The sequence below is a fragment of the Chrysemys picta genome, unplaced genomic scaffold (assembly GCF_011386835.1).
Source record: "Chrysemys picta bellii isolate R12L10 unplaced genomic scaffold, ASM1138683v2 scaf6, whole genome shotgun sequence".
Classification (NCBI taxonomy): domain Eukaryota; kingdom Metazoa; phylum Chordata; order Testudines; family Emydidae; genus Chrysemys; species Chrysemys picta.
The window spans coordinates 81848-153343 of record NW_027052713.1 but is presented as its reverse complement, the minus strand read 5'-3'; the positions used below and the strand labels follow the sequence as shown (position 1 = coordinate 153343).

Sequence of the window (71496 nt, the reverse complement as noted above, 5' to 3'; positions counted from 1 at the left end):
TCAAGGTCATCTCTGATCGCTCACCTTCCACATCACCGTCTTCTTAAGAACTTCCTCAACTGTTGCAGGAACTACTCAGAGAAACCTGCAGATGTAAGCCTCAGTGAGCTCTCCCCAAGCGAACTCCCAGTCAAACTCCCGCTCTTAGCCTCTGCTGTTCGCCGCTCCTTCTCCAAGTCTCTCTTTGAGGACTGAGAGAGTATTAGGGTTCACGTATTTGAGTGCGAGCAGGAGCCTCTTTCGAGTTTTTTCCTTTCCTTTTACTGATTTTACTAGAAAACAGACGTCCCTGTTGAGAAGGTAAGAGCCTCCAAGAGGTTTTGGAACCTGCTCAGTCTGATCCATCTGGTGCCAGCTGAATTCTAGGCATGGAAAACACTAGTTTAATGTGTCAGAATTTTATTCCCTCCCTGGGATTTTGTCCCGTAGAATCACTGGGGACATTAGGGTTTGTCCTTTTCGTTTTACCTTTTCCTCCATCCCTCCTTCCTTTCTCTTCATCTCTTACTTCTTTTGTCCTTTCTCCTGTTCCCCTCCCACCACCTATTAGAGGGGCGGATTATACCCATCAGTAGTATGTCCTGGATCTCCCTTTGTATAGCAGTTTTGTCATGAGGTGACTCCTGGTAGGGTGGGGTTCTAATTGGGTGAGCATTACCTGTGTTAATGGAGTGGTATGCCCGTTCGGTCCGTTTTGGAGTGGCTGAGAAAATTGGTGCAAAGCTTGTGCACAGCTCCTTGATCTGCTGTCGCTGCAGACGTCCAAGGGTCGTGGAGAGGTTCACCTCTTCTACGCCACCATCCTTTTTTTCTTCGTAATAGACACCTTTAGGCCACTTTGCGTTATTTGTTTTCTGGGCTGTAAACTGGCAAACGTTTAATTTTTTGGAATAAAAGGGCTTAAGAGAATTAACATGGTATACCTTGGGCTTTATGTTGGAGGTGGGGGAGGCTATGAGATAATTAACAGCTCCTAGGCGCTCCTGGACCGCGAATGGTCCTTTCCACGACGCTTCCATTTTATGGGCCTGGAGCGCCTTTAAGACCATGACTTGGTTTCCTACTTTGAAGGACCGTTCTCTGGAATGTTTATCATACCAGGCCTTTTGCTCTTTCTGAGCATTTTTTAGGTTTTCTTTAGCAAGGGCTAAAGAGTGTCGGAGGGTGCTTTGTAGGTTGCTTACAAAGTTTAGAATGTTAGTTCCTGGAGAAGGCGTAAGCCCCTCCCATTGCTGTTTCACCAACTGTAATGGCCCCTTAACCTCGCGGCCATACACAAGTTCAAATGGTGAAAACCCTAAAGTGGGATGTGGTACAGCCCTGTAGGCGAAAAGCAACTGCTGCAACACTAGGTCCCAATTATTGGAGTGTTCATTTATGAATTTACATATTATGGCCCCCAAAGTTTTATTAAACCTCTCCACCAGGCCATTGGTTTTATGGTTGTAAGGGGTGGCAACCAAGTGATTCACCCCATGAGCTTCCCACAGGTTTTTCATGGTCCCTGCCAGGAAATTAGTTCCCGAATCTGCAAGGATGTTGGAGGGCCAATCTACCCCGGCAAAAATGTCTGTTAATGCCTGGCACACACTTTTAGCCCTGGTGTTGCTTAAGGGTACTGCTTCCGGCCATCGGGTAACAAAATCCATGAAAGTCAGTACGTACTGCTTTCCTTTGGGTGTCTTTTTGGGAAAAGGACCCAGAATATTCACAGCTACGTGCTGAAATGGGACCTTAATTATGGGTAGTGGCTGGAGAGGGGCTTTAACCTGGTCTTGGGGCTTTTCCACTCGTTGGTACACCTCACAAGACCGGACATAATTAGCAACGTCCTTGCCCATTCCCTCCCAGTGGAAGGACTTCCCCAACCGGTCCTTGGTTCTGTTCACCCCAGAATGGCCACTGGGATGATCGTGGGCTAAGCTCAAGAGCTTTACCCGATACTTAGTGGGAACTACCAACTGTCTTTGAGGATGCCAGTTTTTCTGGTGCCCACCAGAAAGAGTCTCCTTGTATAAAAGTCCTTGTTCTATAACAAACCGGGATCGGTTAGAAGAGCTGAGAGGCGGTGGGGTGCTCCACGCCGCCGCCCAAACTTTCTGAAGGCTGTTATCTGCTTCCTGCTCGGCCTGGAACTGTTTCCTTGATGCTGGAGACATCAGTTCCTCCTTGGATTGTGGACTGGGGCTTGGTCCCTCTGGAAGTGATGCAGGTGCTGGGGCTGTTTCCATTGACTGTGATCCGCTGTCCACTGGTGCACTATGTGGTATCTCAGGCTCTGGCTGAGCCTCTTGGGTAGGGTTATCTGCTGCTTCCGCCAGGTCAGGCTCGCTGGTGCCCTCTGGCGTTGGAGTTGTAGACGGGTTTGCAAGCGCTGGACTCAGTGCTGGCAATGGTCCTGGTGCTGGTTGCGTTGCCAGTTCCGGTTCTGGGACTGGCTTTGGCTGGGTCTCTGGGATTGGATTCACTACGGCTGTTGCAGTCGTTGGCAGGGGATCCGGTTCCACCACCTTTGTCTGGGTCTCTGGTAACACAGCCGGGGCCCTGGTGGACGGCTCAGGAACAGGGATGGGGGTGAAAGCTTGCTTAGCCTTTGCTACTTCCAGTTCATGCTTCCTTTCTTTTTCTCTCTCCTCCATCTCTTTTTTTTTTCAGCTCCATTTCTTTTTCTTTCAACTTCATCTCTCTCTTGTGGGCCTCCTCTTTGGCTTTTTCTTCTCTTTTTCTCTGCTGTGTCTTGAGTTTTGTTAATTGAAGCAGTCTCTGATGTTTTCTTTCATTTTCTTCTGCTTTTAGTTTGGCCAGTTCTATTTTTTTAGCTACTTCTTTGGTAGTCATTTTCCTGTTTTCTTGTGCTGGGTCACCCCCTCTGCAGTTGACTGAAACTGGGAAGCTCTCAGCTCTGGCTGCTGCTGAGTTAAGAGAGACTTTCTAACTAGCTACTCCCGAGGATGTAAAAAGAAAAAAAAACCAATTCAGCTTGTAAATTCCTTTTACCCTGTCGTTTGCTCATTTGAACACTTCTCTTAACAAAGGACCTTGTTAAAAAAACTTAACACCTCTGCCTTCAGGCAAGGAGAGAGAAGATATGCATCTATCTCCAGCTCTGCTTTTCAAGCAGCTAGAAAGAAAAAAAAATCTCACTGGCTTTGGGTTTAAAATGATCCCACCGCTACCACCATGTCAAGGCTGTATCCCCACTTTGAACTTTAGGGTACAAATGTAGGGGCCTGCATGAAAACTTCTAAGCTTAACTACCAGCTTAGCTCTGGTCCGCTGCCACCATCCCAAGGCTAATTTCCTTCCCTGGGTAGCCTTGAGAGACCTTCACCAATTCCCTGGTGAATACAGATCCAAACCCCTTGGATCTTAAAACAAGGAGAAATTAACCATTCCCACTTCTTTCTCCCACCAACTCCTGGTGAATACAGATCCAACCCCCTTGGATCTAAAACAAGGAAAAAATCGATCAGGTTCTTAAAAAGAAGGTTTTTAATTAAAGAAAAAGGTAAAAATCATCTCTGTAAAATCAGTATGGAAATAACCATACAGGGTAATCAAACTTAAAGAGCTCAGAGGACTCCCCTCTAGTTTTAGGTTCAAAGTACAGCAAACAAAGATAAACACTCTAGTAAAAGGTACATTTACATGTTGAGAAAACAAAGGAAAACTAACACGCCTTGCCTGGCTATTTACTTAGAAGTTAGAAATAGGAGAGACTTGTTTAGAAAGATGTGGAGAACCTGGATTGATGTCTGGTCCCCCTCAGTCCCGAGAGCGAACGCACAACCAAAACAAAGAACACAAACAAAAGCCTCCCCCCCCCCCACGGCCAAAGTGATGCACCAGCTCCGCATCATCTGGCACTTGTGCCAGGTGCCTGAGACACTGCAGGGGCTGTTCCTCTGAGGCCTTAGCAACTCCCACTCCCTGCTGCAGGTACTGCTCTGGCTCCCTGTAAATGGCGAGCTAGTGGAAGGGGAAATGGAGCCCCCTGGCACTCACTAAAAGGGAAAGTGGTGGATTCTCCATCTCTTGATGTCATTTAATCAAGACAAGATGCCTTTCTGGAATGTGTGTGCCCAAAAAGTAACTATTGTACTATACAGGAAGCCTATGATATGCAGGGGCTTAGATTAGATGCTCTAAAGGTCTCTTCTGCCCATCAAGTCTACTAATTTTGGAAACACTGAGTGTAGCATTGGGAGCAGCCTCTGATGTTTTACTGTTTGGCCGGCTTGCTTCGTAGAATGAAGACGCATGGAGTGGGGTGATCCCCAGAGAGTAGTTCAAACCTTCATAGTGTCAGGCCAGCAGCAGGACATTAGCACTTCAGGGGATGGTTGGGTGTGACAGTGACATCACAAAGGACTTTTGCAGGAGCTCAGCCTATTGGTCAAAGTTGTTAGGGAGGTGGTGACCTCAGAGAGAGATGCTGACATCAGCCAGGCATGACAGGAGCACAGGGCCAGGGAAACCTCAGAGACACCTGTGGCTTTGCTTCAGCAAGTCTCCTTCTCGAGGTCTCTCTTTGAGGACTGAGAGAGTATTAGGGCTGACGTACGTGAGTGCGAGCAGGAGCCTCTTTCGAGATTTCTCCTTTCTCTTTACTGATTTTACTAGAAAACAGACGTCCCTGTTAAGAAGGTAAGAGCTTCGGAGAGGTTTGTAACCTTTTCAGTCTGATCCACCTGGTGCCAGCTGAATTCTAGGCATGGAAAACACTAGCTCAAGGTGGCAGAATTTTATTCCCTCCCTGGGATTTTGTCCCGTGGAATCACTGGGGACATTAGGTTTTGTCCTTTTCGTTTTACCTTTTCCTCCATCCCTCCTTCCTTTCTCTTCAACTCTTACTTCTTTTGTCCTTTCTCCTGTTCCCCTCCCACCACCAGGAGTGGGGTGTGTGTGTGTTGCTGGGGGTGCGCTTCACCTCCCCTTGTGGAAAGTTGATCCAATACTGTGAGGTTGAAATAGTGCTTGGACTCCACTGACACTAGATGCTCCCATCCTGTGGCTTAACATTACTGTCTGGGATGACTTCGGGCAAGGTCTCAACCTCCCCGCAACGCACTTTTCTGCTTTCAGAATCCCTGCTGCCCCCCCTCCTAGATCCGCCTCCCTGCCCAACCTGGGTGGGGGTGGAGAAGAGGGTTCTGATAACTTGAGCTGTGGTTTGGAGGTGGAACAGCTGTCAAGGGCACTGAGCGGGAGGTAGCAGGAGCTCATCCTACAAGGAGTGGGGTTGGCACTGGAGGTTACTAGAAAGGTCAAGAAGATTCCATTCTGGGGTTGAGGAGGTGAATTGCTCAAAGGTGTTAGGGAGGTGGTGACCTCAGAGAGAGATGCTGACATGAGCCAAGCAGGACAGGGGGGCAGGGCCAGGGAAACCTCAGAGACCCCTGTGATTTTGCTTCAGCAAGTCTCCTTCTCGAGGTCTCTCTTTGAGGACTGACAGAGTATTAGGGTTCACGTATGTGAGTGGGAGCAGGAGCCTCTTTCGAGTTTTCTCCTTTCCTTTTACTGATTTTACTAGAAATCAGTTAGAAGCAACAAAGCACATTTGGTGATTTTTTGATGGTTGGGGTCTCTGGTGATTGGTTCCATATAAGATGGGGAAAAAAATGGAGTCTCCTTCCTTGGAGGTTTTTAAGGCCCGGCTTGACAAAGCCCTGACTGGGATGATTTAGCTGGGAATTGGTCCTGCTCTGAGCAGGGGGTTGGACTAGATGACCTCTTGAGGTCCCTTCCAACTCTGATATTGTATGATTTTATGATTCTATGAAAACAGACTTCCCTGTTGAGAAGGTAAGAGCCTCCAATAGGTTTTGCAACCTCCACAGTCTGATCCATCTGGTGCCAGCTGAATTCTAGGCATGGAAAACACTAGTTCAAGGTGGCAGAATTTTATTCCGTCCCTGGGATTTTATCCCGTAGAATCACTAGGGATATTAGCGTTTGTCCTTTTCATTTTACCTTTTCCTCCATCCCTCCTTCCTTTCTCTTCATCTCTTACTTCTTTTGTCCTTTCTCTTGTTCCCCTCCCACCACCAGGAGTGGTGTGTGTGTGTGTCTGTGTGTGTATTGCTGGGGGTTCTCTTCACCTCTCCCTGTGGGAAGTTCCTCTAAAACTGTGGGGTTGAAATAGTGCTTGGACTCCACTGACACAAGATGCTGCCATCCTGTGGCTTAGCATTAGTGTCTGGGATGACTTGGGGCAAGATCTCAACCTCCCCTCAACCCACTTCACTTCTGGCAGAATCCCTCTTGCCCCCCCGCTAGAGCCGCCTCCATGCCCAACCTGGTTGCGGGTGCAGAAGAGGGTTCTGATAACTTGAGGTTTGGTTTGGAGGTGGAACAGCTGTCAAGAACACTGAGTGGGAGGAAGCAGGAGCTCACCCTAGAAGGAGGGGGGTTGGCACTGGAGGTTACTAGAAAGGACAAGAAGACTCCATTCTGGGGTTCAGGAGGTGAATTTATCCCTCAGTGGTGGGCAGGTGATGGGTGGAAGTAGTGCTGGTTCCAGGTGCCCTTAATTCCCGCTGATTCCTCGGGGCGTTTGAGTCTCTGACAGGTTCTCGTTCCCTTGCAGCAGGAGGACGTCACGGCCAAAGTGATGCACCAGCTCCGCATCATCCGGCACTTGTGCCAGGTGCCTGAGACACTGCAGGGGCTGTGCCTCTGAGGCCATCAGCAACTCCCGCTCCCTGCTGCAGGTACTGCTCTGGCTCACTGTAAATGGGGAGCTAGTGGAAGGGGAAATGGAACCCCCTGGCACTCACTAAAAGGGAAAGTGGTGGATTCTCCATCTCTTGATGTCATTGAATGAAGACTAGATGCCTTTCTGGAATGTGTGTGCCCAAAGAGTAACTATTGTACTATACAGGAAGCCTATGACATGCAGGGGCTTAGATTAGATGCTCTAAAGGTCTCTTGTGGCCATAAAGTCTACTAATTTTGGAAACACTGAGTGTAGCATTGGGAGCAGCCTCTGATGTTTTACTGTCTAGCCCACTTGCTTCCTAGAATGAAGACGCATTGAGTGGGGTGATCCACAGAGAGTAGCCCAAACCTTCATAGTGTCAGGCCAGCAGCAGGACATTAGCACTTAAGGGTTTGATTGGTGGCAGTGATATCACAAAGGTCTTTTGCAGGACCTCAGCATATTGGTCAAAGGTGTTAGGGAGGTGGTAACCTCAGAGAGAGATGCTGCCATCAGCGAGGCAGGACAGGGGCGCATGGCCAGGGAAACCTCCGAGACCCCTGTGGCTTTGCTTCAGCAAGTCTCCTTCTCGAGGTTTCTCTTGAGGACTGAGAGAGTGTTAGGATTCACGTATTTGAGTGAGAGCAGGAGCCTCTTTCGAGTTGTCTCCTTTCCTTTTACTGATTTTACTAGAAAACAGACATCCCTGTTTAGAAAGTAAGAGCCTCCTAGAGGTTTTGGAACCTGCTCAGTCTGATCCATCTGGTGCCAGCTGAATTCTAGGCATGGAAAACACTAGTTCAAGGTGGCAGAATTTTAATCCCTCCCTGTGATTTTGTCTGGTAGAATCACTGGGGACATTAGGGTTTGTCCTTTTCGTTTTACCTTTTCCTCCATCCCTCCTTCCTTTCTCTTTATCTCTTACTTCTTTTGTCCTTTCTCTTGTTCCCCTCCCACCACCAGGAGTGGTATATGTGTGTGTGTGTGTGTGTGTGTGTGTGTGTGTGTGTTGCTGGGGGTGCTCTTCACCTCCCCTTGTTGGGAGTTGATCCAAAACTGTATGGTTGAAATAGTGCTTGGACTCCACTGACACTAGATGCTGCCATCGTGTGGTTTAGCATTAGTGTCTGGGATGACTTGGGGCAAGATCTCAACCTCCCCGCAACCCACTTCACTGCTGCCAGAATCCCACCTGCCCCCCCTGCTAGAGCCGCCTCCCTGCCCAACCTGGGTCGGGGTGGAGAAGAGGGTTCTGATAACTTGAGCTGTGGTTTGGAGGTGGAACAGCTGTCAAGGGCACTGAGGGGGAGGTAGCAGGAGCTCACCCTACAAGGACGGGGGTTGGCACTGGAAATTACTAGAAAGGAGAAGACGACTCCATTCTGGGGTTCAGGAGGTGAATTCCTCCCTCAGTGGTGGGCAGGTGCTGGGTGTAAATACTGCTGGTTCCAGGTGTCCTTAATTGCCCCTGATTCCTCGGGGCATTTGAGTCTCTGACAGGTTCCTCTTCCCTTGCAGGAGGAGGACGTCTCGGCCAAAGGGATGCACCAGCTCCGCATCATCCGGCACTTACGCCATGTGCCTGAGACACTTCAGGGGCTGTTCCTCTGAGGCCTTAGCAACTCCCTCTCCCTGCTGCAGGTACTGCTCTGGCTCACTGTAAATGGGGAGGTAGTGGAAGGGGAAATGGAGCCCCCTGGCACTCACTAAAAGGGAAAGTGGTGGATTCTCCAACTCTTGGTGTCATTGATTGAAGACTAGATGCCTTTCTGGAACGTGTGTGCCCAAAAAGTAACTATTGTACTATACTGGAAGCCTATGATATGGAGGGGGTTAGATGAGATGCTGTAAAGGTCTCTTCTGGCCAGAAAGTCTCCTACTTTTGGAAACACTGAGTGTAGTATTGGGAGCAGCTTCTGATGTTTTACTGTCTAGCTAGCTTGCTTCCTAGAATGAAGACGAATTTTGTGGTGTGATCCACAGAGCGTAGCTCAAACCTTCAAAGTGTCAGGCCAGCAGCAGGACATGAGCACTTTAGGGTTTGGTTGGGTGTGGCAGTGATATCACAAAGGCTTTTTCAAGGACCTCAGCGTACTGGTCAAAGGTGTTAGGGAGGTGGTGACCTCAGAAAGAGATGCTGTCTTCAGCCAGGGAGGACAGGGGCTTACGACCAGGGAAACCTCAGAGACCCTTGTGGCTTTGCTTCAGCAAGTCTCCTTCTCGAAGTTTCTTTTTGAGGACTGAGAGAGTGTTAGGGTTGACGTATGTGAGTGCGAGCAGGAGCCTCTTTCGAGTTTTCTCCTTTCCTTTTACTGATTTTACTTGAAAATTAGAAGGTAAGAGCCTCCAAGAGGTTTTGGAACCTGCTCAGTCTGATCCATCTGGTGCCAGCTGAATTCTCGGCATGGAAAACAGTAGTTTAAGGTGGCAGAATTTTATTCCCTCCCTGGAATTTTGTCCCGTAGAATCACTGGGGACACTAGGGTTTGTCCGTTTCATTTTACCTTTTCCTCCATCCCTCCTTCCTTTCTCTTCATCTCTTACTTCTTTTGTCCTTTCTCTTGTTCCCCTCCCACCACCAGGAGTGGTGTGTGTGTTGCTGGGGGTGCTCTTCACCTCCCCTTGTGGGAAATTGATCCAAAACTGTCGGGTTCAAATAGTGCTTGGACTCCACTGACACTAGATGCTGCCATCCTGTGGCTTAGCATTAGTGTCTGGGATAACTTGGGGCAAGATCTCAACTTCCCCGCAACCCACTTCACTGCTGGCAGAATCCCTCCTGCCCCCCCTGCTAGGGCCGCCTCCCTGCGCAACCTGGGTTGGGGTGGAGAAGAGGGTTCTGATAACTTGAGCTGTGGTTTGGAGGTAGAACAGCTGTCAAGGGTACTGAGGGGGAGGTAGCAGGAGCTCACCCTACAAGGTGGTGGGTTGGCACTGGAGGTTACTAGAAAGGACAAGAAGACTCCATTCTGGGGTTCAGGAGGTGAATTCATCCCTCAGTGGTGGGCAGGTAGTCAGTTTAAATACTGCTGGTTCCAGGTGCCCTTAATTCCCCCTGATTCCTCGGGGCGTTTGAGTCTCTGACAGGTTCTCGTTCCTTTGCAGGAGGAGGACGTCACGGCCAAAGTGATGCACCCGCATCATCCGCCACTTGCGCCAGGTGCCTGAGACACTGCAGGGGCTGCGCCTCTGAGGCCTTCAGCAACTCCCGCTCCCTGCTGCAGGTACTGCTCTGTCTCCCTGTAAATGGCGAGCTAGTGGAAGGGGAAATGGAGCCCCCTGGCACTCACTAAAAGGGAAAGTGGTGGATTCTCCATCTCTTGATGTCATTGAATGAAGACTAGATGCCTTTCTGGAATGTGTGTGCCCAAAAAGTAACTATTGTACTATACAGGAGGCCTATGATATGCAGGGGCTTAGATGAGATGCTGTAAAGGTCTCTTGTGGCCATAAAGTCTACTAATTTTGGAAACACTGAGTGTAGTATTGGGAGCAGCGTCTGATGTTTTACTGTCTAGCCGGCTTGCTTCCTAGAATGAAGACGCATTGAGTGGGGTGATCCACAGAGAGTACCTGTGTCAAGGCTGTATCCCCACTTTGAAGTTTAGGGTACAAATGTAGGGGCCTGCATGAAAACTTCTAAGCTTAACCACCATCCCAAGGCTAATTTCCTCCCCTGGGTAGCCTTGAGAAACCTTTCACCAATTCCCTGGTGAATACAGATCCAAACCCCTTGGATCTTAAAACAAGGAGAAATAAACCATCCCCCCTCCTTCCTCCCACCAACTTCTGGTGAATACAGATCCAACCCCCTTGGATCTAAAAGAAGGAGAAATTAACCATTCCCCTCCTTCCTCCCACCAACTCCTGGTGAATCAAGATTCAAACTCCTTGGATCTTAAAACAAGGAAAAATCAATCAGGTTCTTAAAAATAAGGCTTTTAATTAAAGAAAAAGGTAAAAATCATCTCTGTAAAATCAGTATGGAAATTAACCTTACAGGGTAATCAAACTTAAAGAGCTCAGAGGACTCCCCTCTAGTCTTAGGTTCAAAGTACAGCAAACAAAGATAAACACTCTAGGAAAAGGTACATTTACAAGTTGAGAAAACAAAGGAAAACTAACACGCCTTGTTTGAAATAGGAGAGACTTGTTTAGAAAGATGTGGAGAACCTGGATTGATGTCTGGTCCCTCTCAGTCCCGAGGGCGAACACCCACACAAACAAAGAACACAAACAAAAGCCTTCCCCTCCCCAAGATTTGAAAGTATCTTGTCCCCTTATTGGTCCTTTAGGTCAGATGCCAGCCAGGTTACCTGAGCTTCTTAACCCTTTACAGGGAAAAGGATTTTGGAGTCTCTGGCCAGGAGGATTTTATAGTACTGTGCACAGGACAGCTGTTACCCTTCCCTTTATAGTTATGACAACCTCAAACCTTCAAAGTGTCAGGCCAGCAGCAGGACATTAGCACTTCAGGGTTTGGTTGGGTGTGGCAGTGACATCACAAAGGCCTTTTGCAGGATGTCAGCTTATTGGTCAAATGTGTTAGGGAGGTGGTGACCTCAGAGAGAGATGCTGACATCAGCCTGGCAGGACAGGAGCACAGGGCCAGGGAAACCTCAGAGACCCGGTGGCTTTGCTTCAGCAAGTCTCCTTCTCGAGGTCTTTCTTTGAGGACTGAGAGAGTATTAGGGTTCACGTACGTGAGTGCGTGCAGGAGCCTCTTTCGAGTTTTCTCCTTTCCTTTTACTGATTTTACTAGAAAACAGACGTCCCTGTTTAGAAGGTAAGAGCCTCCAAGAGGTTTTGGCAGCTGCTCAGTCTGATCCACGTGGTGCCAGCTGAATTCTAGGCATGGAAAACAGTAGTTTAAGATGGCAGAATTTTATTCCATCCCTTGGATTTTGTGCCGTAGAATCACTGGGGACATTAGGGTTTGTCCTTTTTGTTTTACCTTTTCCTCCATCCCTCCTTCCTTTCTCTTCATCTCTTACTTCTTTTGTCCTTTCTCCTGTTCCCCTCCCACCACCAGGAGTGGTGTGTGTGTGTGTGTTGCTGGGGGTGCTCATCACCTCCCCTTGTGGGAAGTTCATCGAAAACTGTGGGGTTGAAATAGTGTTCGGACTCCACTGACACTAGATGCTGCCATCCTGTGGCTTGGCATTAGTGTCTGGGATGACTTGGGGCAAGATCTCAACTTCCCCGCAACCCACTTCACTGGGTTGCGGGGCCATCAGCAACTCCCGCTCCCTGCTGCAGGTACTGCTCTGGCTCACTGTAAATGGGGAGCTAGTGGAAGTGGAAATGGAGCCCCCTGGCACTCACTAAATGGGAAAGTGGTGGATTCTCCATCTCTTGATGTCATTGATTGAAGACTAGATGCCTTTCTGGAATGTGTGTGCCCAAAAAGTAACTATTGTACTATACAGGAAGCCCATGATATGCAGGGGGTTAGATGCGATGCTCTAAAGGTCTTTTCTGGCCATAAAGTCTACTAATTTTGGAAACACTGAGTGTAGCATTGAGAGCAGCCTCTGATGTTTTACCGTCTAGCCGGCTTGCTTCCTAGAATGAAGACGCATTGAGTGGGGTGATCTGTAGAGAGTAGCTCAAACCTTCAAAGTGTCTGTTCAGCAGCAGGTGATTAGCACTTCACGGGATGGGTGGGTGTGGCAGTGACATCACAAAGGCCTTTTGCAGGACCTCAGCCTATTGGTCAAAGGTGTTAGGGAGGTGGTGACCTCAGAGAGAGATGCTGACATCAGCCAGGCAGGACAGGCGCGCAGGACCAGGGAAACCTCAGAGACCCCTGTGGCTTTGCTTCAGCAAGTCTCCTTCTCGAGGTCTCTCTTTGAGGCCTAAGAGAATATTAGGGTTCACGTATTTGAGTGCGAGCAGGAGCCTCTTTCGAGTTTTCTCCTTTCCTTTTACTGATTTTACTAGAAAACAGATGTCCCAGTTTACAAGGTAAGAGCCTCCAAGAGGTTTTGGAACCTACTCAGTCTGATCCATCTGGTTGGGGAGGGCGTTGGGGGGACAAGGAGAAGGATAGGTCAGGGATTCTGAGGGGGCAGTTGGGGGGCAGGAAGTGGGTGGGGGTCAGATAGGGGGCAGGGCCAGGCTGTTTGGGGAGGCACAGCCTTCCCTACCCTAAAGCTCATTCAGCAGTTGGAGGCTTGCAGACAGCTATTTAACACAATGAGTCAAGCTGTTTTTTTTCCCTTAGGGCTACCATCCCTTTCACTTCTCAAATGGTGTCCCTAGCCTCTGTTTGTCAGAGGGTGGAGATGGATGGCAGGAGAGAGATCACTTGATCATTACGTGTTAGGTTCACTTCCTCTGTGGCACTTGGCATTGGCCACTGTCGGTAGACAGGATACTGGGCTGGACGGACCTTTGGTCTGACCCAGTACGGCCTTTCTTATGTTCTAATCTAAATGAACCCAAAGTTCTGGAGACAGATATGAGTCAAGGAAGCCAGCAGAGTATCAGAAACCTGGAAGAATCTCTGACTGGATGGGCTCAGGCGTTTGGTCACAAGCTGAGGTGGTTCAAAAGTTTTAGATTTTTTTTAAGCAGAATTTTTTATTGTTTCTTTAAACAATCAAACACAGCAAGCAGCAAATATTTGGCCACACATTTCTGAAACCCCAAACCATGTTCAGGTTTTGGCAGACTAATTTCAGCTTTTCAATTAAAAAAAAACCACAACAAATTTTGAAGGAAAGCAGACATTGTCCGTGATTTTTTCTGCTTTTTAAAAACCCCTAAGTTTTCGATCCAAAAAAAGTTTTGACGGAAAATATTTTCCCAACCTTTTAGTGCCTTTTAGCACTAGCTGATGCTGAGAACCAGTGATACCTTGTAAAGGTGACTTGAAAAGAAGTTTTCTCAAAACTGAGTTTGTGCTGAGATGTGGAAGGTTTTTAAATGTTTATTTTTCCCAGGGCCACCCGGGGGGTGGGGGGAGGCAAATGGGGCAATTTGCCCCATGGCCACAGGGGTCCCCACGAGAATATAGTATTCTATAGTATTGCAACTTTTTTTTATGGAAGGGGCCCCCAAAATTGCTTTGCCCCAGGCCCCCTGAATCCTCTGGGCGGCCCTGAACTTACCTTGGTGTCTTGTGGCTCTGCTCCTCCCTGAAACAAGGAGAAAGTGAGCGATGAGAACTCCCCTGAACATAGACACTCTGAATAGTATGCACTTTCAGTCTATATTAGGAATTAATGAGATTTACAAAATTTGGGCAGGATCGCGGTACAAACAAACAAGCAGAAATGAATAGACAGTAAATAACCTGGGAGCTTCTACTCTAACACTCAAATAAAGTCCTTAAAATATGTTTCAGTCAATCTCTATTCAGAGCCTTCTCAAATTTAAATAGTGGGAGTTGGGTACCGAAGTGTCCCTTGTTCCCATGAAAATCCTTCCCTTCAAAGCATCTCAAACTGACAACTCTGTTAACTTTGTGTCAGGTTTAATATTAGAAAAAACACACACTAGACGAATGTGTTATATAAATATTAAACCAAACCAAACCACTAAATATCTGAAATTTCAACTAAATTTCCAATCCTATCCTTCCCCCAGCTGGTACATTCCTGACCCCTAATATGAACACGTATGGGTATGTTATAAATATTACAAGTCAAGAACATTCTCACAGTATGTAACACACACAGCTGCTTTCGACAGAACCCCCAACCTCAACACCTAACAAGAGGCAAGATAAATAAAAAATCAGATAAACTGTATGGGTTTTATCTTGACCTGCATTCTGATTACCAAGAATCTTCACTCCCCAGGAATGAAGATTATTTAGATAGAATCAATAATACAGAATACGCCATATAAAGCAATTCAGAATCACCATTTACCCTGACTCAATACTTTAAGGAGAAGAACACTCTGATGGCTTGGATACCATCTGCCAAGACATTGTATCTTATCGGATTCAGTGTTGTTGAAAGCTATGACACTGATAGAAATAGAGCAGACATTTGTCTGACACTTCATCGAGAGGCCTTCGGGAGCCACTGAAGGAAGATCAGTCAATAGGCAGACAAATGTAACTGGGGCCGAGCTGTGCACCCAGCAGGCCAAACATGGTTCCCCACACACCTGGAAATGTGAGTTACGGGGAGGCAATGCGGGGTAATCACGATGGACAAGGAAGCTTTCCTCACCAAGTGAATGATGGACATCGTACTGGAAAAGGGGGAGGGAGGGATGCTGATGCTCTGTGTAATTCAAAACTGAGTAGGCTAATGTACATTCATGCCTGGCAATAACTGAGGGAACATTGTTAGGGGGCTTATTCCTTCACCCTCTCACTTCCCTGGTCCTTCTCGCATGAACAGAGAGTAACAATACCCAAAGTCCGAAGGTGCAAACAATTCGATGAACTTCCAGGAAGCATGATTCCAGTTTCCTTCTCAATCCAAGATACGCAACTTCAGCTACGTGAATAGCATAGCTGAAGTCGAAGTATCTTGGATCGAATTACCTGGGGTCCAGACAGCACGGGATCGGTGGCCGTCGCTCCCCCGTCAACTGCACTACCGCCGCTCACTCTGGTGGAGTTCCGGAGTCGACGGTGTGCACGTTCGGGGATCGATATATCGATCCCAGATAAATCGATTGCTACCTGCCGATACGGCGCGTAGTGAAGACGTACCCTAGTGTCCCCCTTCCCAGCTCTGACACCACAGAGCCTTGCCTGTGTCCCTGTTCCTGTTCCCATTCCCTGTTCCCATTCCTGCCCTTAGCAAAACATGATCCCAATTCCCCCACCCACAGTCTCTGTTCCCATTCCCCCCTACTTCCTGATTGACTGCAGACTATATAGTAAAACTTGAGTTCTGCTTAGCTAGGGTTACCATATTTCAGCAAGCAAAACAGAGGACGGGAGGAGCCCCGCCCCTGCCCCTCCCACCCCCCACCCCCCAGAACCCTCAACCCTCCCCCCGTTCCTTGTCCCCTGACTGCCCCCTCCTGGGACCCCTGCCCCTAACTGCCCCCCAGGACTCCACCCCCTATCTAAGCCTCCCTGCCTCTTGTCCCCTGACTGCCCCAACCCTTATCCACACCCCCACCCCCAGACAGACCCCTGGGACTCCCACGCCCCATCCAACCACTCCCCACCCCCTGACAGCCCCCCCCCAGAACTCCCAACCCATCTAAACCCCTCTGCTCCCTGTCCCCTGACTGCTCCGATCCCTCTCCCCACTCCTGCTCCCTGACAGCTCCCCCCCAGAACTCCCAACCCCCCACCCCTCCCGCTCCTTGTCCCCTGACTGCCCCCTCCTGGGACCCCTGCTCCTAACTGCCCTCCAGAACCCCACCTCCTACCTAAGCCTCCCTGTTCCTTATCCCCTAACTGCTCCTTCCTAAGACCCCCCCCCAACTGCCCCCCAGGACCCTACCCCCTACCTGTACCCTGACTGCCCAAAACTTTCTCCACTCCCCCCAAAAAGCCCCCCCCGAACTCCCGACCCCCCCCCCCGTTTCTTGACTGCCCCCTCCAGAACCTCCCTGCCCCTTCTCCTGCCCCCCTGGCCCCCTTACCCTGCTGCTCAGAACAGGGTGTTGGGCTCTGCGCGAGCCGGAGATGTGGCTGCGCTCCCCAGCACAACACACAACACGGTCCCTGGCCCTGCACAGTGCTGCTGGAGCCGGGCGCGGGGCTGCCGGGGAGGAGCTGCCGGCTCAGAATGCAGGGAGGGAGGGAGGAGGAGGAGCTCTTCTACAGCTGCTCCGGAGTCCAGCCCGTGACTTTCCTGCAGCCCTCCCAGCCGCTCGCTCTGCTCTGCCGGGGGGGGAGAGGGGGGGGGGAAATCCCGGACATTTTGAGTGATTTACAAATTCCCCCCGGACGCTATTTTTAGCACAAAAAGGAGGACATGTCCGGGTAAATCCGGACGAATGGTAACCCTAGCCGACCCAGGCTGGAGACGCGCCTCCTCCCCCCACACCCTCCTTACCTGCTTCAGGCTTCCCGTGAATCAAATATTCGTGGGAAGCAGGGGAGGGGGCGGAGTTGGGGCGGGGACTTTGGGGAAGGGGCAGAGTTGGGGCGGGGGGGCATGGGCGGGGCCCCGTGGAGTGTCCTCCTTTTGGAGGCTCAAAATATGGTAACCCTAGGGTCGGCCCGCCCAGCACTGCCAGTCCCCGGCCCGGCCCCCAGCCGAGCACCTCCGGCCCGCCCAGCACTGCCGGCCCCCGGCCGAGCACCCCCGGCCCAGCCTCGCCGACCGCCGTCCCCCGAGCCCCCGGCCCGGCCCGGCCGACCTCCGTCCCCCAAGCCCCCGGCCCGGCCTGGCCGACCTCCGTCCCCCGAGCCGCCGGCCCCCGAGCCCCCGGCCCGGCACCGCTGGCTCCCGAGCCCCCGGCCCGGCACCGCTGACCGCCGGCCGCCGGCCCGCATGTCCCGATTTTCCCGGACATGTCCGGCTTTTGGGAATTTCCCCCCGGACGGGGATTTGGAGCCCAAAAAGCCGGACATGTCCGGGAAAATCCAGACGTATGGTAACCCTACTCTATGCACGGTAAGAGAAGGGACAAAGGAAGCAGCCATTAAACAGAAGACTAGATCCTGGATGAAATTTGGCCAGTAAGACTGTTGAGAGCTTTGCTTTGAATGTAACACAATTTGTTAAGTTAGGCGCCAATTGTGTTTTATCGTCATTTTTCTTCTAACCATTTTGGACGTTTATGCCTCCTTACTTGTATTCACTTAAAATCACTCTCTTTGTAGTTAATAAACTTGTTTAATTGTTATATCTAATCGAGTGTGATTAAATTGAAGTGTCTGGGAAACTCAATTTGGTGTAACAAATTGTGCATATTATTTCTTTTAAAGAAATATGGACTTTTTATGAATTTGTCTTGTGCAGAGAGGGCTTGGCATTACAGGACAGATATTGCTGGGGGAACACCCTGAAATATAACCAAGGTGTGGCTGGCTGGTAGGATTGCCAAATTTCTAATCACACAAAACAGAACACCTCTGCCCTGTCCTCTCTCTTCTTCGAGGCCCCGCCTATGCCCTGCTCCTTCTCCGAGGCCCCGCCTCTGCTTGCTTCATGCCCCTCTCCAATCGTTGCTCACTCTTCTTCACCCTCATTCACTTTCACCGGGCTGGGGCAGAGGATTGGAGGGGGAGGCGAGGACTCTGGCCTGGGGGGTGCAGGCTCTGGGGTGGGGCCAGGGATGAGGGGTGCGGGGTTCCAGCTGCAGTTACTGCAGCTGCGAGGAAGCAGCTGCCAAGACCCTGCAGCCTCTGGGCACATGGGTGGTCCTGCAGCTCTACACATTGGTCACTGTACCCTCTACACATTGGAGCACTTAGGGGCCACAGGGACTTAGTGGCCACTTCTAGGAGCCACGTGGCGGTGGGGCAGGCAAGGAGCCTGCCTTAGTCCCAAGCCCCTGCTGCACCGCCGACTGGACTTTTAACAGTCCACCAGAGCCACCAGGGGCCCTTTTCGACCAGGCGTTCTGGTGGAAAACTGGATGCCTGGCAACCCTACTGGCTGGCTGCTGCACACACACAGACGTAGCTGGGAGGGACTTGCATGCTGGAGGCTGTTTGTGAGCAGTCCTGACTGGTGCGTACAGCAGCAAAGCAGTGAAAAGGGAACCCCAGGTTAGGGGGAAAGGGTGACACAGCTACGCACTAGTCTAGATTGTCCCCTGGGTATGTCACACCTGCCTTCTGCAGGGTTTTGTGACTCACAGTCTAAGGCGTCAGTCTCTCCCCCATTTGTTGTGCAGGAGCTCAGGCGCCTAACTCAGGCTTTGTGAATCCCAGTGATTTTTCTAGGTGCCTAGAAGTGAAGTGTTGTGACGCTCAGCATCACTGTGCCTAACTCCTGTTGTGTATTCAGACCGTCGGGCCAACGTCCCTTTGTGGAGCTGGGCCTAATCTCATTTTGTAATGGCAGCACAATATCATAATCTTGTGCTTAGAGTTTAGACATGGAGCCCTGGGTGAACTTGATTTTCTCTGTGAACTGCTGCATGTGAATCAGATTAAAGCAAAGTGGCAGCACATCACAAGTCAAATCAGCTTTAAGGAAACCCACGAAACCAAAAGAAGGGGTTACTCTCCTGTGCAGTAACTGTAGTTCTTCTAGAGGGTGTGTCCCTAGGGGTGCACCACACTGGGCCTGCGTGTGCCCCTTGTGCCCTGCATCTAGGCCAGTGGCTCTCAAACTTTTGTACTGGTGACCCCTTTCACATAGCAAGCTTCTGAGTGCGACCCCCTCCCCTATAAATTAAAATTTATTTTTTTTAAATTAACCATTATAAATGCTGGAGGCAAACCGGGATTTGGGGTGGAGGTTGACAGCTCACGACCTCCCATGTAATAACCTCGCGACTCCCTGAGGGGTCCTGACCCCAGTTTGAGAACCCCTGGTCTAGGCCATATCAGGCTGCATGGCCAAACAGTCCGCTGAGTTTCTTCTGCACCACCAAGTCTGAGCAGAAACTCTGAAGCAGAGGGGAGGCGGACGGGTAGTGGGGCATCCAGAGGGGGACACATCTCAAAGAACTACAGTTACTACACAGGGGGAGTAACCCCTTTTTCTTCTTCAAGTCCTATCCCTACTACCGCTCAGGGTGATTTCTGAGCAGTATCCCCAGTAGGAGGAAGAAGCTTTGGAATGGAGTCCAGAACAGAAGAGAAAATTGCGTTGCTGACTGCAGCATCAGACCTGGAGACATCGACTAATGCATAGTGTCTAGCGAAAATATCTACTGAAGACCACATATCGGTCCTGCAGCTGTCTGAAATGGGCACATTTTAAAGTAGATCTATAGATGTAGACTGTGATCTGGTTGAATGTGCCAAAATACTGATAGGGAGTGTAATGGCGACAGCTTGGTATCAAGTTGTGATTCAAAAGTCTCTGGATGGAAATGACAAATCCCTTAAATCTATCTGCAATCAAAATGAATAGTCTATTGGATTTGTGAAATGGTTTAGTTCTGTCAAGGTAGAAGGCTTCTGCCCTCCTGACATCTGGAGTGTGGAGAACTGTCTCCTGGTGGGAAGTATGTGGTTTTGGGAAGAAAACTGGCAGCTATATGGTCTGATTCAGGTGAAAATTGGAAGTCACGTTAGGGAGAAAGCTGGGATGCAGTCGGAAGGAGACCTTCTCCTTGTGAAACATTGAAAGGGGGTGTGGGGAGGGGCTGCCATGAATGCACCAATCTCGCTGACTCTGTGAGCTGAGGTATAAGTATGAAAGGGATTTTTGAGCCATTGGTGATCCACTGAATCTCTGTTTGTTTGCAGGAGTGTAGATGCCCAAAGTGCATAATATGGTCCTGGAATCTTTAAGGGGATTTAATGACTTGTCAGTGTTCTCTGCAAACAACTTTCATCTGCCAAATTGAAGAGCCTCAACTGTATTCTGAATTTCCCTGGGGAAGCCAGACAATATCAGCCAGGAAGCCCGGCACAGAACTGCCGCCACAGAGATGCAGTGTCTGTATCATCAAGAGCTGCCTGCAAAGACATTCTTGCCAACAACTGACCCTCAGCAACAATTGCCTGGAATTGTTCTCTTTGATCCGAGTGAAGGCATTCAATAAATGACTCAAATTATGTATAGTTGGTAAAGTATTTGGCCATAAATGCTGGGTAATTTGCATAGAGGAATTGCAGCATAGCTGATGAATAGGCCTTCCAGCCTAGTGGGGTCCAGATGCTTTTGGTCTCTGTCATATGGGGTGGATTTGTAATGGTGTCACCACATCAACAAAGAGAGGTTGGAAAACAGCAATTCAGAGTCCTTGGAGGGGACATAGTATTATTTGTTAGCCCTCCTACAAGTGGGTGTCACCGTAGCTGGGATTTGCCAGATGGTTCTAGTGGGTTCCCATAGAGCCTCATTAATGGGAAAGGTGACTCCTGATGGCGTCACAGAGTGCAGAATATCCAGCAGCTTGTGTTGGAGTTCTCCAAGTTCTTCCAGTGGTATCTGCAGATTCTGGCACTGGCTTAATGTGGTCCTGGAACTGGCAAAAATCATGAACTAGCAGAAAGGCATCAGGGCCTCATCTGGGAAGGAGGTCTGAGATGTGGCTTCTTTGTCTGCCCTGGACTGCTGTTCCTGAAATGTTTCCTCTTGCTGCTGGGGAGGGGAAGTTTGGGTCTCCCTGTCATCCCAATGGGATGGGGCTGGGACCTAGAGAACTGCTGACAATAGGCAGTATAGGGATTCCAATATGTCCCTTGAGGCCTGTCACGGAGTATTGGGGGACTCAGGGCCCTGCACCCCCGGCTTCCTGCGATTCACCATGACTCTCAGCCAGCCAGTAAAGCAGAAGGTTTATTTGGATGACAGGAATACAGTCCAAGACAGGTCTTGCAGGCACAGACAACAGGACCTCCTCAGTTAAGGTCCAGCTTGGGGTCCCAGGGCATCCCAGCCCGCCCCCCTTCGGGGGGGGGGGGGGTCAGAGCCATCTCTGTCTCCCAGCCATCTCTCCAGCCGGCTTCCAGCACACTGCCTTCAGCGACCCCTCCCACCGCCTTTGTTCAGTTTCCCGGGCTAAGGAGTCACCTGGCCTTCAACCCCTTCCTGGGTTCTCATGTTACACTCCCAGGAATGCGCCCCCGGGCCGATCCCATCCTCCCATGCAGACTATACCAGCACACTCCCCTGTCAATCCACAGACCACAGTGAGAACAGGCCCAGTTCGTCACATCTCTCCCCCCTTCGAGACCGAACTGAGCAGGGTCACTGTAGCCAGTGACCCGGGGAAGTTCGAACCTACCCCCGTTCCCATGGATGCCCCCGCATCCCTCTCATTCCTTGGTGAGAATTACACCAAGCCCCTCCAGTTTCACGCCCCCCCTTAGGTTGGGGTGCTTGATGGCACTCGCAGTTCGCATGTGGGAAGGTTTATGCGGCCTGTGCCCTTTTCCCACCCCCATACCTCTGGGGCTCCAACTGGGCTGTGGTCTTCTCCCAGCGCTCCAGTCTGGAGGTCTGTGCTTTGGGCTCTCTTGGTTCAGAGCCGCCCTTTTTACCTTGGCCACCCTCCGGAAAGGCTCCTCTATGCTGGGCAAGGGTCCTAAAGCTGTTTTCCCCTTGTCCCAGGCCTTCCTCCCCCTCTGACAGGGGTCACAGGATCCGCAGTACTGTCGGACAGTAACAAAGACCCCAGGCCAGTAAAAGCTCCGTAGCAGCCTCTGCTGGGTACGCCAGGTTCCCTGGTGCCCTGAGAGGGGAATGTCATGGGCCTGGTACAGCAGCTGGCGGCGATACTTCTGGGGTACCACCAGCTGCCTCCTGATCCCCCCTGACTCCATTTTCCCTGGGGGAGCCCATTCTCGGTACAGGAACCCCTTCTCCCACAGGAACCTTTTCCGGCCACCTCGTCCCATGGTCTGTACCGCATTGAGGTCGGCCAGGTCCCTTATCTTCCGCAAGGAGGGATCTCTCTGTAACTCGGCCTGGAACTCAGCAGCTGGGACAGGGATGGCCACCTGCTCTTTCTCGCCCGCTGGGTCCGAAGCTGCAGCCTCCCTGAGCCGTGTCCCTGGGCGTTCCCTCCCCACCAGGTTAGGGTCCTGCGCCTCAGGCAAGGCACCCCCCTCAAGGCCAGGGCGCAGTGCCCCTCGCCGGCTCTGACTGCGGGTCACAACTAAGGCGGTCTGGGGGCTGCTTGGCCAGTCCTCTAGGTCCCCCCCCATCAACACCTCAGTGGGCAAATGGTGGTGCACTCCCACGTCCTTGGGGCCCTCCTTGGCCCCCCATTTCAGGTGTACCCTCGCTACGGGAACCTTGAATGGGGTCCCGCCCACCCCGGTCAGGGTCAGGAAGGTGTTGGGCACCACCCGATCTGGGGCCACCACCTCGGGCCGGGCCAGTGTCACCTCTGCGCCCGTGTCCCAGTATCCATAAACTTTCTTCCCATCCACCTCCAGGGGAACAAGGCACTCGCTCCGCAGGGACAGCCCCGCGCCAACCCTGTAAACGGAGAACTTTGAATCCGGAGCATCTGGCCCCCCAGAGAAGCTGGCCTGGGGCCCTTCTCTTTCTTGAGCAGTTGATAAGCTGCCAGCCCCTCTTGCGTGAGAAGCCTGCCCCTCGTCCGTCTGGGCCTCTACCAAGTTAACCCGGTGCGGGTTCGGTCTGCTCAGTCTGTCCTTGAGCTTGGGGCACTGGGCCCGAACGTGGCCTCTTCGGCCGCAGTAATAGCAGCTCAGGTCCCGTGGGTCCCCTCGAGCCGGTCGGTTGTCCCTGATGCTGGGCATTTCCCGGGGGAGGGGATTCCCAATATTCCCCCTTTGGGAGGTCCCAGGGTGACTCTCTCTCTGCATCGCGGCGGGCCTGTTCCTTTGGGGCTCCTCCCTGCCACCCCCTGACCGGCTCTTTACAAACTCATCAGCCAGCTGCCCGGCGTGTCGCGGGTTCTCTGGCTTTCTGTCCACCAACCACAGCCTCAGGTCGGATGGGCACCGCTCATACAGTTGCTCCAGTACCAGCAGTTTAATCAGGTCCTCCTTCGTCTGGGCCCCACCAGCCCACTTGCTGGCGTATCTTTCCATGCGGGCGGCTAGTTGCAGATATGAGATCTCAGGGGTTTTATCCTGACTCCGGAACCTTTCCCGGTACATCTCAGGAGTCAGCCCAAACTCTCGTAGCAGGGCCTTTTTGAATAGTTCGTAGTCCCCTTTCTCTGCCTCTCCCAGTTGGCGGTACAATGCCACGGATTTGGGGTCCAGTAAGGGGGTAAGGACCCGGAGTCTGTCCGCGGGATCAACCCGGTGCAGCTCGCAGGCCGTCTCAAAGGCCTCCAGGAAGTCATCCATGTCCTCCCCCTCCTTGTATGGGGCCATGATGCACTTATCAAAGCTCCGTGCAGTCCTGGGTCCCCCCTCACTCACCGCAGCCGGGGGTTCGCTGCCCTTCAATCTCGCCAGTTCCAGGTCATGCTGACGCTGTCTCTCATTCTCCTCCCGTTCATGCTGTCTCTGTCTCTCTTCACGCTGATGCTGTCTCTCTTTCTCCTCCCGTTCATGCTGACGCTGTCTCTCTTCATGCTGTCTCTGTTGTTCACGATCCTCCAGCTCCCTCAGTTTTAGCTCTTTCTCCCATTCCAGCCAATTCCGCTCCCCGGATGCCGAACGTCGCCGGGAGGATCCTCTGCTGGCCGGCGGGCTTCGCCGGGGGGACCCCCTGCTGGCCGGGGGGGTCACGGCGCCTTCGGTATTTGCTGGGCTCCTCCCCACCCTTCCCCTAGGCATAGGAAGGAGGGGTCTCGGGAAGCCCTCAGCAGCGGGCTGACCACTCCCAGCTGGGACAGACACTGGTGCCTGCGCTGCATTTGCCAGGCTGCTTCCCTGAGACACAGGGATCAGTTCATTCGCGCGATCTTCCGCCTCCAGCTGGGCAATGAGCTGTTCTTTGGTGAGCCTCCCAATGCGCAGCCGCCTCTGCTTGCACAGCTCCACCAGGTCGCTCTTAAGCCGCTTGGCATACATCTTCCTGCTGGCCACTCACCGGCCTGTGCGCTCACAGCTCCCCACAGTTCCCAGGGGGACCCCTAGTGTGCCAGCCCTTCTCGAGGTCACCACCTCTCTGCCAGGGTCGAGCTGCAGACTCCTCCGCCCCTGGGACCACTCGCTGCGATCCCCCCGGGGGACCCTGTTACTGCAAAAGTCCTTCTCGCTGGTCACACACTCCCAGGGGTAATAACCGTCTCTCTCCCACTCTTCAGCGTGCCTGGTCCCCGTCAATCCCCCTTCGTTTTACTGCTCCCCAGTCACTTACTGCAGGAAGCACCGTCCACGGGGTGCAGTAGATCCCACCGCTGCCACCAGTTGTCACGGAGTATTGGGGGACTCAGGGCCCTGCACCCCCGGCTTCCTGCGATTCACCATGACTCTCAGCCAGCCAGTAAAGCAGAAGGTTTATTTGGATGACAGGAATACAGTCCAAGACAGGTCTTGCAGGCACAGACAACAGGACCCCCTCAGTTAAGTCCAGCTTGGGGTCCCAGGGCATCCCAGCCCGCCCCCCTTCGGGGGGGGGGGGTCAGAGCCATCTCTGTCTCCCAGCCATCTCTCCAGCCGGCTTCCAGCACACTGCCTTCAGCGACCCCTCCCACCGCCTTTGTTCAGTTTCCCGGGCTAAGGAGTCACCTGGCCTTCAACCCCTTCCTGGGTTCTCATGTTACACTCCCAGGAATGCGCCCCCGGGCCGATCCCATCCTCCCATGCAGACTATCCCAGCACACTCCCCTGTCAGCATCCACAGACCACAGTGAGAACAGGCCCAGTTCGTCACAAGGCCATTACTGGGAAGGGGGTAGCATCCGGAGCTGCTCCCACCAGGATCGATGAGGTCCCAAAACATCTCCCCTGCCCCTTCGGGAAAGGGGTGTGTGTGTGTGAGGATGCTTTGGAGAACCTTGCACAAAAAGAGAGGAGGTAGACGGAAGGTCATCTGGAGCAGCTCCCAGAGAATGGGACTGGCGGGACAATGGCACCGGGGAGGCAAAGGGATCTGGAGATGGGGGATTCTCGATACCGAAAGGTGCTCTGTGGCTGCTACCAACAGAGACTGAGGTTCAGCACTCATCACCAATTCCTTTTGTAGTCTGACGTCCTGAGGTACCGAGAGCTTTTGTGGTACCGAGAGGTGTCTGTCCTTTTCTGATGGCAATGGAGTCCTGGGGTGCCACGGGGCTGGTGCAGATGAGGTTGAAGGCTTTCATGGTACCTCAGCAGTTGGTAAGGATATTGAGAGTGGAGTCTGAGATGACAGTACTGCTCCTTCTTGTTTGGTGCTACCAGGGTCTTCCCAGAGCTCTGGTTGGACTTAGAATCGTGGCATTTTCCCATGTCCACCATATTGGAGGAGCCTCTTCCACCTTGAGGAAAACCTCTCAGAGGCTGTAGATCTGGCTGGAGTGAATTCTTTTTGTGGAGGAACCCCTGGGAAGGGCACTAGATTTGCTCTTCTGGGAGACTTCAGAGGAAGGCTCTGAGAATTTCTCCTTCCCAGAAGAATGCTGAGCTGAGGTGGAAGGGCCCTATTTGCCCCTGGTAACTGACGTCCAGGGGTTTCCTGACCTGACTCAGGAGCAGGCTGGAGGGAATTCTCCATCATAAGGTGTCAAAGTTTGACTGCCTGGTTCTTCCCAGCCCTATAGTTCAGGCCTAGGCATACATTGCACTTCTGCAGCATGTATGATTCACCCAGGCATCTTTACAAGAGAGGCAGCATTTGAGCTGAATGAAGCGGACATGCCCCTTACAGGGGAGTCTGTGATGGATCCCGCACTTTCTCTTCTTGTGAGGGTGTTCAGGGCGCCATTTCTCACCCCGATCTGGGGTATTAACTGTCCCACTAGTATCCCAGAAAAGGGAGTGGAGAGAGAGGGACCCCAGCCCGACCTCTACTCCGGGTCCCAGCCCAGGGGCCCTTGGTATAGTGGCAAACCACTTGAACTAGTGATTCCTTCCCCTGGGCTACTTTCCTCTCTGGCCCTTCAGCTTGTGGAGCTTCCTGCCCTCTCTCTGCTTGGGCTAAGTTTCTCCCAACCCCTTGTGTCTGTGGAGTTCCTCTGCTCGGTACAAGCTGGGTTTCCCTTTACCAAGGGTCTTGGGCTTCTGGCCCGCCACTGCACTTTTCCAAACTCTCCTCTGCTTCCCTCCAAACTGCTCTCCTTCAAACTGCTCTCTGCTCCAACAACAAAGCACTCTGCTTCAGTTCCTCCAACTGTCTGATTGAAGCAGGGGGGTTTTTATCAGGTGACTGGCTTCAGGTGCTCTAATTGGTCTAATTGGCTTCAGGTGCACTAATTAAACTGTAGCAGCGTCTCTTCCCTCTACAGGAAACATGGTTCTCAACATCCTGGGGCTTCCATATAGCCCATCTATCACTCTCCTGCTGCCATCTGGCCATGCTGTATCACAATATATATACCTTTATTTTCTATCAAATGGAGAACAAATACCTAACAAACTGACTAATAAAAAGATACAAGCTACTGTGGTAGATCAGAAGCAGATATACTTGGGGGATGGTTTGCACGCGCAACCTGATATTGCCTTGTCAAGGCTGATTCCCCATTCCGGCACTTTGAGTGCAGAGGGTGGGGGCCCGCAAGGATTTTAAAAGTTAATACTGGCCACTCCAGGCTTCTAAACTCCCAAGGTTACAGTTTCTCTCTGACCTTGGCTTGGTAAACACTGCCATCAACCAAATGCAAAACCCTTTTTGGAACCCAAGAAGACACCCTTGGGAATTCCTTCTGGTGAGGTACCCTCAAGCCCTTTCACCTCCGCCCCCTTTGGGGAAGAGCTGAGAAAGAAAACAAAGGAAATTAGCTGTTGCCACCAGTTAATTAAACATGTGCACAAATCTCTTAGGACACCAAAAATCCAATCATGTGCTATACAACAGCGCTTCTGGGATTATCCGTTTCAGTCTAACATCTCTTTCTACCTTCTTCAGACTCACTCTTTTCAGCCGCCTCTATGAATTTCTCTTTTCTAAAGTCTTTGTAGTCTTCTTTGATCTTCACACAAATTCCTTTGCACAGTGTTCTGTATTCTTTGCCCATTTTTCCTTCTAATTTCATGCGCACCGTCCTTGCCATCAGATTCACAATTTCCTCACTGATCCTCTGCTTGCATCCCAACATTTTCAATGCTTTTCCCTTCTTAGCTGCTGAGATTAGCTGTGAGATAAACTATTCAGAGGCCTCATCGATGTCCTTGTTGACCTTTATACTCAAGGTTCATTTCACTCACTTCCTGTACAAATGCCTCTTCGTTGAAGTGCCATTTTTGCTTCAGTTTCTGGCTATCTCTCAACTTCATAGACATTGTCAACACATATTTTGAGCGGAACATATTTTGAGCGGGCTGATCCTGTGAAAATGATTCGTTCTCGTATTGTCGCTACATCATTAAAGATTCTTCTGGTATCCGTCTTTATATAATCAATCTGATTCTGTGCGACTCCATCCAGATGTTTCCTTGTCCACTGCCGACAAGGTTCTTTTTCAAATATTGTGTTCATTATGTGGAGATGGTTTGCCTCTCCGAATGCAACCAGACAATCATTTCTTACACCTTTACTGAATTTTCTCACATACTTTTCTTTTTCAATCTTTTTTCCACTTACTATTGCATTGAAGTCCCCTTGGATAATTGTGTAGGTGGATCTTTTCTGCATTACCTCCTCCAGCTCTTCGTAGATATGGTCCATTTCTTCATCTTCCTCTTGCTGCGTGGGAGCATACACCTGAATAATTTGAATCGTTCTCCTTCATTTTATCTGAAGCGTGAGACCTGCTATTTGGGGTGACACGATGTTGCCGCTAACTATCCTTGGAACTGTTTCTTTCCTGACAATGACTCCTACACCGCCAATCCTTGCTCTATTGTCAAGTGATCTTCCTAGGAATACTTGCTCTCAGCTTTTCCATTGTGCAATGAGGTCTTTTATTCTTGTGTCAGAGGGGTAGCCGTGTTAGTCTGGATCTGTAAAAAGCAACAAAGAGTCCTGTGGCACCTTAAAGACTAACAGATGTAGTGGAGCATAAGCTTTTGTGGGTGAATGCCCACTTCATCAGATGCATGTCTTTTATTCTTGTTTCACATAACCCTATGACCTCGGCTTTTATTGATTTTCTGACTTCAATGTAAATGTCGATATATGAATCGGATGACAGTGTTCTTGTGTTGTGACTTGCAACAAATAGTTAGACTAGCCTCTGTTTTTCGTCCTGTGTTATCCCAGGTCAGGCTGACGCATGAGTCTGAGCTGTTTTCCAGTTTATTCTGCATTGTGTGGCTTGTTTGGCAGGAGAATCTTGCAGCAGTGCATTCGGGGTGCCAACCCTTGTGTCCTGTAGCTGCGGTACCCCCTCCACTTTGGCCAGGTTGCCCTAGCTTAATAGAGGTATGGTCAGACTACCTACTACCTTGGAGGCTAGCTCAACACCATCTCAGCTTGGTAAGACCTGCCACAGCATATGCTCTGCCGTACTTCAAACCCCTTTCACCCTCACACCAATGCTGAAGTAGGGAGGCAGGATTTTGGGGGGGGGGGGCCCTCATGCCCTTCCCAAATGGGAGAGTTTAATTCTCAGCACTCTACATTCAGCATTTTCTGCTTTGCTGTCAAGAGGACCCCTGCCCCCAACACAGACAGACAAACTTAACGGTGCCCCCTTCAATCCCTGCCCTCAGTGGTCCCTCAGGGAGATTGCATTACTTTACCCTCCCTCCACCTCTGCCAACCAGCATCAAGTATCTCCCAGCTCAATGGTGCTACTCAGGCACCGCCAGGGTCCATGGGATGTTATGAATGGGAGCACTGATCTGGAGCTCAGTAAGGCACAGAGACAAGGGCAGTTAGGTGGAGGAGCTGTGAGGTGCTGCCATATTCCCAGTTCCTATTGCCATCCTCACAGGGGCAGAATCGCTACTGGTCCCCCAGAATAGCTGTGTCTCATTTATGATGATAAACAGATATCTGCCTACACTATCCGCAAATCCTGAACCAGCAATCACAGTCCTCGGTAAACACCCACATCAGGAATGTGACAGAGCAATGAATATATGAGAGCAGGTGAGGGACTGAGATGTGGCACATTGAACAAACGGGAAATTGATGGAGAATACTTAGAAAATCGTGACAGTGACGCCACCTGCCAGTCCCAACCTTTTCCCAGCTGGTACAATCCTGTCCCAGCTGGGGACACATGTGGGTATGTTATAAATACTGCAGTAAGGAACATCCTCACAGTATGTAAGACACACGCCGCTGCTTTCACCAAACGCCAACCTCCTCCCCTGAGAAGAACCGACGTTCATCCAGAGCCAAAGGAATAAACTTGAAGGATGTTTTGCCCCTACCACAAAAGGAGATTGGATCTGACCTGGGTTTGGTGGTGTTGAAAACTGTTAGACAAGTGGGGAAATGCTTGGCCTAGACTGGGAGAGACTGGCCAGTTGTCTCACAGTTCATGGAAAGGCCTTCAAGGGCCCTAGTGCAGAGAGCCTTTAACAGGCAATAAATGTCATTGGGGCCCAGGGTGCGTATCATTCCTGGATCCCCACACGGGATGACAGACACCTGGAAATGTGAGTTACAGGAGATGGACTGGGAACAGTCACAGTCTAGACAGGGGAGTGCTCTGAAACAGACTGAACGATGGACCACCCCTTCATATGGGAAGAGGGAGGGATTCATTCTCTTCTGAACAGAGTGTAACTGTGCAAATATTGTCTGGATGCCTTGAGTAACTCCATGGTCAATAGGCTAATGCAGATTCACTCCTGGCCAGAACTCAGAGGCATCCCAAACAAAGAGTGTAGAGACAGGGCCCTAGCCCAGAGAACTGGCTCAACTGCCAGTCCCTCAGAGAACTGACACAAGCTACTGAATCTCTTGGAGGCTAACGCTGAAGGCGCGAAGCTCTGAGATGAGGGCAGCTGTAATCCAGTATCTCCAAAGATGGGCTTTTATTCTTCAGCTTTCACCTCATTATCTAGTCCTCCTGGCCTCATTAGGCTGCTGTAGTGACTCTCCAGACTGAAGGTGTGTGAAGCACTTGGAGCTTCCTGTAATAATCTATGAATACTTAAGGCCCTTCGGTTTTAGTTTTTCAAATTTTTTTTAATTGCCTGGGTTTTACAAAAGCTGTTATTCAGTTTTTACTATTTTCATCCAATTTTTGGACCTCTCCAGTATATGAAAATACAGATTATGTTAAGAACAGCCAATACATTATATTAGATAAATGTGTTTATGTCAATAACAAATTAGCCTAAATGGAAAGGTGATGCTGTCTGTTAAAATAAGGCAATGTAGTGGAAGATCTACACACACACACGCATCCACATATGTAAGCAGGGTCTGAATGAATTCCCGACAGCTAGCTGGGAGTGGGAGAGAGTTCAGGAAAAAACTGTTTACATGAACACACCTAGGCTATGGCTACACTGGCGCTTTACAGCGCTGCAACTTTCTCGCTCAGGGGTGTGAAAAAACACCCCCCTGAGTGCAGCAAGTTACAGCGCTGTAAAATGCCAGTGTAAACAGTGCCCCATCACTGGGAGCCGCGCTCCCAGCGCTGTAAGCTAATCCCCTTGGGGAGGTGGAGTACCTGCAGCGGTGGGAGAGCTCTCTCCCAGTGCTGGCGCCGCGACCACACTCGCACCTCAAAGCGCTGCCGTGGGAGCGCTCCTGCAGCGGCGCCTTGGAGTTTCGAGTGTAGCCATGCCCCTACTCTGCCTAGATATACAGCAGATGGAGCTGTGTTGCTCAAATAAATCAACTTTGGCTGGTGCTGGGTTACAAATCACTCTAGTACTGAATGAAGGAGTAGTGAAATATTGTTTCAATGATGTCATTATTGTAGGAACAACGGGGAGCAGAACTGTGCTTAACCTGTCCCAAATGAGGGGGGTCACCATCAGCTGACCAGCTTGTTAAGCCAGGGCCTGGAATGCCAGAGGCCTATGAAAGTAAGGGGGGACAGATGTACCAATCAGGAAGTGTGGAGTCTTCTTAAGGGTCTCTGGTCTGGTTTAACCTGTTCCTCCCCACTGTTCAAAGAGAGAGCTAAATAGACTTCATTAGGAGCCCCTTCGTTATTTTAAAATCTCAGTTGGAGCTGAAATCAATTGTGGTTGGGCAGTGTCTCTGCCCACCCTGCTAAGAGCTAAAAATCACTGAGAGCTAAAATTGCTTGTGGTGGGACCGTGTTTGTGCCCAGAGCTGAAAATCACTAAGAGACTGACCTGCAGACGTCACAGCATGAGAGGCAGGTGGCAGTAGAAGGTGACTGACAGTCAGCTGGCGAGGTGGCAATTGGCAGAGCCCGGAGGTGAGGCGCAGTGACGAAGAAGAGCGGGGCACCAATCGGCTGTCAATGCAGCTGGCAAAGAGGAGCGGCACGCAAGTGCTCGGGCAACAGAGCGAGTAATGTGCCTCTTTTACCCGCGCCCTCCACCCAGGGTGGGAGGTGAATTCTGCAGATGCACCTCTGGACTCTGGGTCTGCACTGTAAGGCCTGGTCCACATTGGGGGACGGGGGGTCGATCTAAGATACGGAACTTCAGCTACGAGAATAGTGTAGCTGAAGTCGACATATCCTAGATCAACTTAGAATTACTTCGCGTCCTTGCGGCGCGGGATCGATGGCCGCGGCTCCCCCGTCGACTTTGCTTCCGCCTCTCGCCAAGCTGGAGTTCAGCAGTCGACGGGAGAACAATCAGGGATCAATTTATCATGTCTATACTACACACGATAAATCAATCCCCGATACATCGATTGCTACCCGCTGAGCCGGCGGGTAGTGTGGTGTGCAGAAAAGGGACGGACACGTGAAAGGGACTTTTGGGTTGCTGGACTTAAGAACCTGAGGGAGAAGGACACAGCCCAACTTATTTGTAGGTGGGTCTTTTGCTCATGGTTTATGTTATGAACCCTCCATTTTCCCAAATTAATGCTGAGTTACTTCCCTCCTTTCATTAAAAGTTTGTCTGCTACACTCAGACTCTGTTTGTGAGAGGGGCAGTATTTCCTCTAGAGGTGCCCAGGTCACTGGGTGGAGGCTCAAACCAGTTTTGTGTTGTATTGACTGGCAGAAGGGTTCCACTTGCATACTTGTACATACTAGTTGCTTTAAGACTGAGCCGATCACAACACATCTTCTAATCTTCTCTTGCTCTGGCCATCCTTCGCCATGTTTGTCCATAGGTCCTTGTTAAGAAATCATCCCACCGGAGGCCAATCGCATGGCTGTTTCAGTTCTCGCGGATGCCACTCAGATATAGCTGCAGTCCATCTGTTGTCACTGAGTCAGGCCACATGTCCCGCCCACCGCATTTTGTGGAGCTTGCTTTTGACAACATCTCAGACTCCAGACTGCTGCCTAATTATTTCATTGGGGATGCGATTGCGGAGCGAAATGCCCAAAAATGTTCATTCCATTGCCCTCTGTGTGACAGACAGTTGATATTTTTCAGTCTTCATCAGCGACCGTGTTTCGCTGCCATATAGCATCGCTGGAAGCACGGTCAAGTTAAAAAGATTTGCACGAGTTGTTTTGCTGATCTTTCCTTGGAAGATGTCCCTGATGTCGTTGAATGTGCACCATCCAGCTTTTTTTCCTGCGCGACAGTTTGCCTTTCTGATCGTGGCGCATCTTGACTTCCTGGCCCAAATAAACGTATTTGTCAGCCTCTTGGATCTGCTCTTCTCCCTGAGTAATTTGGGTTCTTGGCAGAACATCTGATCTCATATATTTTGTTTTCGACTGGTTCATTTTTAATCCTATTTGACTACTTTTCGCAGTCAGTTCTTTAAGCATTCTCTCAAGCTGGACTGTATTTTCAGCTATCAGCTAAATACAGTTATTAAATACATTAAAGCATTAAACTGTTTTTACTTTCAATACTCTGACTTTTCTTCTGTCCTCCCGGCCCCCATTATTGTCCCAGGAAACTGTGAAGTTATTTTTTTTGCACCAATTTTCACCCACTTTTACATTAAATAAATTCCCAGGACATTTTAAAATAAAAACTGATAATGAGAGGCCTTGTGAATACTGTGTTTTGGCCAGTGTACTGTGATTTTTACTGTGTGATGATATCGATTTAGTGTAAGAAGAAATTACTCATCTTGTGCAGTAACGATGGTTCTTCGAGATGTGTGTCCCTGTGGGTGCTCCACTCTAGGTGTCGGTGCGTCTGTGCGCTGGAGATCAGAGATTTCTCGCAGCAGTACTGGGTAGGGGGAAGGGCAGCCACTGGCACCTCCTATAGCGTGCGCCCCCCTGACTGTCCCCTCAGTTCCTTCTCTACTGGAAGTAGATGAGAGGAGAGTGGGTAGTGGAATACCCACAGGGACACACAACTCAAAGAACCATAGTTATTGCACATGGTGAGTAACTTCTTCTTCTTCATCGAGTGGTGTCCCTGTGGGTGCGCCACTCAAGGTGCTTGTAAAGCAGTACCCCTCCAGGGTGGTAGGGGTTAGGAGTTATGTATAAGTGTGTTATGAGAGCATTGTAAGGCCAACAATAGAGTCTGAGACTAGGCCTTGGGTGATAGCGTAATGCTTTACAAAAGTGAGCTCCGATGTCCAGGTTGCAGCTCTACAAACATCTATTAAGGGGACATTGTTCAAGAGTGCAATCGATGTCACCGTGGCTCGCGTTGAGTGGGATCTGATGCCCACGGTGGGTTCTTTGTGATGCAGGTGGTAGCAAGTTTGAATACAGGTAGAGACCCATTTTAGACAGTCTCTGCGTCGATATTGTAGAGCCCTTGGAGCACTCTGCTGTAGAGACGAATAGTCTTGGTGACTTGCGAAATGGTTTAGTTCTGTCCAAGTAGAAGGCTACAGCCAGTCTGACATCCAGCATGTGCAATGTTGCTTCTCGGGAGTCATTATGTGGCTTGGGCTGGAAGGCAGGTAAGTGTATGGTTTGGGTAATATGAACATTTGTAGCCACTTTGGGCAAGAATTTTGGGTGAGGACATGACATGATTTTGTCTTTGGTAAATACAGTGTACAGTCATTCAGTCATCAATGCTCCTATTTTGCTGACACGTCTGGCAGACGTGATTGCCACTAGTAATACGACCTTCAGTGACACGTGAAGGAGCGAGTAGGTTGTTAGAGGCTCAAAGGGTGGTCTTGTGAAACATTTGAACACAAGATTGAGAGCCCATGGTGGTGCAGGTTGGTGTACTTCTGGGTACATGTTCTGTATACCTGCTAGAAAGCACCGTGTAATCGGGTGAATGAATATTGAAGCCCCTTCTCTCTGTTCATGGAGGGCCGTAATGGCAGCGAGGTGTACTTTAATAGAGCTTATGGCTAACCCCGTTTCCTTCATTTCTAGTAGGTAGCCTAGGATCATCGATAGAAGCGCCTTGGTTGCATCCAGCTGTCATTGGTGACACCAAAGGGAGAATCTTCTTCACTTGTGGCAGTAAGTATTGTTAGTGGTGAGGCAACTTTTTTTTACCTATTTTACTTTCTCCGAACAGTTCAATTCCCCATGTTGGAACCAAAGAGGAGCCACGCTTTGAGATGGAGTTTCGCTGGGTCTGGATGGAGCGTCAGGCCCTTGTTCTGGGACAGGAAGTCCATCTGGAAAGGCAGCAGTTGTGGGGCACAGACTGCTAGACGTGAGAGGTACGGAAACCAAGTCTGTCTGGGCCATGTGGGGACAATGAGAATGATGTATGCGGTGTCGAGTCGTATCTTGCGGATGACCCATGGGATCAGTGGTAACGGCGGGAAGACATACATGAGTGACACATTCCATGGGATGAGGAAGGCATTCCATGCCCTGGAGCAAAATAGTGGACATTTGTGATTTGTTGCTGAGGCGAAAAGGTCGATTACTGGGTGACCCCATTTTCGGAATAGTGTGTTGAGAACCCTGTTGTGGATTTCCCACTCGTGTTCCTGTGAGAAGTGCCTGCTGAGGTTGTCGGCTGTAGTGTTTTGGCACCTTGGTAGGTATGATGCTGTGATGTTTATATTGTTGCGGATGCAGAAGCTCCATAAATTCATGGCTTTTACACATAGCGAGTGAGACCTGGCTCCTCCTTGGCGATTGATATAAAACATGCACTCCACATTGTCGGTGAGAATAGAGATTGAGGGTTCATGTGTGAGTGGAAGGAAGTGTCGGCATCCATTGTGTACCGTCCAGAGTTCCAGGAGATTGAAATGTAGGTGATTTTCCATCGCAGACAACTTGCCTTGTACATTGTGATGACCCAAGTGGGTACCCCAACCCATCAGGTAGGTGTGACAGATTGGATCACAGAAAACTCCCTTAGGACTTGCCAACCAATGTGCCAAGACTTTCCTGCCCTGACAGCTTAGGACTCCAGCACCCTGTCTTGTTGAGCCAGACATGCCAGTCTGCTCCAACACAGACCCAGGGTCTGAATTACTTGCCCCAGAGCTGCAGACTTAACTGAAAGAAACTTACAGAAGTGCTCCTGTCTTTACCACTCAGATGCCAAAGTGCCAATGCGGTCCAAACCCCAAATAAATCCATTTTACCCTGTATAAAATGTATACAGGGTAAACTCATAAATTGTTCGCCTCTATAACACTGATAGAGAGATATGCACAGCTGTTTGCCCCCCAGGTATTAATACATACTCTGAGTTAATTAATAAGTACAAAGTGATTTTATTAAATACAGAAAGTAGGATTTAAGTGGTTCCAAGTAGTAACAGAGAGAACAAAGTCAATTTCCAAGCAAAATAAAATAGAACACGCAAGTCTATGTCTAAGAAATCTGAATACAGATGAAACCTCACCAGTTTCAATAAGCTTCCTTTTACAGACTAGTCTCCTTCTAGTCTGGGTCCAACAATCATTCTCACCCCCTGTAGTTACTGTCCTTTGTTCCAATTTCTTTCAGGTATCCTTGGGAGTAGAGAGGCTCTCTCTTTAGCCAGCTGAAGACAAAATTGAGGGGTCTCCCAAAGGCTTAACTAGACTTTCCCTTGTGGGGGGAGACCCCCTTCCTCTCTCCTATGCAAAATCCAGCTCCAAGATGGAGTTTTGGAGTCACATGGGCAAGTCACATGTGCATTCATGACTGAATTTCTTACCAGACAAGCCACATTCCTGGGAAAGCTTCAATGTGGATTGGCATCTTCGAGTTCGTTGTTGGCTTAAGTGGTTCTTGATTGGGCATTTAATTTGCACATTCCCTTCTCAATAGAAATCAAGCAAGTATACCGCCAATATTCCTAACTTCAAGTACAAAAATGATACATGCATACAAATAGGATTAATAGATTGTGTCGATCATAACCTTTACAGAGATATGTTACATGACATATGTAGCATAAAACATATTCTAGTTATGTCATATATACATTCATAAGCATATTCCATAAAGCCTTATAGGGGGCACTGTCACGGGAGGCATCTGTTGTAATAGTCACTGATGCGGGGGGTGTCTTGTTGAAAGGGAATCCCGGAGCATACATTCCCTGGCTGTGTCCACCATTGTAGGGTGAGGATAATATTTGGTGGTAGTGTCACACATCTGTTGAGATAGTGTTTGCTGGGTGCATAGACCATGTTCAACCAGTGCTGCAGACAGCGTATATGGAGTCTGGCATACTTTACTACGAAAGTTGTAGCTGACATATGTCCCAGAATCTGAAGGCATGTCCTCACTGAAGTTTGTGGTCTGATGATCACCGTGTAAATAAGATTGGTCAATGCAGTGAAACTGTGGTTTGGCAATATTGCCTTGGCTTGTATGGAGTCTAGGTCGGCTACAATAAACTCCAATTGCTGGGTTGGTTCCAGGGTGGATTTCTTTTCGTTCATCTGTAGATCTAGTTGGTGAACCGGGTCTATTGTGGTCTTCAGCATGCCTGCCGTTTCTTCTCGGTTTGCACCTCTGAGAAGACAATCATCCAAATAGGGAAAGATTATGACTCCATTGTGTCATAAATGTGCTGCTACTACCAGAGCGTTTTTGAGACTACGCAGGGAACAGTGGACAGTCCGAAGGGAAAGACCCTGTATTGGTAGTGATTGGGTCCGCCTGTGAACCTCAGGAACCATCTGTGGGCAGGATGTATTGTAATATGGAAGTATGCATCTTGGAGGTTAAGGGCTGCAAACCATCTAGCGCTGGGATTATTGTGGCCAGAGTGATCATTTTTGTACCTGTGGTTGCATACGAACCTGTTGAGTTTTCGGAGATCTAAGATTGGTCTCCATCCCCTCCTTTCTTCTCTGTCAGGAAATATTTGGAATAAGAACCCCTCCCTTGGTATTGATGTGGTGCTGGTTCTACAGCACCCAGCAGTAGGAGGTAGTCTACTTCCTGTTGTAGAAGGTGATCGTGATAGGGGTCCCTGAAGAAGGATGGGATACGAGGGAGGGTAGGGGGAATGGCTGTGAAAGGACTGGTGTAGCCGGATTGTATGATCTCCAAAACCCATTGATCTGTGGTTATCGCAGCTGAGGCATGGTAAAATGGGCATAGGCGGTGACCAAAACTGTGGAATGGGGTATCTGTTGGCACTAGAGATATGGGAGGTGGTGCATACCCTCGACCAAGACCTCAAAATTGTGGCTTAGATGTAAATGGACGGGTGGACGAGGTCTGGTTCTGTGTAGCTCGTCATCTCTGAGCCCGTTGTTTGGGTCTGTTCTGAGTGAAGTATCGTGGTTGTTGACGGTTAAATGAGGTGTCTCGTGACCTGGTTTGGTGTAAAGTGAGGGCGTTTGTCAGGCGGTGGGTGTTTGCCTAGTGTATGCAGCATTGTTCAGAAGGCCTTCATGGTATGGAGACGAGAATAGTTTATCCCTATCGAAGGGGAGGTCCTCCACTTTTAGCTGTAGTTCTTTTGGAATTCCCAAAGTCTGCAACCATGATGTTCTTCTCATAACCACAGCTGTTGTGGTTCTTTAGGCAGCTATGTCCGCTACATCCATTGATCCATTGATATTAACTGACCCTCGTTGATAATGGCGTTGAGTTGAGGACGTTTATGCTTGGGGAGGTCTTCCACGAGCTCTTGTATTTTACCATAGTTAGAGTAGTCGTAATTTGCTAGTAGAGCAGAATAGTTAGCAACTCTAAGCAGAAGAGTGGCTGACGAGTAAACTTTCCGCCCAAAGAGGTTCAATCTCTTGTGTTCTTTATCTGGCAGTGAGGAGCGTAAATGAGGCTGTTTGCTACACTGATTAGCAGCCTCTACTACTAGAAAGCAGGCTTGATGGTGTGAAAACAAAAATTCCATGTCTTTGGCTGGAACGAAGTATTTTCTGTCAGATCTTTTGTTAGTCGGGGATACCGATGCCACTGTTTGCCATATTACCTCCGCAGGCTCTATTATAGCCTCTTCAATGGGGAGGGCAATCTTGGTCAATGATGCTGGTTGTAAGTTTTTTAACAACCTATGTTGTTTCTTCTGCACCTCATGTAAGGAAATTTCTTGGCTATTTGCTACTCTTTTGAAGAGTTCTTGGAACTGTTTCAGGTCATCTGGTGTCGTAGGGATAGACGGCGTCACCGCTTTGTCTGGTGCAGAAGATGAGTAAGGGGCAGGTGGTGAATCATCCGGGTCTGCCTGAGATAGTATTTCTTCTCTTCTATCTCTGTCTCAGGAGGGTAAGAGGTTTCTCTGTGTGGTAATGATGGATGTACTCTGGAACCTCCTGTTGCTGGGGAAGGATAGGGGATCTGGTATGTGGGCCAAGGACCCCATTGTGGCCATTGCATGGGGTAAGGTGGTAATGGGTAAGGCTACTGCTGTGCATACCAGGGCAGTGAATGCTCGGAGGAATGAGGCTTAGGCTTTCCATTCCATGTAGGTCTCATCTCTGATGGGGATGAGCGTTGTCCTGAACATATCCTTCCTCACCACTATGCATGGTGCAGGAGATAAAGGATGGTACCATGCTATGTAGCTCGGGGTGTGTTCGGTGTCGAGCAGTGGCGACTGTGGTGCCGAAGAAACTGCTATGTGAGCAGGACACAGGAGTTGCGCTGGTCCCGCCTTGGGGTTGCAGTCAACTGTTGGAGCACTGACCGGTGCTGGATTCAGCTTGTTAGGCGGTAGCAAGTCTTGTATCGGTGCCGGTGGCAGCAGAATTGATCGCAGTGCCGCTGCCTGTGCCGCGCTCTGCCCCGGGGTGGCTTCCTGTTGTTTGTCCTTCGAGTTTGGAGATGACCATGACATCACTGGTTGGTTTGGTTTCTGGGAACACGTGAGTGGCTGATCAGGTCAATTAGAGCTTTGAACTGTCTATGGCAAACTGAACAAGAAATGCCACTGTGAGTAACTAGATTAACAATGGACATGCTGCTCTTACGAGAGTTACCTTGCTGGCACTTCTGCTCCGCCTCAGCAGTTCTCCTCTGCTCATAGACGGTAGCTCCAGAATGCATGAGACTTCACCAGGTAGAACGAGCATGAGCGAGATCTTCCCAAAACTCTGGGTCAATGTTGAAACACCTCAAGGATAATTTGAGGGAATCTTTGAAACTTTTATTCTGGCCTCCCTGAGAGCACTTTCTCTCCTTTAACTCACCATAAAAGATCTTCTCTGACAATGACTCATCTGACAGTCTGGTGACATGGCCTGCCCATCTCCCCTGTGATTTCATGCTTGGAGTGCCTACCCATCTGAGAACCTCAATATCTGGAACGTTGTCTTACCATCTTATCCTCATCAGTTTCCTCAGACAGCCCATGTGAAAGTAATTCAGGTACACTGTCCAGGTTTTGCATGGATACCTCAGAGTTGGCAACATGATGACTTTGTAGATGTTCAGTTTTGTTTGTTGGCTAATGTCTCTGTGCTCCCAAAGGCTACACTTGCTTTGTCAATTCTGGTGTTGGTTTAATTATCCATGTGAACTTCACACAACAGTGCACTGCCCAGATAGCTGAACTTGTCCACTGCCCGGAGGGCTTGGCCATTCACTGTAATAGCAGGCCCTATATCAGGCTTTCCTGGTGCAGCAGGCTGGACATCACTTTTCTCTTCTTGATGTTGATTGTGAGACCAAAAGTGTCACAGGCTGAAGAGAACTAGTCCACACTTTGCTACACGTCAGACTCAAATCTGGCATTCAGGGAACAGTCATCAGCAAACAGATCATGAACAGCCACTTCCTGTACCTTTGGCTTTGCCTGTAGTTTCCTCAGATTGAAGAGTTTCCCATCAGTCCGGTATCTGATGCCAATCCAGACGTCACAGTCACCAAACGCATCTGTAATATGCCAGAAAACATCATACTGAAGAGCGCTGGTGCCAGCACACAGCCCTGCTTGACTCCCTTGGTGACTGGGAATGGTTCAGATGACTCACCATCTTCCACAGCACGAGCCATCATGAAATTGATGAACCACTGCAATGAATTTCTCTGGGAAACTGAATTTTGCCATGATTTTCCAAAGGCCCTCCCGACTGACTGCATCCAATGCTTTGTCAGGTCAATGAAAGTGTAGCGGGGTGGTTACCTCGCTCCTGCCCTGAAGGGCTTAAAACAGCCCAAGGGGAAGGGTTGTGGCTGGGAGGTGCTAAGCTGGGCTGATTGGGAAGCAGCTGCAGCTGGGCCACACCCCAATCAGGCCTCATCTGGCCCTATATAAAAAGGCTATGAGCCAGAGGCCAAGCAATCTCTCTCTGCCTTCAGAGGGAGAAGGGCCTGGCTGCAGTGAGCTAGAGACAGAGTACCTGAGTGGAGCAGGGCTGGGGACAGGCTGAGGAGCTGGGGATCTCCAGCCTGGAAAGCCCCAGGCTGCGGCCTAGTAGGAGGCCAAGGAGTACTGGGGGTTGCAGAGGGCAGCCCAGGGGTAGGCCCAGGCAGCAGGTCCAAACCTAACCTTGCCTGAGATGAGTGGCCTATACTGCAGTCTGCCCCAGGGAGCGGGGGCTAGTTGGTGACTGGCAGTGGCCTTATTCGGAGGCAAGGTAAGGCTAGTGGGTGGGCGTTCCCCGGGGAGGGGAGACCCTAGTACTGAGGGGTGTACTGCCAGGGGGCAGCACCCCAGATAAAAGGGCACCAGTGTCCGGGAAGGACACGGGGGCCAAAGGACAGGCGGATCACCGGCCTGCAGAGGGTGCTCTGGGCTGGAAATCGAGCTAATTCCCAGAAGAGACCAGCAGGAGGCGCCGCAGGGGTGAGTCCGCCCCTCTACAGAAAGTCATATACAGGTTGGAGTTCTGTTCCTGACATTTCTCCTGAAGTTGAGACGCAGCAGACACCATATCTGTGGTTCCGCACCTTTTTCTGAAGCCACACTGACACGCAGGCAGGAGCCCTTGTTCAAGGCAATTCTGGCAAGAATTTTGCTGGATCTTGATAAGGAGATGCCCTAACAGTTGTTGCAGGTCTGTCTGTTATCTTTCCACTTGTACAAGTGGACAATAGATGCAGCCTTTTGTTCCTGGGGTATAGTTTTAGAGCCCACATTGACTGGAAAAATTCAGTCAGTTTCAGAGCCATGTGCAAGCCTCTGACCTTGTAGACTTCTGCTGGTATCACTTCTGCTCCAGGTTCTTTACCATTTGACAGCAGGTCAATTGCTTTCGCAGTTTCAGTCAGTAAGAGATATGGTGATATCAAACTGGGGCAGTCGATCAATTGCCTCCTCACTTACAGATTGTTGATTGAAAAAAAATCACTGGTCTGTTGGTATAAGGAGGCACCATTATCCCTATTTGGTGTATGGTGTGTAATTCCCCTGCGAATCTAGCGCCAAAACTGATCTTTCAATTTGCAAATCTCAAAATGAATGTTTTAATATTCCCCCCAAAAAGGCTTTTTTTTGTTCTCCACTGAAACAATGATAAAAAACAACATGAAGTCATGAAATGTTTTGGTTGACCCAAATATGCATTTTCATACAAAAAATATTTCAAGGGAAAAATGAAACAATGGCAGAAAAGTGCATTCCAAAACCAGAAAACCAACAAACAAAGAAACATATGACAATTACTAGTGTTTGACTTTGCAAAAATTTGAAAATCGTACAGAGTGAGAGGGCAGGGAACGGACCACTATACTACAACTTCATAACAGCTAACAGACATTAGTAATTTTTTTTCTCTTTTAGAGGAAATTCTTGCTGAAATTTTTAAGTTCCATTTTCCCTCTTCCTTCTTCCATAGTCCCCTGAAACACCTCCCACTAAGGGACGGGGCTTCCCTCGCCCATGACCCTCCCACCCAACAAAGACTCCTACTGTGACTCCCTTTCCTATGCTTCCCTCTCCCAACTCCCCCAGCCCATCACACCTCTCTGCCTCCAAGTTCTATCGTCATCCCCACAGCCAATGACTTCTCCCTGCCTCCCCTGGATCCCACCGGATCACACGGCATATTGAAGACAGGTGTGTTTTAAACCACTGATTGTAAATCTGTCCCTCTCTTTCACAAGCCCAGCACATTGTGTTCAACAGTTGGACTATCGCCATGAACATGGCAGAATGAAAGCTCATAATTTGCCTTTTTTTCTTCCTCTGTGTGATCTGAAATGAAGACAAAGGTAATTTCTGGGACCAAAGGGGTGTGTTCAAGGGAGAAGCAAAGGCTACTGCTGGAGAATCCTTCTGGCTGCAGGGGCTTGGAAAGTTTTCCTGCTTTCATCTTCCTCATGCCCATGTGGTAGGCAAGGAGGTTACATGGGTTGTTTCCCCTGTGGCCAGGGGCACTCTGCTTGAGTCTCACCCCTTGCACCATCTTCTTTTGTTGCTTCTCAAGATCGCCTCTCCCACCAGAACAATGAAGAGCCTGATCAAACATTGTGACAACAAAATCAGCTGCCTCAATTGTGCTCCAACCATGTCATCCCCTCCCTACTCAAATCCCTCCCCTGGCTCCTTCTCTACTTCTGCAAAAATTATAGCTTTTCCTCAACTTCAAGGCTCAACACCCAGGAACTGCATACTTTGTCAGAGGGGCTGCTCTACTGCCCTGGGGTTTGTGGGCTGTTCCACAACCTCAGCCAGAGGGGAATTAATTCAAACTGGAAAGGTGCAGAGATGGGCTCCCAGGATGATCAGAGACATGGAGTGACTGTCTAAGGGCTGGTCTACATTGTGGGGGGGATCGATCCAAGATACGCAACTTCAGCTACGCGAATATCTTGGATCGAAGTATCTTGGATCAAATTACCTGGAGTCCAGACAGCGCGGGATCGACGGCCGCGGCTCCCCCGTCGACTGCGCTATCGCCGCTCGCTCTGGTGGAGTTCCGGAGTCGACGGTGAGCGCGTTTGGGGATCGATATATCGCGTCTTAACGAGACGCGATATATCGATCCCGGATAAATCAATTGCTACCCACCAATACGGCGGGTAGTGAAGACGTACCTTTAGGAGAGGAGACTAAAAGAACTGAGCTTGATTTACCTAGCAAAGGAAGGGCTGAGAGGGGATGTGCTAGCTCTGTGTAAATGTACTGGGGAAGAGAACACCAGAGAGGGAGAGGAGGAACTGGAGTTAATGAACAAATTTGTCAAAAGAATAAATGGAGTATAACTGGCCCTGAATGAAATTCAGGCTGGAAACTGAAGCTTTGTGCCCATCTAGAAAGCTGGCTAGATCGTCGGGCTCAACAGGTAGTGATCAACGGCTCCATGTCGGTCCTGGGGCAGGTTTTGTTCAATATCTTCATTAATGGTCTGGAGGATGGCATGGACTGCACTCTCAGCAAGTTTGCAGATGACACTAAACTGGGAGGAGTGGTAGATAAGCTGGAGGGTAGGGATAGGATACAGAGGGACCTAGACAAATTAGAGGATTGGGCCAAAAGAAACCTGATGAGGTTCAACAAGGACAAGTGCAGAGTCCTGCACTTAGGACGGAAGAATCCCATGCACTGCTACAGACTAGGAACTGAGTGGCTAGGCAGCAGTTCTGCAGAAAAGGACCTAAGGGTTACAGTGGACAAAAAGCTGGATATGAGTCAACAGTGTGCCCTTGTTGCCAAGAAGGCTAACGGCATTTTGGGCTGTATAAGTAGGGGCATTGCCAGCAGATCGAGGAACGTGATCGTTCCCCTCTATTCGACATTGGTGAGGCCTCATCTCGAGTACTGTGTCCAGTTTTGGGCCCCACACTACAAGAAGGATGTGGAAAAATTGGAAAGAGTCCAGCGGAGGGCAACAAAAATGATTAGGGGGCTGGAGCACATGACTTATGAGGAAAGGCTGAGGGAACTGGGATTGCTTAGTCTGCAGAAGAGAAGAATGAGGGGGGATTTGATAGCAGCCTTCAACTACCTGAAGGGGGGTTCCAAAGAGGATGGAGCTCGGCTGTTCTCAGTGGTGGCAGATGACAGAACAAGGAGCAATGGTCTCAAGTTGCAGTTGGGGAGGTTTAGGTTGGATATTAGGAAACACTATTTCACTAGGAGGGTGGTGAAGCACTGGAATGGGTTACCTAGGGAGGTGGTGGAATCTCCTTCATTAGAGGTTTTTAAGGTTAGGCTTGACAAAGCCCTGGCTGGGATGATTTAGTTGGGAATTGGTCCTGCTTTGAGCAAGGGGTTGGACTAGATGACCTTCTGAGGTCCCTTCCAACCCTGATATTCTAGGATTCTATGATCAGAGGAGGGAGATTCTGGAGCAGCGTCCCCGCAGGAGTTGTGGGGTAAGCAACAGAATGAGTTGGAAAATGGAATTTGATAAGTTTCTGAGCATGGTTATCATAGAATCATAGAAGATTAGGGTTGGAAGAAACCTCAGGAGGTCATCTAGTCCAACTCCCTGCTCAAAGCAGGACCAACACTAACTAAATCATCCCAGCCAGGGCTTTGTCAAGGCGGAACTTAAAAACCTCTAAGGAAGCAGATTCCACCACCTCCCTTGGTAATCCATTCCAGTGCTTCACCACCTTCCTAGTGAAACAGTGTTTCCTAATATCCAACCTAAACCTCCTCCACTGCAACTTGAGACCATTGCTCCTTGTTCTGTCATCTACCACCCCTGAAAATAGCCTAGTTCCATCCTCTTTGGAACCCCCCCTTCAGATAGTTGAAGGCTGCTATCAAATCCCCCTCACTCTTCTCTTCTGCAGATTAAACAAGCCCAGGTCCCTTAGCCTCTCCTCGTAAGTCATGTGCCCCAGCTCTCTGATTCTTTTTGTTGCCCTCTCCAGGACTCTTTCCAATTTGTCCACATCCTTCTTGTGGTGTGGGGCTGAAAACTGGACACAGTATTCCAGATGAGGCCTCATCAATGCTGAATAGAGGGGAATGATCGCATCCCTCAATCTGCTGGCAATGCTCCTAGTTATACAGCCCAAAATGCTGTTAGCCTTCTTGGCAACAAGGGCACATTGTGGACTCAATTCCAGTTTCTCGTCCACTGTAACCCCTAGGTCCTTTTCTGCTGAACTGCTGTCTAGCCATTTGGTCCCTAGTCTGTAGCAGTGCTTGGTATTCTTCCGTCCTAAGTGCAGGACTCTGCACTTGTCATTGTTGAACCTCATCAGATTTCTTTTGGTCCAATCCTCCAATATCTCTAGGTCCTTCTGTATCCTATCCCTACCCTCCAGAGTATCTACCTATCCCCCCAGCTTAGTGTCATCCATGAACTTGCTGAGTGTGCAATCCAGACCATCATCCATATCATTAATGAGGATACTAAACAAAACCTGCCCCAGGATCAACCCCTGGGGCACTCCACATTTGCTACCGGCTGCCAAATAGACACTACCTGTTAAGCCCGACAATCCAGCCAGCTTTCTATCCACCTTATTGTCCATATATCCAATCCATACTTTTTTAACTTGCTGGCAAGACTACTGTGGGAGACTGTATCAAAAGCTTTGCTAAAGTCAAGCTATATCACGTCCACTGATTTCCCCATATCCACAGAGCCATTTATCTTATCATAGAAGGCAATCAGGTTGACTTGCCTTTGGTGAATCTATGTTGACTGTTCCTGATAACCTTCCTCTCCTCCAAGTGCTTCAAAATTGATTCCTTCAGGACCTACTCCATGATTTTTCCAGGTAGTGAGGTGAGACTGACCACCTGTAGTTCCCCGGGTTCTCCTTCTTCCCTTTTTTAAAGATGGGCACTATAGTTGCCTTTTTCCAATCATTCTAATCACTGAGGAGGAGGCGGTGCCCCTCTGATCACTGATAGCCCAGTTAATAAGTCACTCAGAAGAACTGCAGGCAGCCCAGCTTTGAATCCCTCCTCTCCCCTTTCCTAGGCAAGTGACCTAACTGCAGGGCTGCTGGCTCTTCTAAGGGGGTGCTTTGCAATCTCTCCTGTCGAAGCTATCCTTGTATAAATAATTAAATAGCCATATGCACAGAGTCTGAGACCCAGATGTGCAGCCCTCCCTGGTGAGCATCCTAGTCCCTGGCCTACAGAGCCATTTGCACTTGCTTTCTGGCCCAATTAGTATTAAATATTAGGGTTTTCGGTATTTTTGTAAGTCTTCTCTAAAATATATTAAGTATTTAAGTATACAAGTGTGATATCCATGCTATAGTTAAGGTTCAGGTTTCAGTTACCTGCTGAACCCTGAAAAACTGTTTTGAGCAGTTTCAGAGACTCTGAGGGGCTCTCAGTTCTCTAATAGTCCATTACTTAAGGAGAGTCTGTTTTCAGTTGACAGTTTTAACTTCTGTATCCAGCTTCACTTTCTGAAGCTGTCTCATCGCATAGCAGTAGATCTTGATATTAAACTGTCCATAAGTTGTTTTCTTTTTTAATTTAATGCATTTAACTGAACTGAAATATCCTCCCTTGTGCTGCTTTCACCTATTCCTGGAATGAGAGCAGAAGAATACTGGAGAGTTATACTAATGTAAATCCATACCAAGTGCTGACTACAGGGCGGAGATCAAAATCCCCTTAAAGAATAATAAACACACAGTGTTGTTAAAAAGGCAGCATTAGTGCTAACAGACTCAGTTCTTCAGGTCTGATAGGCTGGCAGTGAACAGTTTCAAGTTTGAAGACTCTTGGACCTGATTCTCATCTTCTCATATACAGCTCTGATAATGGGAATTAGGTGCCCAGGTTCTTTTGAAAATCTTGCTATGCACCGAGCTGCATGTTTAGGCACCTAAATATATTTGAAAATCTGGCTCTTAGGCACTTTTGAAAACTTTACTCAATGTTGAAGACGTTTTTTTCTAGCAATAAAAACACAAGTATTTGCTTTGGTTGTTATAAGAATGGAAGGATTTATTAATCAGCTATAGTTATATGATTGTTCAAAGGGCAAGCAAACAGGTACTGCAGTGACTCTGAAAAGGATTCAGCTGGTGACAGTGGCCAAATAACTTAACATGATCTCCCACTGTAATGCTGTTTCAAAAAGAGCTAATGTGACCCTGGGGTGTAAAACAGGGGGGTAGTGATTTTTACCTCTGTATCCAGCATTGGAGAGACTGATATTGAAATACTGCATCCAATTCTGGGGTCCACATTTTAAAAAGGATTATGAAAAATTGGAGAGGGCACAGAAAAGAGCTGGAACTATAATTCAAGGGCAGGAGAAAATGACTGAAAAGGACACATTTAAAGAGCTGAATCTGTTGCGCTTATCAAAAAGAAGATTGAGAGGTGATGTGAATACAGTGTGAATACACTGCACAAGAACATTTGTGGGGAGAAAATACTGCGTATTAAAGAGCTCTTTAATCTAGCAGAGAAAGTCCTAACAACGACCAATGACTAGAAGTAAAAGCCAGAACAATTCAGATTAGAAATAGTAGCTCACATTTTTAACAGTGAGGGTGATTAACCATTGGAACAAACTACTAAAGGAAGTGGTGGTTTTTCAATCTCTTGATGTCGTCAAATCAAGCCTAGATTCCTTTCTGAAAGACGCTTTAGTCAAACACAAATTATTGGGTTCCATACAGAGCTAACTTGGTGAAATTTAATGGTATGGGATTGATAGAAGGGAGGTCAGAATAGATGATGTAATGTTCTGTTGGGACCTTAACATCTATGAATAGCTCACAGACTGATATATTTTATCACAAGTATAGAAACCACACAATTCAATTACCACACGATAATTATGAAAACACAGTGCTTTTCCCAGCCATCCAACATTAATGTCCGTGAATTTGCTCCAGTGATCCAATGAGGCCTGCAAAACCATGGAGAATTACCCCATCTTGTTCATGGACAAATGCTTGATGAGATAGGCAAAGAATGGGCAAAGTGATCACAACGCTAGCCTCACCGCAGCTGGAAAACCTGAGCTACTTGGTTTGAATATTACCTAGCCTGATCACCTTATGCAACAGCATATATGGAGGGAAGAGCTTTGCACACCTCCATCAACTTCCCTCACTGTGGATTTCCCCACACCAAACTGGTTCACCACCAAGTGGCAGCAATCTGAAGAGATAAGCTCCACACTGCAATTGCCACGCATGTCTCCATGCTAATTGGTGTTCTAGCACTGCAGGTCAAGACAATGTTTGGCTCACAGCTCCAGGAAGGTGACTTTCTGCATCCTAAAGTTTTAGGACCATTGCTGGTCATGCCAAGACTTAAGAGCTATTTGATCCCATGACTGTGCTCACTGGTTAGGCCCAGAAGTGTCACTCCATCGAGAGAAGCTGCTCTAGGAATATATGACAGAGACAGAAAGGCCAGTGCAAATTCAAAGGATGGTTCTTCTTCTACCAATTTAATTTAAAAATCCAATTGCTATCTAAAATTAACCGACAGCTAAGCACAATATTTTATTATTTTTTTATTATATATATTATATATTTATTATATAATGGGGCCTAACTGGTATATAAGGGCAGTCAGCAGCAAACCAGCTGAGCGGCGAACAGCAGAGGCTAACAGAGGAAGTTTGCCTGGGAGCTGTCCGAGAGGAGGTACGCTAAGTGCTGCATTAGGGGGGCTGTGTTGGTGAGTATCTGAGTGTCTGCTGCTGGGACAGTTGGTCAGTTTGACCGTGTGCTTGATTGCTTGCTTGGTTGTTTGAAAAGTGTGAATTGGGAGTGCTTTGTTCCAGGTGGGCCTTGAGGGGGCCTGACTGGTATATAAGGCCAGTCAGCAGCGAACCAGCTGAGCGGCGAACAGCAGAGGCTAAAAGCGGGAGTTTGCCTGGGCAGAGCCCACTGAGGCTTTCATCTATGGGTTTCTCTGAGTAGTTCCTGCAACAGTTGAGGAAGCTCTTAAGAGGACGGTGATATGGAAGGTGAGCGATCAGCTGTTGTCACCTGCACAGGTTGTGCCATGTTTGTCTTTCTTCCACAGGACAGAAGCGACTTTGTCTGTACGAAGGGCAAGCTGGTCTCCATATTGGAAGAGAAGGTTCGAGGCCTGGAGAAACGAGTATCGACTCTGCGTTGCATAAGGGAAAATGAAGATTTCCTGGACAGACGTCAGGAGATGCTTCTACGGCCACAATGTTCTGAAGATTCAGAACAGGCGCAGCAGGGACAGAAGGATTGTGAAGAGGTTTGGCAGCATGTGACCTCCAGAAGAAGAGGAGCGTCCATGCACCAGCAATGGAGATACAGGTGAGCAATCGTTTCCATATTCTCTCTACAGGTACTAATGCGGAGAGTGGACTAGATGACCCATCTGAGGGAAGGGAGCAGAAGGAGACTCCACCGATTGGAAGGCAAAAGATGCACTGTCCTAGGGATGGGGGTTCCACGACCACCACTCCCAAGAGGAGGAGGAGGGTGGTGGTGGTCGGGGACTCCCTCCTCAGGGGGACTGAGTCATCTATCTGCCGCCCCGACCGGGAAAACCGAGAGGTCTGCTGCTTGCCAGGAGCTAGGATACACGATGTGACGGAGAGACTGCCGAGACTCATCAAACCTTCGGATCGCTACCCCTTCCTGCTTCTCCACGTGGGCACCAATGATAGTGCCAAGAATGACCTTGAGCGGATCACTGCAGACTACGTGGCTCTGGGAAGAAGGATAAAGGAGTTTGAGGCGCAAGTGGCGTTCTCGTCCATCCTCCCTGTGCAAGGAAAAGGCCTGGGTAGAGACCGTCGAATCATGGAACTCAACGAATGGCTACGCAGGTGGTGTTGGAGAGAAGGCTTTGGATTCTTTGACCATGGGATGGTGTTCCAAGAACGAGGAGTGCTAGGCAGAGACGGGCTCCACCTAACGACGAGAGGGAAGAGCATCTTCGCCAGCAGGCTGGCTAACCTAGTGAGGAGGGCTTTAAACTAGGTTCACCGGGGGAAGGAGACCAAAGCCCTGAGGTAAGTGGGGAAATGGGATCCTGGGAGGAAGCACGAGTAGGAGAGCGCAAGAGGGGAGGACTCCTGTCTCATGCTGAGAAAGAGGGACGGTCGATGAGTTATCTTAAGTGCCTATACACAAATGCAAGAAGCCTGGGAAACAAGCAGGGAGAACTGGAAGTCCTGGCACAGTCAGGGAACTATGATGCGATTGGAATAACAGAGACTTGGTGGGATAACTCACATGACTGGAGTACTGTCATGGATGGATATAAACTGTTCAGGAAGGACAGGCAGGGCAGAAAAGGTGGGGGAGTTGCGTTGTATGTAAGAGAGGAGTATGACTGCTCAGAGCTCCTGTATGAAACTGCAGAAAAACCTGAGAGTCTCTGGATAAAGTTGAGAAGTGTGAGTAACAAGGGTGATGTCATGGTTGGAGTCTGCTATAGACCACCAGACCAGGGGGATGAGGTGGACGAGGCTTTCTTCTGGCAACTAGCAGAAGTTGCTAGATCGCAGGCCCTGGTTCTCATGGGAGACTTTAATCACCCTGATATCTGCTGGGAGAGCAATACAGCGGTGCACAGACAATCCAGGAAATTTTTGGAAAGTGTAGGGGACAATTTCCTGGTGCAAGTGCTGGAGGAACCAACTAGGGGCAGAGCTTTTCTTGACCTGCTGCTCACAAACAGGGAAGAATTAGTAGGGGAAGCAAAAGTGGATGGGAACCTGGGAGGCAGTGACCATGAGATGGTCGAGTTCAGGATCCTGACACAAGGAAGAAAGGAGATCAGCACAATACGGACCCTGGACTTCAGAAAAGCAGACTTTGACTCCCTCAGGGAACAGATGGGCAGGATCCCCTGGGAGAATAACATGAAGGGCAAAGGGGTCCAGGAGAGCTGGCTGTATTTTAAAGAATCCTTATTGCGGTCGCAGGAACAAACCATCCCGATGTGTAGAAAGAATAGTAAATATGGCAGGCGACCAGCTTGGCTAAACAGTGAAATCCTTGCTGATCTTAAACGCAAAAAAGAAGCTTACAAGAAGTGGAAGATTGGACAAGTGACCAGGGAGGAGTATAAAAATATTGCTCAGGCATGCAGGAGTGAAATCAGGAAGGCCAAATCACTCTTGGAGTTGCAGTTAGCAAGAGATGTTATGAGTAACAAGAAGGGTTTCTACAGGTATGTTAGCAACAAGAAGAAAGTCAAGGAAAGTGTGGGCCCCTTACTGAATGAGGGAGGCAACCTAGTGACCGAGGATGTGGAAAAAGCTAATGTACTCAATGATTTTTTTGCCTCTGTCTTCACGAACTAGGTCAGCTCCCAGACTGCTGCACTGGGCAGCACAATATGGGGAGAAGGTGACCAGCCCTCTGTGGAGAAAGAAGTGGTTCAGGACTATTTAGAAAAACTGGACGTGCACAAGTCCATGGGGCCGGATCCGAGGGTGCTAAAGGAGTAGGCGGGTGAGATTGCAGAGCCATTAGCCATTATTTTTGAAAACTCATGGCGATCGGGGGAGGTCCCGGATGACTGGAAAAAGGCTAATGTCGTGCCCATCTTTAAAAAAGGGAAGGAGGAGGATCCGGGGAACTACAGGCCAGTCAGCCTCACCTCCGTCCCTGGAAAAATCATGGAGCAGGTCCTCAAGGAATCAATTATGAAACATTTAGAGGAGAGGAAAGTGATCAGGAACAGTCAGCAGGGATTCACGAAGGGGAAGTCGTGCCTGACTAACCTAATTGCCTTCTATGATGAGATAACTGGCTCTGTGGATGAGGGGAAAGCAGTGGATGTGTTATTCCTTGACTTTAGCAAAGCTTTTGATACGGACTCCCACAATATTCTTGCCGCCAAGTATGGGCTGGATGAATGGACTGTAAGGTGGATAGAAAGCTGGCTAGATCGTCGGGCTCAACGGGAAGTGATCAATGACTCCATGTCTAGCTGGCAGCCGGTTTCAAGCGGAGTGCCCCAAGGGTCGGTCCTGGGGCCGGTTTTGTTTGATATCTTTATTAATGATCTGGAGGATGGTGTGGACTGCACTCTCAGCAAGTTTGCAGATGACACTAAACTAGGAGGCGTGGTAGATACATTAGAGGGTAGGGATCGGATACAGAGGGACCTAGACAAATTAGAGGATTGGGCCAAAAAAAACCTGATGAGGTTCAACAAGGACAAGAGCAGAGTCCTGCACTTAGGACGGAAGAATCCCACGCACTGCTACAGACTAGGGACCAAATGGCTAGGTAGCAGTTCTGCAGAAAAGGACCTAGGGGTCACAGTGGACAAGAACCTGGATATGAGTCAACAGTGTGCTCTTGTTGCCAAGAAGGCTAACGGCATTTTGGGATGTATAAGTAGGGGCATTGCCAGCAGATCGAGGAACGTGATCGTTCCCCTTTATTCGACATTGGTGAGGCCTCATCTGGAATACTGTGTCCAGTTTTGGGCCCCACATTACAAGAAGGATGTGGAAAAATTGGAAAGAGTCCAACGGAGGGCAACAAAAATGATTAGGGATCTGGAGCACATGACTTATGAGGAAAGGCTGAGGGAACTGGGATTGTTTAGTCTGCAGAAGAGAAGAATGAGGAGGGATTTGATAGCAGCCTTCAACTACCTGAAGGGGGGTTCCAAAGAGGATGGAGTTCGGCTGTTCTCAGTGGTGGCAGATGACAGAACAAGGAGCAATGGTCTCAAGTTGCAGTGGGGGAGGTCCAGGTTGGATATTAGGAAACACTATTTCACTAGAAGGGTGGTGAAGCACTGGAATGCGTTACCTAGGGAGGTGGTGGAGTCTCCTTTCTTGGAGGTTTTTAAGGCCCGGCTTGACAAAGCCCTGGCTGGGATGATTTAGCTGGGAATTGGTCCTGCTTTGAGCAGGAGGTAGGACTAGATGACCTCTTGAGGTCCCTTCCAACCCTGATATTCTAGGATTCTATATTCATTTTAATATCATAATTAATATGAGAACTTCTAGTACTAATATTCATATTGTAATTTCTTATTCCAAAAATATTGTTCTAGACTTTCAATGGGACTTAGACACTGAAATCACTTAGATACTTTTGAAAATGTTACTCTTAGTGTCTAAAATTAGGCACCTAAATCTTTACTTAGGTATCAAAGTAAGTGGCTTTATTCTCAGAGGTGCTGAGAACCTACAGTCCCCATTGATTTCAGAAGTAATTATGGGAGCTTGGCATCTCCGAAAATCAGCCCACTCATTTAGCCATCACATCTTGAAAGACGTCCTGACCAGACAAGAGGAAGCAACCAGACAAGATCACTGTGACAAACGTGAGACCTTGCAAGCATGGAAACTTCAAAGACTGTTCTACTGAGATGTGATAGCCACTATGGGCACAGGGGATGTTCACAGACTGCTGTATCAATAATCGGTATATGCAGCTGTGTGTTTCTGGCTCGCTGAGTGAGTTTTCAGCAGAATCTGGACTCACTGCAGGGTGGGGAGGGTAATGAATGCAAGTCCCAATGCCAGTTACTCAGACACCCAGCACCTTTGAAGCTTTGGTCCTGGGGAGAAGTAGCACTGATTGGTTTTACCTGGTCCTGGAGGCCTGACGACAAAGGCCCCAAATAGTATAACGATTCAGCCTGATCTGACTTAGGTCAGACTCACTCTGGACCAGTGTATGGACCTACCAGGACTCCCTGTGGATGATGGGTGACACTGGCTAAGGTTAATATCTGTGCTGTCTATTGTTTTAGGATAGGTTTTCTTTGACATACACTTGTACTAAATCAAGATACTGTGTTCTGTGAAAGCTGGCTAGTCACTGGTAACCCTGTCATTATCCCTGGGGGAGAGCAGAACTGCAGGTGCTAACCTAAAGTCAGACCTGCTAGGGTAGTCACAGGGAATTGCCGGGGGACTGCAGCCCTAAAATTGTGGTCTGGAGGGAGAGGGACAGGGGTTATAGAATCATAGAATATCAGGATTGGAAGGACCTCAGGAGGTCATCTAGTCCAACCCCCTGCTCAAAGCAGGACCAACCCCAACTAAATCATCCTGCTCATAGTGGGATGATGGCTGGAGGCCAGGAAGGGGGAACAGGTGCAGTTAACCCCAAAACTGGGACAATCTCCATTGGGTTCAGCTGAATCCTGGGCAATGCCTGGGATGATGAGAACCTGAAGTTCCTAATATCACCCATGCTCTAGCACATCATTTTTCCTTCCCACACAGGAGCACTCCACATTACGCTTCCTCTTTTTCTTGTTTTGCCTTCCGTCTCATGAGAGTCTAGCTTAGGCAGCCAGAAAAACTCCACCTTTGCAACTCTGCTGTACTGAAAGAGACAACCTGAGAGCCATGCTTTCACCCCAGCCAGTAACAGCTAAATCTCAGGTTAATAAGTAGAGCTGCGTGAAACCTTTTGTCTGAACCTCTTTTTCCAGTAAAAAATGCAGATTTAGGCTGACTAAAACATTTTGCGAATTCATGTTAATTTTGCAGAATTATTTTGGTGAAAAACAAACCAACAAACATGCAGAAAAAAGGAAATTGTTTTGTTTTGACATTGTTGAATGGAAACATTTGATTTCTCAATTCAAAATGACTTTTTTTTTAAATTTTCTTCAATTTTATTTAAAATATATAAAAACATTTTAAAAGCTCCAAAACAAAATGAAATGTTACATTTCATGTCAAACACTTCATGTCACTGAAAAAAAATTTTTATAGGCCAAAATTTTGAATTTTTTTTCATTCAGGGTTACCTAAAACATTCCCCCCCGCCAAATTTTTTGGAACTGCCAGCAAAATTAAAAGTCAGTTCTTTGCACTGCTCTACTAATAAAACTCTTGGAATTTGCAGCTGCTAAATGGCAAATAATAGGGACAGAAGCTGGGCCTTCTTATATTTCTTCTCCTGTGTGTGTCTGCTTTGTTTTGTCTTGTCTTTAAAAGAAACAGGACTGGAATTCAACACCCCCAAAGCAACCATCTTACTGTATCTACCTCATGTCCCCAACAAGGTCATTCAATCCTTCTTCAGCACCAGAGCCCAAGGATAGTCCAGCCAGGAACAAACATTTCTAGAGTGTCTAGATGACCATTTACACCCCTGCTATAGCTGGCAAACAAGTCACTTGTCTGATATGGCCAAGATCTCTAGTTTAGACAAAGGTGAGGAGATTTTCCACTAAAGAAAATGCTGTACAGAGAAAGGGAGTATGGGAAGCAGCCACAATGAAAGTCTTATTTAGTTCTTTCAGTTGTAAATGCTTTAAGAGTTTTCCTTTCCCTTCTCCTTCCCCTGTGTTTTTAATAGAAGGTTAAAAGGATTTATGTTCTCTCCCCGCCCTTTAATGGAAAAGGGGCAGTGATCAGTAATAATTCTGACACAAACCCGCTTACCATAAGTAAGTGTTTAGTGCTGCAACTATATACAAGAGCCTTCAATCTCCTCAACCATTGCTGGCCCCAACATACGCCCTCTATCAATGCAACAGGGAAAATGAATCTCACAGCTTTGTTGACAAAGATTTTTTATATGAGCTACATTTTCCTCACCGGGAATCATAGGTAGTGTTTCAAATAATGGCAATTTCAGCATCCTTTTAATATTCTGATCATTAAAACCAGCCACCTGCTTGAGCCAGTGCTAAAACTGTCCAATTTCATGGCATAACGTGATTTTTTTTCTGGAGCAGAGGGAGGGAAATAACCATTAGATACTTTTCAGTTTCTTAGATGAGCCATTTTAAAGGCTTTTAATCTGTAAATTGATGATAATTACTCCCTGACCTCCTTTGTAGGACACTTTGAGTATGTCTACACTGCAATAAATAATTCCCGGCACCAAGTCTGAGAGCCATGGTCAATTGACTAGGGCTCGGACTGTGGAGCTAAATACTGCTGTGTAAACATTTGGGATCAGACTAGACCCCAGGCTCTGAGACCCTCCCTCCTTGTGGGCTTTCACAGCCTGGATTCCAGACCAAGCCAAAATGTCTGCCCTGCAATTTGTAATCCTGGAGATAGAGCCCTGTGAGCTGATTTGTGCCTCCTGCTGCCCTGCCGTGGGTCTTTTGTTGCAGTGTAAATGTTCCCTTTGAGATCTAGTGATGGGAATTGCTATATAAGAACTATTTCCTCTTTTGTGTAGGTGTGACACTCTGTATCTCGGGGGAACACCCTGCAACCCCATGTTCATCCTTGTAATATAATTGCGTGGTATCCAATGCAAAGTTTGTCATGTCGGGTGTCTTCAGAAGGTTTATGATGCACTGAGCATTGTTGTTACAATAATGTTATAGGTAGTAATTTCATCTATATAGTTGTGAGGCTGAAAATGTGTCCTCATGGCTTAAAACAAGCCCAGGCAAAACTCTCCAGGAACAGAGGGGCAGTTCACACCTCATCGAGGCATATATGGGATGAACCCAGCCCAGCCTCACAGGAACAAAGGACACTGGCCTAGGCAGCAACAAAGGATCTGTTGGACTCTCAAGTGAGTCACCCCCTTTCCCTTCCTTTGGTCAGTTTGGGACTACGATGAGGTAATGCTCACCTGACACTGAAGGGGGGGTGGGGGCAAAGCCAAGGGCTGGTCTACACTGGGGGGGGATCGATCCAAGATACGGAACTTCAGCTACGCGAATAGCATAGCTGAAGTCGAAGTATCTTGGATCGAATTACCTGGGGTCCAGACGGCGCGGGATCGACGGCCGCGGCTCCCCCGTCGACTGCGCTACCGCCGCTCGCTCTGGTGGAGTTCCGGAGTCCACGGTGAGCGCGTTCGGGGATCGATATATCGCGTCTTAACGAGATGTGATATGTCGATCCCAGATAAATCGATTGCTACCCACCAATACAGCGGGTAGTGAAGACGTACCCCCAGAGGGAAGAAAGAACATGATAATGAGGTGCTTTTGCATCAGTACCCTGCTACAATTCCTTACAGAAATAGAACTGTTAAATAACAAGTCGAAGTTATTGATAAATATATTCAAGACCACCAAGATCATGAAATTCTTAACATTTGACAGATTTCCCCCCTTAACTATAATGATCTTGTCAGGATTTTTACCTTGAAATTAATTATATTTATTCTCACTTTTGCCTTCAACATAGAGGTTTTTTTTTTGCCTGTGTACTATGAAGACATAGCAAAATAGATTTAAAAAATAGAATTATGACTAGAAATAGATATAACAACAGTGAACATATTAAAGTCAGTAAACATCAACAGCCTTCGAGTTGAATTCAATACATTACCTTGACGCTGAATGATTGCAGATCAGTGTTTCTCCCTTTCTTTCAGTCCATGGATCACTTCACCAGAGAATCCCTCATGGACCAGCGTCTCTCTAAAGCTACTGGTCCCAAGTGCTTGGGTCATCAACTGTTTTATTCTTGGATTCTGGAGAATCACTAGTGTATTGGAATATAAAAATGAAACTAAGTTATGACTTACATAACTAAGGTCTGACTCTTTGCCTAATTGTACTGCCACTAGTTCTCACATTTTTTTCATAGTGTTTACAGCAATGAAGCCCATTTCTGCTGGGTTCATTCAGTGTCTGAAGTAGCATGTTACCATCAATGTGCAGCAATTCCTGCTTACTAATTAATCATTGAATAATTGAATAACCAATACTTCAGTGATTAATAGGGGTCATGAGCTATACTGGTGAATGAATAGTATCTTTGCTATAAAACGTCAGTGTTCGGCATTCAGATTTTGTTTTATATCTTTCATGCAAACATTTGTAAATAAAAATACAATTTTATATATTTTAAATAAATGGGATGGAGGACTCACCACATTCACAAATTAAAGAGGGAAGCAAATATTCTTTTTTTCATACAAAAAGCCATTTTTGGGGATAAACAGTATCAATTCCTGATTTTCTGTTCCTCCTTTGCACTTTGGTGCACCCAGTGAGCATTGTGCTATGGCTGATGTTTATGTTTAAGAATCGTTGGCAGACTGGTCATTTGAAATGAAAAGGTGCCTGGGCTCAAGCAATTTTTTTAATTTCATAACTGATGCGGCCAGCCTAGAGGTGCTGGGGCTCAATCCTGGCAAGCCCTGGCACAAATGAAGCCCTGGGAGAGACCCCACTGCACCTGGGTCCCACAGCCCACTGGCAACATGAGCTGGAGGCTCCTTCATGGAGCCCTGAGGTGTTCACAGACAGCAGTGGCCTGCCTCTCACACATCCCTGCCCCTTCTGCAGCTGGGGTTCAGCACCTCGACCATCCCCTTCAGATCTGGCTTCTCTTCTCCCCTCCCCTGGTTATTTATGGTCACCCTGCCCAAAGCCTCAGGAAGCCCAGGGACCTCTTCATAAGCTTGGCCTGGCATTGGCCCAGCTCAGCCTATGCAGCTCTCTCCTTTTCCTCATTCCCTCACAAGTCCAGGCAGAGCTCCCCAGGCAGCATCCAGTCACTCCCCAGACATCTCCTCAGAGCAGCAGGCATAATTCATGGTTCTCTGCCTGATGACCCCACTGGCACTCTCTGGCTTAGCCCTGTCCTTCTTGTGTTCTCCCCAGTAATTAGTTGATCTCTGTTCCTTTTTTCTCACCCTTCCCTTCCTCTGGGGAGGGGGGGAGTGGGCACTGCTGTCTGGCAGGCTCAGGCCAAGGGAGGGGAAGAATGAAGGCCCCAGGAAGAGACCTAGCCTGGGAGGGATTTTTCAATCTGTGCTGCATCATTTTTCCTTCAGAGTCCAGCTCCTGCCCCTCAGCAAGTGAGCCAGGGCAGCCATGGGCAAGGGGAGCCCTGGCAGTGCGGCTCCAATGGACTGATGCTGCTATGGAGCTAGGATGGGCATCAGGGAGCAGAGTCAGTGTAGAACATACGAACGTAAGAACGGCCGTACTGGGTCAGACCAAGGGTCCATCCAGCCCAGCATCCTGCCTGCTGATAGTGGCCAATGCCAGGTGCCCCAGAGGGAGTGAACCTAATAGGCAATGATCAAGTGATCAAGCCCAGGGGCTCTGCACAGATGGCTAGGATCAGTGCAGGTGCCTGAGGCTGTCACTGGTTTGTGGATAGGTCCTGCAGCCTTTTCACAAAGGGCCAACCCTGCCCACTCCCCCCATGCGATGATGTGGGGAAAGGTCTAGGAGGGGCCCAAACAGACCTGCTCTGCGCCACAAAGTGAACAACAGAGCGAGCTAACACAATGTCACCGGCTCCTGCGATTTTATTGTGAGTCTCGTGATACTTGGTGTTTGACAGAGAACCCCAGCTCCTGGAGTCAGGTGACTAGGTGAGAGACTCAGTTTTTATTTAAACAAAAAAAGTCAGTTTTTAAGCCCTCCTGGTTGCAGACAGAAGCTTGAAAGTGAGTGCGGCCAGAAGTCTTGGGAGAAAATGTGTTTTGTTTCGGTTTTTTTAAATAAATTTCATGGTGTTTTGGGGGCCAGGTTCATGACTTTCTAACATTTGGGGTCAGCAATCCTGGTAACATGATGCCAACCATAACTGATCCTGGTCCAAATAGCCAGTCCACCATATCATCTATTTACCAGCTGGCTTGCCTGGTTTCTCCTGCCAGGGGGCAAATGCAAGGGGTCTCCTCAGGGGATGGATGTGGCTGGGAACATCAGGGGCTGGATAGGGGACGGAGTGGAGGAGTAGGAGTTCAAAAATCCCCAAGCAGACCAGAAGGCATGTTTTATTTTTTATCTTTTGGGGGCCAGGCTCATGATTTTCTGTGCTCCTATGCTTGTGGTTGGCTATACTGGTATTTCAAATCCCTCTTCTACAACCAGAATGCTGCTGAGTATCTTCCTATGGGGGTAGACAGGGTGGTAGGAGGATTTGGGGCTGTCAGCCGGACAGAGGGGAGGGGAGTGGAGGGGAGGAGACTGCAAAGCAGAGGGAAATTGTCCTTTTGAGAAATTGCTGATTTCTGCCTGTCTGTCTTGTTAGTGATTGCAAGGGGCGCAGTATGGCAGTGAGGCCGTTTCATTACAATAGCTAGAATGACTAGACCAACTCACCACAGGCTGCTTGCCCCACACAGCATCCCGCATGGGCACGTACAATTTATGGCTTCAACTTTGTTTTTAATTGTATAAAATGGCAGCAAAATTTCAGACTGTCCTAGTGGAGCAGACCTAGGTGCCCTCATTTTAGTGTCTCCCCCACAGCCTCCCAGAGCCTCCCAGCAGGGTCAGCTGTAAGCTAGGTTTGAAGAGATTCCCAGGTCACCTCAGGGCCATTAACTGCCTGATCTGACTCCCAAAAGAAGCCAGTCCCAACGCCTCGGCATTTACTGTCCTAGGGACTCTGTGCCCATGGCAAGGAGTGAAACGGCACAGGAGGCAGGTGTGAGAGCACCAGGCTCTGCTGCAAGGGCTGCTCTGTGCTGCAGACTCAGCCTTGTGAGAGGAGCTGGTCTCAGTGTGATGGAGGGGTAGGGTTACCATACGTCCGGATTTTCCCGGACACGTCCGGCTTTTTGGGCTCCAAATTCCCGTCTGGGGGGAAATCCCCAAAAGCCGGACATGTCTGGGAAAATCGGGACATGCGGGCCGGCGGTCAGCGGTGCCGGGCCGGGGGCTCGGGGGCTCGGGAGCCAGCGGTGCCGGGCCGGGGACTCGGGGGCTCGGGGGACGGAGGTCGGCCGGGCCGGGCCGGGGGCTCGGGGGCCGGCGGTGCCGGGCCGGGGGCTCGGGGGCCGGCGGTCGGCGAGGCTGGGCCGCGGGTGCTCGGCCGGGGACTGGCAGTGCTGGGCGGGCCGACCCGGTCTAGGGTTACCATATTTTGAGCCTCCAAAAGGAGGACACTCCACGGGGCCCCGCCCATGCTCCCCCGCCCCAACTCCGCCCCTTCTCCAAAGTCCCCGCCCCAACTCCGCCCCCTCCCCTGCTTCCCACGAATATTTGATTCACGGAAAGCCTGAAGCAGGTAAGGAGGGTGTGGGGGGAGGAGGCGCGTCTCCAGCCTGGGTCGGCTAGGGTTACCATTCGTCCGGATTTACCCGGACATGTCCTCCTTTTTGTGCTAAAAATAGCGTCCGGGGGGAATTTGTAAATCACTCAAAATGTCCGGGATTTCCCCCCCCCCCCCGGCAGAGCAGAGCGAGCGGCTGGGAGGGCTGCAGGAAAGTCACGGGCTGGACTCCGGAGCAGCTGTAGAGGAGCTCCTCCTCCTCCCTCCCTCCCTGCATTCTGAGCCGGCAGCTCCTCCCCGGCAGCCCTGCGCCCGGTTCCAGCAGCACTGTGCAGGGCCAGGGACCGTGTTGTGTGTTGTGCTGGGGAGCGCAGCCACATGTCTGGCTCGCGCAGAGCCCAACACCCTGTTCTGAGCAGCAGGGTAAGGGGGCCAGGGGGGCAGGAGAAGGGGCAGGGAGGTTCTGGAGGGGGCAGTCAAGAAACGGGGGGGGGGTCAGGAGTTCGGGGGGGGCTTTTTGGGGGGAGTGGAGAAAGTTTTGGGCAGTCAGGGTACAGGTAGGGGGTAGGGTCCTGGGGGGCAGTTGGGGGGGTCTTAGGAAGGAGCAGTTAGGGGATAAGGAACAGGGAGGCTTAGGTAGGAGGTGGGGTTCTGGAGGGCAGTTAGGAGCAGGGGTCCCAGGAGGGGGCAGTCAGGGGACAAGGAGCGGGAGGGGTGGGGGGTTGGGAGTTCTGGGGGGGAGCTGTCAGGGAGCAGGAGTGGGGAGAGGGATCGGAGCAGTCAGGGGACAGGGAGCAGAGGGGTTTAGATGGGTTGGGAGTTCTGGGGGGGCTGTCAGGGGGTGGGGAGTGGTTGGATGGGGCGTGGGAGTCCCAGGGGTCTGTCTGGGGGTGGGGGTGTGGATAAGGGTTGGGGCAGTCAGGGGACAAGAGGCAGGGAGGCTTAGATAGGGGGTGGAGTCCTGGGGTGCAGTTAGGGGCAGAGGTCCCAGGAGGGGGCAGTCAGGGGACAAGGAACGGGGGGAGGGTTGAGGGTTCTGGGGGGGTGGGAAGTGGGAGGGGCAGGGGCGGGGCTCCTCCCGTCCTCTTTTTTGCTTGCTGAAATATGGTAACCCTATGGAGGGGGAATGGGGAGAGCTGGGGAAGGGGATCTGGTAGCTGGGCCAGGGGAAGGGGAGTGAGACCCCTGCCCCAGGACTGTGTGAGCAATAGGCCCTGGCTGGGTGAAGGAAACCCACTCACAGGAAGGAGCCATGCAGCTTTTTGCCCCTCTCCATGTTAGCTCCACCCCAGCCTCTTGCCTACCCCTTCTATCTTTGCACCTTCCTCCATGCCTGGAACACCCACCCTGACCTACTGCCCCAGGCCTGCAGACTTCTCCTCCTCCTCCTTGCTTACACCCATTAGTGAGCCCCTAAACCCAGCCCAGCCTGGAAGCTCCCAGGACAGGGACCATACGACATGCCCAGGGCACTGAGGGGGCTACAGAAATAACATGGGAGTAACCCCAGTAATTCTTCAGACAGAGCAAAGGGGTAAATAAACCAAGACCCAGAGAGTGTGGGGGTGGGGGAGAGACAGAAGGGCTGAAAGCGGAGCTGGGGGAAATAATGTACTGCATGTGTTGTATCCAGTGAGCTCAGCTTCTGTTCCAGTTTCTCAGCTGCCCACAAACTGACCACAATTTTTTCAGATTTATTTGTTATTCAAAAATATTTGCTAAATACGTTTGTCAAATACATTGATCTGCATGGGTTAGTTCTGATTGGACACACAGGTCACATGGGATTGTTTCTGAGTCCTGAATGGATGAATTTAATTCTTATAAACAGGATTTTGGTGCAAATATTTGTGATTCAGGCTTTGGTGGGTTTCCTTGCATTGTGAGAGTTATGCATATGCTTGTTAGATTAGGGCCTTAATTTTCAAACATTGCTTCCCATGAATATTTTATAACATTCAGCAGAAATCCCTGGTTTGCATGGCCATTCCTACCAGGAAGCGCCTTCGACTGATTATACCTGGGGCGAATAGAGAAGGGGCAGGATCACAGCTGAAGGGAGTTCATGGGAGCCAGGCACCTCACTCACACAGGCACTCTTGAAAATACCACTCGGCTTCTGTCTGAATCTTTAAGTGCCTAAATAGCTTTACAAACCTGGGACAGAGACTAAGGGCAGAGTTTGGAAGGTCTGTGGGCACCTAAAGATGCAGTTGGGTGTCTAGTGGGATTTTCAACAGCATCGAGGTGCCTAACTCCCATTGGAAGCTCAGTGCCCAGACACCTTTGAAAATCCCACTAGATACCTATCTGCATCTTTAGACATCAAAACACCTTTGAAACTTTGGGCCCAAGTGACTTGCCTAAGGCCACCCAGGGCGTCTGTAGCAGGGCAAGGAATTGTGCAGCCTGACACTGGAACTTCTTTCAGAGCTGCACCTGAAGCATCTCAGAGCCCCTGAGCTCTGTCAGCACAGGCAGTGGAGTGTTTAATTATCATTTCCTATCAGTGTTTTCTGGAGCACATGGGCTCAGCCTTGCTATTACCCCAACTCAGGGCCTCTCTGTCAGATAAGAGTTCAATGATGTGCAATAAAAAAGGAGACTCTGACCCCCAGAGGCTCCCACTGGACATCGCTCCCCTCTGCAGCTCAATCAACTGATGCTTATTGTTACCCTTTGTCCCTGATGCTCGTCACTTGCCCCTTTCTGCTGCTGTTATCCAAGGTCATCATCTCAGCTGGATTGTAAATGATGGGGGAGGGGAGAATGCCCTGAGTAATGATCGGGAACAGTTGGACAGTAACTAGGGTGTCTTGATAGCTTTTCCCCTTAATTTTTAAATAGGATTTTTCTCTCCCATTCTCACCTCTTTCCTTGGAAACAATAATATGGCCACATAAAAGAACAGCTGATAAAATCACATTGTTAGTTTCTCTTTGCTCCTTCCTCTTCAGGAACTTGGGGTTTGCCACATTCAAAGTGAAAGCTGCACCTGAGTCTTATCTGAGCCTGGATTGGGCTGGGCTGTGAACGTCAGACTCTGGACCACCGTGTCCCTGCAGAATCACTCGGGTCAGCGCAAGGGCTGTTGTTACTTTCTGACATTTTCATTTTCAGGGACAGGGTGGCGGAAACCCAGAGGAGATTTCACAGAGGAGACAGAACTTTGTGAGCTCAGCTCAGTGCCCCCCTGTAACAATAGCCCAGGGGTTGCTAGGACCCTAACAATGCACATAGCAATACACAGGTGATGAGCTGTGCGCTAGGGTCAGTTCCAAGGCCCAGAGAGTCTCAGATACGTCAGAGCCCACTGATAAGAAATGTCATAAGAACATAAAACTGGCCACTTTGGGTCAGACCGGTGGTCCATCTAGCCCAGTATCCTGTCTTCCAACAGTGGCCAATGCCAGGTGTCCCAGAGCGAATGAACAGAACAGGTAATCATCAAGTGATCCATCCCCTGTTGCCCATTCCCAGCCTCTGGCAAACAGAGGCTAGGGACACTTCAAGAGCATGGTTTTGTATCCCTGCCCACCCTGGCTAATAGCCATTGATGGATCTATCCTCCATTAACTTATCTAGTTCTTTTCTGAACCCTGTTATAGTCTTGGCCTTTACAATATCCTCTGGCAAGGAGTTCCACAGGTTGATTGTGCATTGTGTGAAGAAATACTTCCTTATATTAGTTTTAAAGCTGCTGCCTATTAATTTCATTTGGTGACCACTAGTTCCAAATGTGGGATTGGAAGGGCCCTGGAGATGTCAACAAGTCCCAGGGCCGCCCAGAGGATTCAGGGAGCCTTGGGCAAAGCGGGGGAGCTGCAGCACTTGTACTCACCCGGCGGCGGTCCGGGTCTTCAGTGGCATTTCGGCGGCGGGGGGCCCTTCAGTCGCTCCGCGTCTTCGGCAGCACTGAAGGACCCCCCACCGCCGAAATGCCACCAAAGACCTGGACCACCACCGGGCCAGGGCTCGCGGGGCCCTTGCAGGGCCTGGGGCAAATTGCCCCACTTCTCCCCCACCCCGGGTGGCCCTGCCAAGTCCAGCCCCCTGCACTGAGGCAAGGTCCAATAAACTGACAGGGGTTCACCCTTGTCTCTGGGTGCGGTGGGGGAGGGGCATCCTCAGACAAGGCTTTGTGCAGACCTCATTTTGCTGCTCACAGGAGGCAATGCTGGGTAAGCCGAGGGCAGCAGAGAACAGCAGGAGGGAAGGGAGAGGGACTCAGCAGGGAGCCCAGCAGGGACATGGGGTGCTGGGCACACAGGTACTATTGCTGAGATGTAACGTGTTTGTCTATAATGCAGCTGCCACATTCAATAGGAGCAAGGCAGAGTATAGCACAGGGGAAGAGGGGTATGTGTGTGTGTGGTGGGGGGGGAGGGGGCAGCCAGAGTTGGTGTGCCAGGCTGGGCTGTCACCATGTGCATTTTCGGTGAGACCTTGCTAGAAAGGGATTAGGCAGAGGCAGCAGGCCCAGTAGTTAGAGCAGGAGATCTCTGGGAAGGATCCACTGCTGCAGGGAATCTGTGGGGGCGTGGGGGTGGCTGAAGGCAGAAGCCAGCAGAGCCATGTGCCAGGAATCTGCCCAGGCAATAACTCCAGGCCTGCCTGGCTCTGGGGCATGTCTACACTGGCTGTACTGCCGAGTTTGGCCAGCCAGGCTGGGGGGAAGCAGCCAGGCCTACGGCCCTTCTCTGGGTGGGGAGGAGAGGGGGCAGTGGCTGCAGGCAGGAGAGGGGGTGGCTGAAGAATCCACATGTGACACAAAGGTATTATATCTCTCCCCTCCCCGAAATCCCACTGCCTCCTGCTTCTCATTCAGGTGTTGGCCCTCACTCATTTGCTGGCCCCAAATGCAGTGTGTGTGTGTGGTGTGTGTATGTCATGTGAGGAGGGCAAGGGTTGTACTGGTACCGCGGGGCTGTATGGGACCCCAATGTCTCTGGGCCCCCTAGAGCACACACTGGTCAGTAACCCTGGCCCAGATCAGCAGCCTCTTGTATCGCCTCTTGTGTCACCCTCTTGTAATGTCAGAGGCGGCAGCTCCCCTCCCGTGAGAACGGCTTCGGGATGCTGGGGGAGGGGAAGGGGAGCTCTTCCTGTGGCAGCCCTGATCAACTGTTCAGCCCCAGGATGTGGGAAGAGCAGCGTGGTGGAGGGATGGAGCTTCCTGTATTATCAAGGGACAGGTTCCAGACTGTCCAGAATCACATCACCGTGAGAACATCGTGTGCTAGTTGCTGACACGGCCTGGCTGTGGATTGGAGCTGCGCAGGGAGCCCCATGTACCTGTATGCAAGGGAGCGCCTGTGGGGGGCAGCTGCTGCAATGGGTAGGCTGGGAGGCTGTGGGCTGAGGAGATGGTTCAGCCTCGTCTATGCAGCAAGATGAGCAGCAGCCCCTCCTGCCAAGTGGAGATGCAGCGGATAGTAGCAGAGAATGCTTTCCCCAGGAGAGATGACACCAGCTCCCTGACGGGAACAAATTGTACCAACAAAAGGGCCACAGGGCGGCTTTTTCTGGCATACCTATGTGGGCTGGGGGTGAGGCGGGTTCAAACTCCTAAGCAAGCTAGCTTTGCCAACACAACATTTATCTGTAGACCAAGCCACAATCTCTCGGGGCCTCCATAACACTGACACTGTCCATTGTAAGGGACTCGGTACAGTGGTGAGGCCCTTTCAGAACAAGAACGACTAGGCCAGCTCAACGCAGGCTGCCCCCCCACACACACACTCACAGAGTCCCACATGGGCACTTGCAATTTTTGTCCTCAATTTTTTTTTAAATCGTATAAAATTCAGAGAATTGCAGCAGGATTTCAGAATGTCCTGGGGCCTAGGGCCCCTCATTTTAGCACCTCCCACACAATCTCCAAGAGCATCCCAGTGGCATCAGCTCCAAGTCAGGGGGATTCCCAGATTCCCTCAGGGCCACTCCCAAAGGAAGCCAGTCCCGGGGGCCCAGTGAGTGCGACGTGGCCAGTGAGTGTTAGGGAACGTCCTGCCATTTACCGCCCTAGGGACTCTTTGCTCATGAGGAGGAGTGAAACAGCCACAGGGAGCAGGACTGAGACCACCAAAGCGTTGCTGTACCCATCATGGAATCATAGAATATCAGGGTTGGAAGAGACCTCAGGAAGTCATCTAGTCCAACCCCCTGCTCAAAATAGGACCAACACCAAATAAATCATCCCAGCCAAGGCTTTGTCAAGCTGGGCCTTAAAAGGATGGTGTCATGAATATAAAGGGAAGGGTGACCACCTTTCTGTATACAGTGCTATGGGGTCCCTCCTGGCCAGAGGCACAAAATCCTCTTACCTGTAAAGGGTTAAGAAGCTCAAGCTGGCACCTGACCAAAAGGATCAATAAAGGGACAAGATACTTTCAAATCTGGGTGGGGGGGAAGGCTTTGTCTGTCTGTTCTGTGTGCTTGCTGGAGTCAGATCAAGGAAGCAAGCAATCCAACTCCTATAGAGTTAGTAAGTATTTAGCAAGGAAATGTGTTAGTTTACTTTTATTTTGGCTTGTGTTTTCCTTTGTGTAAGAGGAGGTTTATGCCTGGTTTTGCATCTGAAGAAGTGAGGTTCTTACCCACGAAAGCTTATGCTCCCAATACTTCTGTTAGTCTCAAAGGTGCCACAGGACCCTCTGTTGCTTTTTACAGATTCAGACTAACACGGCTACCCCTCTGATACTATGCCTGGTTTTGTAACTTTAAGGTTTTGCTTAGAGGGGAGATCCTCTGTGTTCTTGAGTCTTTTGTTATTCTGTAAAGTACTTACCATCCTGATTTTACAGAGGTAATTCTTTTACCTTTTCTTTAATTAAAATCCTTCTTTTAAGAACCTGATTGATTTTTCATTGTTTTAAGATCCTAGGGTTTGGGTCTGTGTTCACCTGTACCAATTGGTGAGGATATATTCTCAAGCCTGCCCAGGAAAAGGGGTGTAGGGGCTTGGGGAGATATTTGGGGAAGGTAGGTCTCCAAGTGGCCCTCCCTAAATCTTTGTTTAAATCACTTGGTGGTGGCAGCGTTACCTAATCCAAGGTACAAGGAAGGATTTGTGCCTTGGGGAGTTTTTAACCTAAGCTGGTAGAAATAAGCTTAGGGGGTCTTCATGCGGGTCCCCATGTCTGTCCCCTAGAGTTCAGCGTGGGGAGGGAACCCTGACAGATGGAGATTCCACCATCTCCCTAGATAACCCAGTCCAGTGCTTCACCACCCTCCTAGTGAAATAGTGTTTCCTAATATCCAACCCAGACCTCCCCCACTGCAACTTGAGACCATTGCTTCTTGTTCTGTCATCTGCCACCATTGAGAACAGCCTAGCTCCATTCTCTATGGAACCCCCCTTCAGATAGTTGAAGGCTGCTATCAAATCCCCCCTCACTCTTCTCTTCTGCAGACTAAACAAGCCCAGTTCCCTCAGCCTCTCCTCATAAGTCATGTGCACTAGCACCCTAATCATTTTCATTGCCCTCCGCTGGACTGTCTCCAATTTGTCCACATCTCTTCTGTAGTGGAGGGACCAAAACTGGACACAATACTCCAGGTGCGGCGTCACCAGTGTCGAATAGATGGTCTGCTCTGTGCTGCAGACTCAGCCGTGTGAGGGGAGTTGGTCCCAGCACAATAGAGAGGGGATGGGGAATGGGGAGAGCTGGGGAAGGGAATCTGGTAGCTGGGCCAGGGGAAGGGGATAGAGGAAAGAACCCAGGAAGCTTTTTGCCCCTCACCCTATGTGTTAGTCCATGCCAGCCTCTTGCCTGCCCCTGCCCAATGTCCTTCTATCTTTGCATCTTCCTCCATGCCTGGAACACCCACCCTGACCTACTGCCCTGGGCCTGCAGATGTCTCCTCCTCCTCCCTGCTTACACCCATTAGTGAGCCCCTAAACCCAGCCCAGCCTGGAAGCTCCCAGGGCAGGAACCATAGAACATGCCCAGGGCACTGAGGGGGCTACAGAAATAACATGGGAGTAACCCTAGTAATTCCTCAGGCAGAGCTAAGGGGTAAATACAAGTCAGGAGACCAAGACCCAGAGAGTGTATGTGTGTGTGGGGGGGGGGCAGGGGGGATTGTGGGGGAGGGACAGAAGGGCTGAAAAGCAGAGCTGGGGGAATAATGTGCAGCATGTGATGTGTCCAGTGAGCTCAACCTCCATTCTGGTTTGTCAGCTGCCCAAGAACTGATCATAAATAGTTGCTAAATACGTTTGTCAAATACATTGATCTATGTTGTTACTTTCTGACAATTTCATTTTCAGGGGCAGGATAGCAAAACCCAGAGGAGATGTCACAGAGGAGACAGAACTCTGTGAGCTCAGCTCAGTGGCCCCCATAACAATAACCCAGGGGTCTCTAGGACCCTAACAACACACACTGCAATACACAGGGTGATGAGATGTGCCCTAGGGACAAACCCAGCAGCCAATGGGAATCTCACCATTGATTGCAATTGGTCAGGCTCCAAGTCCCAGAGCGTCTCAAACAGAGCAGAGCTCATGGATAGAAATGTCAGGCTGGATAGGCCCTGGAGAAGTCACCAAGTCCAGCCCCCTGCGCTAAAGCAGGGTCCAGTAAACCTGACTGGCAGGGCTTCACCCTGGTCTCTGGGTGGGGCAGAGGCATACTCAGACCATGCTTCATGCAGACCTCGTTTTGCTTCTAACCCGAGGCGATGCTGGGCAAGCCAAGGGCAGCAGAGAACAGTGGAAGGGAAGGGAGAGGGGCTGAGTGGGGAGCCCAGCAGGGACACGTGGTGCTGGGCACACAGGCGATATTGCTAAGCTGTAACGTGTGTCTATAACGCAACTGCCACATTCAATAGGAGCGAGGCCGAGCAGTGTGTGGGGGAAGGGGTGGCAGCCAGAGTGGGTGTGCCAGGCTGGGCTGTCACCATGTGTGTTGTCTGTGTAACTTTGCTAGAAAGGATTAGGCAGAGGCAGCAGGCCCAGTGGTAACAGCAGGAGATCTCTGGCCCTATTTACAGCTGAGCTAATGGCTCCCTGCCCTTTACTGGTCCCCCCGATATGCTGAGCTGGATGGGCCTGTCTCCAGTAATTCCCTCTAATACCTTCCCTCTGCCCAACCCCGCTCCCTTGTCCACATCTGTACTGGTGGCCCCTCTCTGGGAAGTTCAGGAGGGGTGGGTGGTGCTGTATTACTCTGAGGTGGGTTAGTGATGAAGGAGCGATGAAGGCCACAGTATAGTCAGCACATTTGTTTATTCCCCTGTTCGCTGTTAATGGTTATCAGTATCAGTGATGGTGTGTTAGTGCCTAGGAACCCCAGTCACAGATGTGTAACAAGAGACTCCCTGGCCCAGAGAGCTCACAATCTACACAACAGACACAACAGGAGTGAGGCCTGGTCTACACTATGAGTTTAGGTCGAATTTAGTAGCGTTAAATTGAATTAAGCCTGGACACGTTCACACGGCTAAGTCCCTTTTTTCGACTTAAAGGGCCCTTTAAACCGATTTCTTTACTCCACCTCCAACGAGGGGATTAGCAATAAAATCGGCCTTAGCAGGTCGGAATTGGGGTAGTGTGAACGGAATTCGACGTTATTGGCCTCCAGGAGCTATCCCACAGTGCTTCATTGTGACTGCTCTGGACAGCACTCTCAACTCAGATGCACTGACCAGGTAGATAGGAAAAGCCCCGCGAATGTTTGAATTTCATTTCCTGTTTGCCCAGTGTGGAGAGCACAGGTGACCACGCAGAGCTCATCAGCACAGGTAACCATGGATGGAGTCCTAGGATCGCAAAAGAGCTCCATCATGGACCGAACGGGAGGTACGGGATCTGCTCGCCATATGGGGAGATGAATCAGTGCTAGCTGAACTCCGTAGCAGTAAACGAAATGGCAAAATATTAGAAAAGGTCTCCAAGGCCATGAAGGACAGAGGCCATAACAGGGATGCACAGCAGTGCCGCGTGAAAATTAAGGAGCTAAGACAAGCCTACCACAAAGCCAGAGAGGCAAACAGAAGGTCCGGGGCAGAGCCGCAAACATGCCGCTTCTACGCAGAGCTGCATGCCATGCTAGGGGGTGCAGCCACCACTACCCCAACCATGTGCTTTGACTCCTTCAATGGAGAAACACACAGGTAAGCAGGTTCGGGCTATGAGGAAGATGAGGATGAAGATAATGTAGATAGCTCACA

The 71496-nt window shown here is 49.6% G+C and overlaps 1 long non-coding RNA gene across 1 annotated transcript; it reads left to right on the top strand.

Moving 5' to 3' along the window:
• Positions 1-34754: 34754 nt before the first annotated feature.
• On the top strand, positions 34755-57881 carry LOC135977651 (uncharacterized). The gene is made up of 3 exons (XR_010595090.1): positions 34755-34902; positions 49479-49744; positions 57728-57881. It is a non-coding gene; the product is annotated as an uncharacterized LOC135977651 (long non-coding RNA).
• Positions 57882-71496: the final 13615 nt, after the last annotated feature.